The sequence below is a fragment of the Hemitrygon akajei genome, unplaced genomic scaffold (assembly GCF_048418815.1).
Source record: "Hemitrygon akajei unplaced genomic scaffold, sHemAka1.3 Scf000035, whole genome shotgun sequence".
NCBI classification, from domain to species: domain Eukaryota; kingdom Metazoa; phylum Chordata; class Chondrichthyes; order Myliobatiformes; family Dasyatidae; genus Hemitrygon; species Hemitrygon akajei.
In genome coordinates, this window is record NW_027331921.1 from 9,143,012 (window position 1) to 9,215,100 (window position 72,089).

At 49.4% G+C, this 72,089-nt stretch overlaps 1 long non-coding RNA gene across 1 annotated transcript; it reads left to right on the top strand.

Annotated features, from left to right (window-relative positions):
- The first annotated feature begins 31,240 nt into the window (after positions 1-31,240).
- LOC140720065 (uncharacterized) lies at positions 31,241-59,946 on the top strand. Its single transcript, XR_012097088.1, has 4 exons — positions 31,241-31,304; positions 57,114-57,256; positions 58,587-58,675; positions 59,539-59,946. It is a non-coding gene; the product is annotated as an uncharacterized lncRNA (long non-coding RNA).
- Positions 59,947-72,089: the final 12,143 nt, after the last annotated feature.

Here is a 72,089-nt window from a genome sequence, read left to right on the forward strand (position 1 = left end):
GTCTTCTGCCGAGCGAACGCTGGGAGACAGCACAATGTCCCGCCTCTCGGCCGCACTACACCGCCCCACGTTGTGCAGCTCCTGAATTGTCTCCGCCATCGAGTAACTCTCTCAGTTTACACCTGAACCGGAGTGGCACTAATATCCCAGCGGGAAGGTTTGCCACTAAAAACAGGGTCGTCGCGGTGTTTAAGGTAGAATTGCAGGGGGATGATAACCAGAATGTTTGAACAGATAGTGGAGTCATTGTTGGGAGAGATGTTGTAAAGACGTCAGACAAAGTCAGCGAGCAAAACGTTGAGCCCGTTGCGTCTCATCTTCTGAGCTGCGTCCATTTCAAAGCAGTAAGTACTGTACGAAAGGCAGATCAGCTCAGGATAGGGGACAACGACTGGAAAGATGACAGTTTAGCCATTAGTAAGACTCGGTTGCTGGCGGGGCAGGTCTGTTGGCTCAACCTTCCAGTGTACCGCTGTTTTAGCCGTGCTACTGCATATACAATTTAGGCTGAGTCGAGGCTTTAAAGCTGGCGCTGAGGAATTAGAAAGGTATGAACTCGTTCATGGGGCTCCATTCTCGAACACCGAACAGTCTGGGGATTTAGAGGAACAAACATGAGGAGAGTTCGGAGTCTGTTGTAAACGACATCAGGTTGTGACATCGGGTGAGTTTAACATTCCTGGTATTGACTGTGAGCTTCATATTGTGAAAGTTTTTATTATCGCTTCTGTGGCTCAACAGGAGGCGTGCGAAATGTGGCGACCTGAATCGATAGGGTTGTCTTTGCTAGGGGAACGGAAAAACGGTACTGTTGTAGAGAACGAGATTCCTCGATGGCATGCGGTCGTTATCATCACCAGTGTATAGGTGGGAATAAGGAGCCGGTTTTTCAAACTTATATAGATAGAGGTGTGGCCAAAATTGGAAAGAACATTCAGTTTAAAATGCGATGAAAGAGTTCGGGTTGGAACGAGATAGTCACTGGACTATTTCCCTCGGAAGGTGCGAACTCAACAGAGGAGACGGTTCCATATCATTGCAATTCAATGCAATTTAAGTTTAGTTGCAATTCCATCAAACATGTATGCCCATGAATTCAGCCAGGACCAAGCTGCTAAACACAATACCAGCTGTGACACGAGGCACAAAGCACACATACTATGTATAAAATAAAAAGATAGCAAGCATATGTGAGATATCAGCAAGATAACATAAATGCATTGTGTACATGCGCGCACACGGACGCGCGTGCGCGCGCCACCAAGATCTGCAACAACTGAACTTGTTTTCTGCCGAGAAAACGCTGGGGGGCAGCACCGAGTCCTTTCTGTCCGCCTCGCCACACCGCCCCACGTTGTACAACTCCTTCATTTTCTCCGCCATCGAGAAACTCTCTCAGTTTACACCTGAACAGGAGTGGAACTAATATCCCAGCGGGAAGGTTTGCCAATAAAAAGAGGTCAGTGTGGTGCTTAAATTGCAGGGGGATGAAAACCCGAAAGCCTTAACAGACAGTGGAGTCACTGTTTGGACAGATGTTGTAGAGATCTCAGATAAATTCAGGAAACAAATGATTGAGCCTGCTGGGACTCATGTTCTGAGCTGCGGACGTTTCAATGCAGGAAGTATTGAGGTTTATGTTACAACGAGACGCAAATAGACCAGACAGCGTGTAATAACAAGAGCGAAAGTCCTTATTCCAGAGTTCCCGCATTCAGGTTAGAGTAGGTATGTTCCCGGGAGGTGAGTGTGGCAAGTGTTGTTCTTTTCTCACAGAGATCGGTGTGTGATGTGAACGCGCTGCCAGCGCTGGTGGTGAACTGAAATCCATAGAGGAATTTAAGTGGCTCTTCAACAGGCACGTTGGTGAGCAGGGATTGATGGGAGACGGATATTGTGTCGGCAGAAAGGATTTAGTTTATTTGGTATATATCAAATATTTGGGCCGAAGCGTCTGTTCTGCTCTGTGATTTACGTTCTCTGCTGGTAGAAAGGGAAGAGAGCGATTTCTATTCACCGGGTGGGAAGAGTGGGGGGTCGGGGTGATGGGTGGAACAAGGAATTTGACGATATATCGACAGAGGGAAGGACCAATTCACGGACGGCTTAGGCGATGATAAAGAAACACACCGAAGGCACCTTCAAAGGGACACTGAAAAACCCGTTACAGTGTTTCACCCACACAACCCTCATCGTGACACTAACACGCCCCTCATGGTGACACGGACTCATTGACAGACCCTGCACTGCAACACGAAAATCGCATCGCCGTGTGAATAAAACTCTCCCTCTAAAAATACATCCACGACTCCGTCAAACACCCCCTCACCTATACACTCCTCGTCCTGTCACTCCCCCCTCCACTACACCACTCGCGTCTTCATCACCCCTCTCTCCCTAACAATCTACACTGTCTCTGTGACACCATCCTTCCCCTGCACACTTACCCGTCTTCGTTATCCCCTACCTTCACGACGCCCCTTCCCGTCTCCTTGACTCGCTGCATCGCTTGACCCCACCCAGTGTTCGTCAACCAATCCTTCTCCTACACTGCCACCTGTCTCTGTCACACCTTACCGACACTACACTCATCCCGTTATTATAAGCCCTCCCTCCCTTACAGGCAACCCCCATCAACGTCACTCATTCCCTCCCCGACCCAGTTCCCTTCTCCTTTATCCCCTACCTTCCTTGCGCCCCTGTCCCCATTATCTGCTTAACCCCCTAACATTATCCCCATCTCCGTCGCCACCCCCATTCGCCTCCCTTATAAGGAATTTATAACGTGTGATGTTACACCTCCCCCTTTCCACCGGATATCTATCACCAGGTTCTGAACATCTCCACAACTCAGCATGCACAGGCCGGTCGTGTGTTTCCAGACCTGCATCAGTGACTGCAATCTAACCACCGTTTCCGTGGCCTCCCCTCTCTTCCTCTCCCTCTTCCCTCAGCACTCCACTCGGTCACACACACACACACACACACACACACACACACACACACACACACACACACACACACACACACACACACACACACACACACACACACACACAATGCCAGAGATTCACTCTGTCTCTGACACCCGGATTGTGTGATGGGACGGTGTGGAGGGAGATTCACCCTGTGTCTGACCCCGGGAGTGTGTGATGGGACGGTGTGGAGGGAGATTCACTCTGTGTCTGACCCCGGGAGTGTGTGATGGGACGGTGTGGAGGGAGATTCACTCTGTGTCTGACCCCGGGAGTGTGTGATGGGTCGATGTGGAGGGAGATTCACTCTGTGTCTGACCCCGGGAGTGTGTGATGGGACGGTGTGGAGGGAGATTCACTCTGTGTCTGACCCCGGGAGTGTGTGATGGCTCATTGCGTGGGTAGTGTCACTCAGTGTATGACTGGAGGAATGTGTGATGGGATAGTATGGAAGGAGTCTCGCTCTGTCTCTGACTGCTAGACATGGGTCAGTGGATTTCGACGTTTAAGCTAACTCCAATGAGAGACAGGGAGCAAACAAATGGTAACACACGTTCTACTCCAACGGCTGCAATCTGAACACCCTTTCTGTGGCCTCGACTCTCCTACCATCCTTCCACTTCCCTCAGCACACCATTCCTTCTCTATAATTCTTAAGTGGGTGAGTGAGCAGGCGGAGGTACTAATAACATCGGTATGTACAGGGCGGTGGTCCTGCAAAGTGCGGTCGGGGTTTTGTAAATTCAGTTAAAGTACTGGAACTGCTTCCCAGTGAGGCCACACATGGGGATATCGATAAAGGCTCTGCAATCTCCTCCCTCGCCTCCCATAGTAGCCTGGGGTTCATCTCATCCGGTCCCAGCGACTTATCCAACTTGAGTACCTCTGCTGTCTACCCCGCTTCCATACACACTTTCCAACCGTCACACTTGATAGGACCTATTCTTTAACGTCTTATCTTTCACTTCACATACTTATAGAATGCCTTGGGATTTTCTTTAATTCTGCCCGACAAAGTTCTTTTCAGGGCCCCTTCTGGATCTCCTAATTTCCTCCTTAAGCTCCTTCCTGTTAGCCGTATAATTTTTTTTAGATCTCTAACATTACATTAATCTCTGAGGTTTTTGTAATATTTTCGGTACTTTTTGACTAGATATATTACAGCATTTATACGCCACGGTTCCTGCACATCACCATAACTTCCCTGTCTCATTGGAAGGTACGAGTACAGAACCGCACATAAATAATCCCTGAATATTTGCCACATTTCTTCCGTACTTTTCCCTGAGAGCATCGGCTCCCAATTTAAGCTTCTAATTTCCTGCCTGATAGCCGCATTATTCCCCTTACCCCAATTAAACGTTTTTCTAACTTGTCTGCTCCTATCTCTCTCCAATGCTATTGTAAATGAGATAGAATTATGATCACTATCTCTAAAATGCTCTCCCACTGAGAGATATGACACCAGACCAAGTTCATTTCCCAATTCCAAATCAAGTACAGTCTCTCCTCTTGTAGGCCTATCCACATATTCTGTTAATAAACCTTTTTGAACACGCCTAACAAAATCCACCCCATTTAAATACCCCTGCTCTAGGGGGATGCCAATCGATATTTGGGAATTTAAATTCTCCCATCATGACAACTCTATTATTATTACACGTTATCAAGATATATTTCCCCATCTGCTCCACGATATCCCTTTTACCATTGGGCGGATTTTCAGGAAAACCCAGTAAAGCTATTGACCCCTTCCTGTTCCTAACCTCCACCCACATAGTCTCCGTAGACAATCTCTCCGTGGCGTCCATTTTTTCTGAAGCCGTGACTCTATCGCTGATCAACAGTGTCACGCCCACATCTCTTTCGCCTCCCTCCCTGTCCTTTCTGAACCATCTAACTCCCGGCACTTGAAGTAACCGTTCCTGACCCTGAGCCATCCAGGTCTCTGTATGGCCACCACATCGTAGCTCCAAATAATGATCTACGTTGTAAGCTCATCCGCTTTGTTCACCATACCACTTGCGTTAAAGTAGACAAATCTCAAAACGTCGGTCTGAGTGCGTGCCTCTCTAACAGCTGCCTATCCTCCCTCACAAACTGTCTGCAAGCTTCCTCTATTTTTGACCCAACCGCCTCTTCCTCAGTCTTTTCAGTTCTGTTCCCAACCCCCAACAATTGTAGTATAAACTCTCCCCAGTTGACTGAGCAAACCTCCCCACAAGGATGTTGGTGCCCCTCGGATTTGAGTGTAACCCGTCCATCTTCTGCAGATCACACCAGCCCCAAAAGAGGTCCCAGTGATCCAGGCTACTGTGGGAGGCGCGGGAGCAGATTGCCGAGCCTCTGGCGATGATCTTTGCATCATCGGTCGGGACGGGAGAGGTTCCAGATGGTTGCAAATGTTGCTATTTTATTCAGGAAAGGGTGTACAGATAGCACAGGAAATTATAGACAAGTGAGTCTTACCTCACTGCTTGGTAAGTTGATGGAGAAGATCCTGAGAGGCTGAATTTATGAACATTTGGAGAGTTATAATATGATGAGGAGTAGTCAGCATGCCTTTGTCAAGGGCAGCTCATGCCCTAGGAGCCTGAGAGATTTTATTTTTTTGTATTCTGAGGATGTGACTAAACACATTGATGAAGGTAGAGCAGTGAATGTACTGCATATGGATTTCAGCAAGGCATTTGATAAGGTACCCCATGCAAGGCTTATTAAGAAAGTAAGGAAGCAGAGGATCCAAGTGGACATTGCTTTCTGGATACAGAACTGGCTTGCCCACATCAGGCAAAGAGGGTTTGGAAAAGGGGCATATTCTGCATAGATGTCCGTCACCAGTGGGGTGCCTCAGTGATCTGTTCTCGGATCCTTACTCTTTGTGATTTTTCATAAATAACTTGAATGAGGAATTGGAGGGATAGCTTAGTAAATCTACTGATCACGCAGAGGTTGGAGGTGCTGTAGATAGTATGGAGGGCTGTCCGAGGTTACAGCGGACCATTGATAAGATGCAAAACAGGGCTTAGAAGTGGCTGATGGCGTTCAACCCAGATAACTGTGAAGTGGTTCATTTTGGTCGGTCAAATACGATGGCAGAATATAGTATTAATGGTAAGTCTCTTGGCAGTGTCGGAGGATCAGATGGATGTTGGTGTCCGATTCCACAGGATGCTCAAAGAGGTTGCGCAGGTTGACTCTGCGGTTATGAAGTCATACGGTGTATTAGCCTTTATCAATCGTGAATTGAATTTATGAGCCGAGACGTGATGTCGCAGCTATCTCGGACCCCGTTCAGACCCCACTTGGAGTACTGTGGTCAGTTCCGGTCGCCACACTACAGGAAGGATGTGGGAGCCAAATAAAGGGTGCAGAAGTGATTTACAAGGAAGTTGCCTGGATTGAGGAGCAAGCGTTATGATAATAGGATGCGCGAACTCAGCCTTTTCTCGTTGGAGTGACGGGGCATGAGAGGTGACCTCATACAGGTGAATAAGATTATGCGAGGCATTGATCTTGCGGATAGTCAGAGCTTTTTTCCCCAGGGTTGAAATGGTTGCCACCAGACGACACAGGTTTATGGTGCTGGGTAATAGGTTCAGAGGAGATGTCAAGGGTAAATGTTTATACGCAGAGGGTTTTGAGTCCGTGGAATGGGCTGCCGGCAACGGTGGTCGGGGCGATACGATAGGGTCTATTAAGAGGCTTAGATAGGTGCATGGAGTTCAGTAAAACAGAGGACTAGTAATTTCTAAAGCAGGGACATGTTCGGCACAACTTTGTGGGGGAGTGGCCTGTATAGTGTTGTAGGTTTTCTATGTATCTTAATACAGATCTGTCAATTAAACCAAGGCTCAAAAGTGTGAATTTTTGACCAGCAGAAGAGGTGAGACGACGTCACATTTTTTAACCAGCTCTGTGTCACAGGGCACAGAGAGAGTAACCGTCACTCGTTGAATCACATCGGGAGTGTGTGAAGAGAAGGTACGGAGGAAGATTCACTCTGTGTTTGACCGGAGGAGTCTGCGACGGGTCAGCGTGGAGGGGGGGGGGGGGGGTTCACTCCCACTGTGACCACTGGAGTCCGAGTCGGGGCAGTACAGATTCAATCTATGTCTCACTCCGGGAATGTCTGATTGGACGGAATGGAAAGGGCGTCACTATGTGTCTGATTGCCGGAGTGTGTGATGGGAGATATCCCAGAGACAATCACGCTCTGTCTGACCTCTGACGTTTGTTTCTAGATCGTGTAGAGACAGGGAGTGTGTGATGGGACGGTGTGGAGGAAGATTCACTCTGTGTATGACCCCGGGAGTGTGTGATGGGACGGTGTAGAGGGAGATTCACTCTGTGTCTGAACCCGGGAGTGTGTGATCGGTCTGTGTGGAGGGAGATTCACTCTGTGTCGGACCCCGGGAGTGTGTAATGAGACGGTGTGGAGGGAGATTCACTCTGTGTCTGAACCCGGGAGTGTGGGATGGGATGGTGTGGAGGGAGATTCACTCTGTGCCAATCACCAGCAGTGTGTAAGGGGACGGTGTGGAGGGAGATTCATTCTGTGTCTGACAACGGGAATGTGTGAGGGGACGGAGTGGAGGGAGATTCACTCTGTGTCTGACGCCGGGAGTGTGTGATGTGATGGGGCGGAGGAAGATTCACTCTGTGTCTGACCCCGGGAGTGTGTGATGGGACGGTGTGGAGGGAGATTCACTCTGTGTCTGACCCCGTAGTGTGGGATGGGACGGTGTGGAGGGAGATTCACTCTGTGCCAGACACCGGCAGTGTGTGAGGGGACGGTGTGGAGGGAGATTCATTCTGTGTCTGACACCGGGAATGTGTGAGGGGACGGAGTGGAGGGAGATTCACTCTGTACCAGACACCGGCAGTGTGTGAGGGGACGGTGTGGAGGGAGATTCATTCTGTGTCTGACACCGGGAATGTGTGAGGGGACGGAGTGGAGGGAGATTCACTCTGTACCAGACACCGGCAGTGTGTGAGGGGACGGTGTGAAGTGAGATTCACTCTGTGCCTCACCCCGCCAGTGTGTGAGGGGACGGTGTGGAGGGAGATTCCCTCCGTGTCTGACACCGGGAATGTGTGAGGGAGGGGAAGGAGTGGAGGGAGATTTACTCTGTGTCTGATCCCGGGACTGAGTGAGGGGACGGAGTGGAGGGTGATTCACTCTGTACCAGACACCGGCAGTGTGTGAGGGGACGGTGTGGAGGGAGAAACACTCTGTGTCTGACCCCAGAAGTGTGTGATGGGACGGTGCGGTGGGACGGCACAACATTGTAGGCGGAAGAGCCTGTAATGTGCTGTAACTTTTTCTTTTTTTCTCCTGGGGTCAGACACAGATTGAATCTCCCTCCACACCGTCCCATCACACACTCCCGGGGTCAGACACAGAGCGAATCTCCCTCCACACCGTCACATCTCACACTCCCGGGGTCAGACACAGATTGAATCTCCCTCCACACCGTCCCGTCATACACTCCCGGGGTCAGACACAGAGTGAATCTCCCTCCACACCATCCAGTCACAAGGTTTCAAGGTCGGACAGAGGGTAAAGCTCCCTCCACACCGTTGGTGTTATTTCTGCTCACTTCCACCGGATATCGATCTCAGTTTCTCTACGTCTCTGCGAGTACAGGTCAGTCGTTTGGTTTCTCAACACTTCCAGCCGGTGACTGCAAAGTCACACCCCTCCACAGCCCGAGCTGCCCTCCCCCTCTCTCCACTATTCTACCTCTGGTCTCACACACGTATTATCTCTGAGAGAGAGAGACATAAGTGAAAAACTGGTGATTGGTGAGAGGGAGAGAAAAGGGAGATTCGTTCTGTTTCTGTAACCGTTACTGTGTTATCGGATTGTGAGGCGGCAGATTAACTTTGTGTCTGACCCCGGGACCGTGTGATTAGACGGTATGGAGGGAGCTTCATTCTGCGTCTGATCCCGGGTGTGTGTGATGGGGCGGTGTGGACGGGAGCTTAATGCTGTGTTTGATCCGGGTAGAGGGTGGTGGAACAGTGCGCAGGAAATCTTCACTCCGTGTCTGACACCACAAGTGTGTGATGGAACGGTGTGGAGGGAGATTCACTCTGTGTCTGATATGGGGTGTGTGTGACGGGACGGTGTGAAGGGTATTTCACTCAGAGTTTGGCCCCGGGAGTATGTGATGGGAGTTTTACTCTGTGCTTAACCCCTGATGTGTGAGATGGGACGGTGTGGAAGCAACTTTATTCTGTGTCTAAAGCTGTTTGTTCGAGCTAGGACTGTGCTTTGGGATCTTGACTCTGTCTGATCCCGGAATGTGTTTTGGAAAAAGTGTTTTGGGATCTTTTCTTTATGTTTGACAACAGGATTATTTGACGGGGCAGTGCAGAGGGAGCTTCACTCTGTCTCCAACCCAGCGAGTCTGTGAAATCGGACGGGAGGAGTATATCTTCACTTTTGAACTGAAGCCGTGAATGTGTGATGGGCCGGTGGGAACGATTCCCTCATCCCTGTCTGACTACAGGCGGATGTAATTGACGCTGTTCAGAGAGATTCATTGTTCATTGGTCCTATTTTCCAGAGCAGACGATGGGCCGAAGCAGCATTGTACTAACTCAGCTTCAAAGCGTCTTGAAATAAGTTCAAAAGAGGAAGAGGTATGTGTGAACTACAACAGACTGAAGCTCCCTCCACTCCATCCCTTTTCATAATTCGGTGATCAGACCCATAGAGAAGATCACTCCATACCATCCCATCACGTAAACCCTGGGCCAGTCACACTGCGAAGGTCCCTCCACACCGTTCCATCACACATTCCCGGGATCAGGCACAGAGTGAAGCTCCTTTCATACCGTCCGATCACACACTCCCGGGATCAGAATTATGTTGAAGCTCCCCCCTCACCGTCTCATCACACTTCCTAAGGTTGGACACATACTGAAGCTCCCTCCACACAGTCATCCTGGCGTCAGACACAGAGTGAAGCACCCTCCACACCGTCCCATCACACACTCCCTGTTTCTGTCACACTGAGAAGCTTCCTCCACACGGTTCCACGACACAATCCGGAGGTCAGACACAAGGTGAATCTCCCTCCACACCGTCCCATCACACACTCCCGGGGTCAGACACAGAGTGAATCTCCCTCCACACCGTCCTATCGCACCCTCCCGGGATCAGACACTGTGTGACTCCCTCTACCCCGTCCCATCACACACTCCCGGTGTCACACACATGGTGAATCTCCCTCCACCCCGTCCCATCACACACTCCCGGGGTCAGACACAGAGTGAATCTCCCTCCACACCGTCCTATCAGACACTCCCGGGATCAGACACTGTGTGAATCTCCCTCTACCCCCGTCCCATCACACACTCCCGGGGTCACACACAAGGTGAGTCTCCCTCCACACCGTCCCATCACACATTCCCGGGTCAGACACAGGGTGAGTCTCCCTCTACACAGTCCCATCACACACTCCCGGGGTCAGACATAGAGTGAATCTCCCTCCACACCGTCCCATCGCACACTCCCGGGGTCACGCACATGGTGAATCTTCCTCCACACCGTCCCATCACACACTCCCGGGGTCAGACACAGAGTGAATCTCCCTCCACACCGTCCCATGACAGAACTCCGGGCTCAGACACAGAGTGAATCTCCCTCCACACCGTCCTATCACACACTCACGGGATCAGACACTGTGTGAATCTCCCTCTACCCCCGTCCCATCACACACTCCCGGGGTCACACACAAGGTGAGTCTCCCTCCACACCGTCCCATCACACATTCCCGGGTCAGACACAGGGTGAGTCTCCCTCCACACAGTCCCATCACACACTCCCGGGGTCAGACACAGAGTGAATCTCCCTCGGCACCGTCCCATCACACACTCCCTCGGTCAGACATAGAGTGAATCTCCCTCCACACCGTCCCATCGCACACTCCCGGGGTCACGCACATGGTGAATCTTCCACCACACCGTCCCATCACACACTCCCGGGGTCAGACACAGAGTGAATCTCCCTCCACACCGTCCCATGACAGAACTCCGGGCTCAGACACAGAGTGAATCTCCGTCCACACCGTCCTATCACACACTCCCGGGATCAGACACTGTGTGAATCTCCCTCTACCCCGTCCCATCACACACTCCCGGGGTCACACACAAGGTGAGTCACCCTCCGCACCGTCCCATCACACATTCCCGGGTCAGACACAGGGTGAGTCTCCCTCCACACAGTCCCATCACACACTCCCGGGGTCAGACACAGAGTGAATCTCCCTCGGCACCGTCCCATCACACACTCCCTCGGTCAGACATAGAGTGAATCTCCCTCCACACCGTCCCATCGCACACTCCCGGGGTCACGCACATGGTGAATCTTCCTCCACACCGTCCCATCACACACTCCCGGGGTCAGACACAGAGTGAATCTCCCTCCACACCGTCCCATGACAGAACTCCGGGGTCAGACACAGTGTGAATCTCCCTCCACACCGTCCCATCACACACTCCCTGGGTCAGACACAGAGTGAATCTCCCTCCACACCGTCCCATCACACACTCCCGGGGTCAGACACAGAGTGAATATACTTGCACGCCTTTATTGTTATCTCTTCTCATTTGCACCGGATATCGATCTCTCGGTTGTCAGCTTCTCTACGTCTCTGCGAAAAAAGGCCCGTCGTCTGATTTATTACCTCGTCCTCCCAGTGACTGCAAACTGAACACCCCTCCGCAGCACTCTCTCTCCTCCCCCTCCTTCCACAGTTCTACCTCTGGTCTCAAATACACATATTATCTCTGAGACAGACACACTGTTGCAGATTACAGGAACGATGAATGCTGGTGATTGGTGAGAGGGCAGAGAGGGAGTGTACAGGGAGATTCGCTCTCTTTCTGCATCCGTTACTGTGTAATCGGACTGTGAGGCGGCAGATAGACTCTGTGTCTGACCCGTGCTGTGTGTGATGGGAGGGTATGGAGGGAGATTCACACTGTGTCTGACCGAGGGAGTGTGTGATGGGACGGTGCGGAGGGAGATACACTCTGTGTCTGACTCCGAGAGTGTGTGATGTGACGGTATGGAGGGAGATTCACACTGTGTCTGACCGAGGGAGTGTGGAGGGAGATTCACTCTGTGTCTGACCCCGGGAGTGTGTGATGGGACAGTGAGGAGGGAGATTCACTCTGTGTCTGACCCCGGGAGTGCGTGATTGGACCGTGCGGAGGGAGATTCACTCTGTGTCTGACCCCGGGAGTGTGTGATGGGACGGTGCGGTGGGAGATTCACTCTGTGTCTGACCCCGGGAGTGTGTGATGGGACGGTGTGGAGGGAGATTCACTCTGTGTCTGACACCGGGAGTGTGTGATGGGACGGTGTGGATGGAGATTTACTCTGTGTCTGACCCCCGGAGTGTGTGATTTGACGGTGTGGGGGGAGATTCACTCTTTGTCTGACCGAGTGACTATGCGCTGTGTCGGAGTGGACGGACGGTCGCTCTGTTTCTGACTGCGGGAGAGTGGTGGGTCCGTGCGCTGGGGAGCTTCACTACGTTTCTGACCCCGCAAGTGTGTGATCGAACGGTGTGGAGGGAGATTCACTCTGTGTCTGACCGTGGGGCTCTGTAATGGGACGGAGTAGAGGGAGCTTCACTCTGTGTCTGACGACGGGTGTGAGTGATGGGACGGAGAAGAGGGAGCTTCATTCTTTGTCTGACCCCGGGGTTGTGTGATGGGACTGTGGAGAGAGCTTCACTCCGAGCTCAATCCGGGGGTCATGTGATGGGACGGTGTGGGGGGATCTGTACTCTGTGTCTCACCCCGGGAGTGTGTGATGGGACGTTGTGGAGGGAGATTCACTCTGTGTCTGACCCCGGGAGTATGTTTTAGAAGAGTGTTTCGCGAATTTCTCTTTATGTCTGTCAACTGGACGATTTGATGGGAGAGTCCCATTCTGTCCCTAATCAGTCGAGTCTCTGTGATCGGGCGGTTCGGAGGGATCTTCTCTTTATAGTTGACGCCGGGAATACGTTGTGGCCGATTCTGGAAGGATCCCCATTCTGTGTCTGACTAGCGGCGGAAGTAATGGACGGTTTGGAGAGAGATTCATTGTAAATTGGTCCTATTTTCCAGAAAAGACGATGGGACGAGGCATCACTGTTCTAACTCTCTTTTCAAGCGTCTTGAAATACATTTAAAAGAGGAAGAGGTATGTGTGAGCCACACAGAAGATACATACACACCAGACCGAAGCACCCTCCAACCCGTCCCATCACACACTCCCGGGGTCAGACACAGAGTTAATCTCCCCCCACACCGTTCCATCACACACTCCCGGGGTCAGACACATGGTGAAACTCCCTCCACACCGTTCCATCACACACTCCCGGGGTTAGACACAGAGTGACTCTCCCTCCACACCGTCCCATCACAAACTCCCGGGGTTAGACACAGAGTGAAACTCCCTCCACACCGTTCCATCACACACTTCCGGGGTCAGACACAGAGTGAAGCTCCCTCCACATCGTCCCATCACACACTCCTGAGGTCAGACACAGAGTGAAATTCCCTGCAACCGTCCCATCACAATCTGCCTTGTGTCAGACAAATGGTGAAGAGCCATCCCCAGCATCCCATTGCTCACTCCTGGTGTCAGACAGAAGGTGTAACTTCCTCCATACCGTTCGATCACATACTCCCGAGATCGGAATCATGTTGATCATCTCCCTGCTCACCGTCCCATTCCACATTCCAAAGGTTCGGCACATATTGTTGCTCCGCACACACTTCTGGGGTCAGACACATGGTGAATTTCCGTCAGCATCTTCCCATCACACACTTCCGCTGTCAGGCACAGAGCGAAGCTCCCTCTAAAGCATCCAATTACACACACCCGGGGCCAGAAAAGCATTGGATCTCACTCCTTACTGTCTCATCACACACTCCCCGGGTCAGACACATGTTGAATCTCCCTCCACGCCGTCCCATCACACACTACCGGTTTCAGACAGCGAGTTTAACTGCCTCCATTTTCCTCATGGAAAACGGTAAAAACACAGAGAGGACGGAGAACATTTTAAGTGGGGAGCGACAGATGGTGACAAGTGCGGTGGAGAATCTAGTCAGGTGGAATTAGGCAGCATACATGAGATTTAGGAAGCAAGGATCAGATGGGTCTATTGAGGAATATTGGGTAGCAGGAAAGGAGCTTAGCAAGGAACTGAGGAGAGTACGAAGGGGGATGAGACGGCGTTGGCGAGAAGGGTAAAGGAAAACGCCAAGGAATGCTTGAAATATGTGAATAACAAAAAGATGAGAGGAGTGAAGATAGGTCCGATTAGAGACAAAGGTGGGAAGATGTGCCTGGAGGCTGTGGAATAGAGCATAGTCATTTATAATTACTTGTCTACGGTATTCACTAATGTGAGAGAACTTTTTCCGGTGAGGACAGTATGAGTGAGGTTGATGTTCTGAAGCACGTTGATATTATGTGAGAGTAGGCGTTGGCGTTGTTGAAATGATTTAGTGTGGATAATTCCCCGGGGTCTGAAGGAATAGTCCCTAGGCTACTCCACGAGAAGATGGAAAACATTCCTGATCCTCTGGCTACGACTTTAAGTCCTCGTTGTCAGGATATGTAAATAGCAGGATAAATGGAAGTGTGGAGGAGCAGAGGGATCTGGGGGTACATGTCCACCGATCCCTGAAAGCTGCCTCACGGGTAATTAGTTTAGTTAAGGCAGCCAATGAAGTGTTAGTTTTCATCAGCCGAGGGTCGGAGTTTAAGAGTCGCGGCTTATTGATGCAGCTCTGTAAAACACAGGTTAGCCCACACTTGGAGTACTGTGTCCAGTTCTGCTCGCCTCACTATAGGAAGGATGTGGAGGCAGTGAAAAGGATGCACAGGATATTTACCAGGATGCTGCCTGGTTTAGACAGCATGCATTATGAGCAGAGATTAAGGGATCTAGTGCTTTACTCTCTGGACAGAAGTAGGATGAGAGGAGACATGTTAGAGGTGAACAAGATGTTAAGAGAAAAAGATAGAGTGGACAGCCAGCGCCTCTTCCCCAGGGCACCACTGCTCTATACAAGAGGACATGGCTTTAAGGTAAGGGGAGCAAAGTGCAAGGGGATATTAGAGGAAGGTTTTTTCCACTCAGAGCGTGGAATGCACTGTCGGAGTCAATGGTGGACAACTAGACAGGTTTATGGGGAATTTAAGGTGGGGTTTTATATGGGAGCAGGGTATAAGTGTCGGCACAACTTTGTGGGCCGAAGGGCCAGTACTGTGCTCTATCGTTTTCTGTTCTAAGTTCTATAACGTTCAATCAGACACTCGCGTGGTCAGACACGTGGTCAACTCCTTGCACAACGTTGGAGTTACTGCTGCTCTTTTCCACCGGATATCGATTTCTCGCTTCTGAGCTTCTCTACGTCTCTGTGTGTACAGACCGGTCGTGTGGTTTCACACCCCTTCCCCCCAGTGACTGGAAACTCAACACCTGTCCACAGCACTCTTTCCACTCCCCCACCCTCCTCTGTTCTATCTCTGTTCTCACGTACACTTATTATCTCTGAGACAGACACACTGTTGGAGTCTACAGGAACGCTGAAAAACTGGTGATTGGTGAGAGGGAGAGAGGGAGTGAAGAGGGAGATTCACTCTGTGTCTGACCCCGGGAGTTTGAAATTGGACGGAGTGGAAGCAACTTTACTCTGTTTTCTAGCGTAGTTAGTATGTGCTGGGACTGTGTTTTGGGATCCTGACTCTGTGTCTGATCCCGGGAATGTGTTTCGGGAGAGTGTGTTAGGAACTTCTCTGTATGTCTGACAACAGGATAATTTGATGGAGAGTGCATAAGGAGCTTCACTCTTTCTCTACTCGCCGGTCCCGGACGGTTCGGAGGGATCTTCACTTTACACCTGACGCCTAGAAAGTGTGATGGACATATGTAAGAGGATGCCCATTCTGTGTCTGACTACCCGCAGATCTAATTGACGCTGAGGAGACAGCTTCACTGTTTATTGTTCCAATTTTTCAGAGCAGACGATGTGGCAAAGCAACATTGGTCTACCTCTGCTCCAAAGCTTCTTGAAGTAAGTTCAAATGAGGAATTGAGATCTGTAATATATTCACACCAGAGTAACACTCCCTCCACTCCATCCCATTTCATACTTCGGGGATCTGACACACTGAGAAACTCCCTCCATAACGTTCTGTAACATTCTCCTGGGGACAGTCACAGCCAGAATTTCCCTCCACACCGTCCCATCACACACTCCACGAGTCAGACCAGAATCAAGGTCCTTCCACAAAGTCCCATCACACACTCCCGGGGTCAGACACAGAGGGAATCTTCCTCCACACCGTCCCATCACACTCTCCCGGTGTGAGACACAGAGTGAATCTCCCTCCACACCGTCCCATCACACTCTCCCGGTGTGCGACACAGAGTGAATCTCCCTCCACACCGTCCGATCACAAACTCCCGGGGTCAGACACAGATTCAAGGTCCTTCCACAAAGTCCCATCACCAACTCCCGAGTTCAGACACAGAGTGAATCTCCATCCACACCGTCCGATCACACATTCCCGCGGTCAGACACAGGGTGAATCTCCATCCACACCGTCCCATCACATACTACCGAGGTCAGGCACAAAGGGAATCGCCCTCCACACCGTCCCGTCACACAATCCTGCAGTCAGACACAGAGTGAATCGCCCTCCACACCGTCCCGTCACACAATCCTGCAGTCAGACACATGGTGAGTCGCCCTGCACACAATCTCATTGCACAATCCAGGTGGCAGAAACAAAGTGAATGACTCTCCACTCTCCCCCCTCCCCCCCATCACACACTCCCGGGGTCAGACACGTGGTCAACTCCTTGCACAACGTTGGAGTTACTGCTGCTCACTTTCACCGGATATCGATTTCTCGCTTCTCAGCTTCTATACGTCTCTGTGTGTACAGGCCGGTCGTGTGGTTTAACAACATTTCCTCAGAGTGACTGGAAACTCACCACCCCTCCACAGCCCTCTTTCCACTCCCCCACCCTCCTCTGTTCTATCTCTGTTCTCACACAAACTTATTATCCCTGAGACAGACACACTGTTGGAGACTACAGGAACGCTGAAAAACTGGTGATTGGTAAGAGGGAGTGAGGGAGTGAAGAGAGAAACTCAATCTGTGTCTGACCCCGGGAGAGTGAAATTGGACGGTGTGAAAGCAAATTTACTCTGTGTCTAAAGCTGTTTGTATGTGCTGGAACTGTGCTTTGACATTTTGACTCAAATTCTGATCAAGGGAATGTGTTTTGGGAGAGTGTTTCAGGAATTTCTCTTTATGTCTGTCAATAGGACTATTTGATGGGAGGGTGCAGAGGGAGCTTCACTCTATTTCTAAACCTCAAAGTCTATGTGGTCGGGTGGTTCGGAGGGATCATCTCTTTACAACTGACGCCGGGAATGTGTGATGGCCCGTTGTGAAAGGATCCCCATTCTGTGTCTGACTGACGGCGGATGTAATGGACGCTGTAGAGAGAGACCGATTTTCCAGAAAAGCCGATGGGACGAGGCAGCAATGCTTTAACTCTCTTTCAAAGCGTTTTGAAAAACATTCAAAAAAGGAAGAGGTATGTGTCAGCCAGACAGAACTTACGTACATATCAGACTGAAGCTCCTTCCACTACATCCTATTTCATACTTTGGGTGTAAGACACACAGAGCGGCTCCCTCCACATCCCCCCATCACACAATCCCGGGGTCAGAGACAGAATGAATCTCCCTCCACACCGTCCCATCACACAGTCCCGCGATCAGACACATGGCGAAACGCCCTTCACACAGTCCCATCACACACTCAGACACAGAGTGAAGCTCCCTTCCCAGAGTCCCATCACACAGTTCCAATGTTAGACGCATATTGATGCGCTCTCCACACCGTCGCAGCGCACAAACCTGTGGACTGTCACATGGTGAATCTCCCTCCACATCGTCCCATCAAACACGCCCGGTTTCAGACACAGAGCCAATCTCCCTCCACCCCGAACAAACACATATTACCGGGCTGAGACACAGAGGGATTCTCCCTCAATACAGTCCTATCACACGGTACCGGCTTGGGACACATGGTTAAACTCCATCCGTACCGTCGAATCAGACAGCCCGTGGTTTGCTGAGAGTGCAACTCCCTCCACACCGTCCCATCACACACCCCCGTGGTCAGACACTGAGTGAAGCACCCTCCAAAGCGTCCCATTACACACTCCCGTGGTCACACAAGCATTCTACCTCTCTCTTTACTGTCTTATCACATATTCCCGGTGTTAGACACACGGTGAATCTCCCTCCACGCCGTCCCATTATACACTACCGGTTTCAGACAGCGAGTTTAACTGCTTCCATTTGCCTCATGGAAAATGGTAAAAAACAAAACAGAGAGGACAGAGAACATTTTTAAGTGGGGAATGACAAATTATAAGGCTGTAAATCTAGAATGTGCGTGTGTGAGTTGGGATGATGTTTCTTCGGGGAAATGTACCATGGACATTTTTGTTCCAAGTTTAGGGATCTCTTGCAGGATGTTAGGGTTAAATTTGTTCCAGTGAGAAAGATAAAGAATGATAGAGTGAACGCACGATGGTGACAAGTGCGGTGGAGAATCTAGTCAGGTGGAATTAGGCAGCATACATGAGATTTAGGAAGCAAGGATCAGATGGGTCTATTGAGGAATATTGGGGAGCAGGAAAGGAGCTTAGGAAGGAACCCAGTAGAGCACGAAGGGGGCATGAGAAGCCGTCGGCGAGAAAGGTAAAGCAAAACGCCAAAGATTTCTTGAACTATGTGAAGAACAAAAAGTTGAGAGGAATGAAGATAGGTCCGATTAGAGACAAAGGTGGGAAGATGTGCCTGGAGGCTGTGGAATAGAGCGAGGTCATTAATAATTACTTGTCTACGGTATTCACTAATGTGAGAGAACTTTTTCCGGTGAGGACGGTATGAGTGAGGTTGATGTTCTGAAGCACGTTGATATTATGTGAGAGTAGGCGTTGGCGTTGTTGAAATGATTTAGTGTGGATAATTCCCCACTCTGGCTCTGGCTCTGGCTACGATTTTTAATTCCTCGTTGTCCACGGGAATGGTACAGCAGGATTGCAGGGAGGCGCATGTTGTCCCCTTCTTTAAATAGGTTAGTAGGGATAGTCCGGGTAATTAAAGACCAGTGATCCATACGTCTGTGGTGGGAAAGCTATTGGAAAAGATTCTTACAGATAGGATCTCTGGGCATTTAGAGAATCAGGGTCTGATCAGGGACAGTCAGCATGGCTTTGTGAAGGGCAGTTCGTGTCTAAGAATAGACAATAGACAATAGACAATCGACAACAGGTGCAGAAGTAGTCCTTTCGGCCTTCGAGCCTGCACCGCCATTTTGAGATCATGCCTGATCATCTACTATCAATACCCGGTTCCTGCCTTTTCCCCATAACCCTTGATTCCCCTATCCATAAGATACCTCTCTAGCTCCTTCTTGAAAGCATATAGAGAATTGGCCTCCACTGCCTTCCGAGGCAGTGCATTCCAGACCCCCACAACTCTCTGGGAGATGAAACTTTTCCTTAACTCTGTCCTAAATGACCTACCCCTTATTTCCAAACCATGCCCTCTGGTACTGGACTCTCCCAGCATCTGGAACATATTTCCTGCCTCTATCTTGCCCAATCCCTTACTAATCTTACATGTTGCAATCAGATCCCCTCTCCATCTCCTTAATTCCAGCGTGTACAAGCCCAGTCTCTCAAAGCTCTCTGCATAAGACAGTCCTGTCATCCCAGGAATTAACGTTGTAAATCTACGCTGCACTTCCTCCACAGCCAGGATGTCCTTGCTTAACGCTGGAGACCAAAACTGTACACAATACTCCAGGTGTGGTCTCATCAGGGCCCTGTATAAATGCAAAAGTATTTCCTTGCTCTTGTACTCAATTCCCTTTGTAATAAAGGCCAATATTCCATTAGACTTCTTCACTGCCTGCTGCACTTGTTGATTCACCTTCAGTGACTGATGAACAAGGACTCCGAGATCTGTTTGTATTTCTCCCTTACCTAACTTTACACCGTTCAAAGAAGGCTGATAGATTTCTTTAAGGAGGTGACCAGGCATATAGGTGAGGGCAGCGCAGTTGATGAAAAATCTACTTGAATTTTTGTAAGGCATTTTACAAGGTTCTACACGGTAGGCTTATTCAGAATGTCAGAAGGCATGTGGACAAGGGAGGTTTGTCAAGGTAGATTCTGAATTGGCTTGGCTGCAGAAAGCAGTGTGTTGAGAGCATGTGTACATTCGGATTGGAAGGCTGTGACGAGTCGTGTCCCGCAGGGATCGGTTCTGGGACCTCTACATTGCGTGATTTTATTAACGACCTAATGTTGGGGTAGAAGGGCTGGTTGGCAAATTTGCAGGCGACAAAAAGGTTGGTGGTGTTGCGGCCAGTGTAGAAAAATCTCGAAGATTGCAGAGAGCCATTGATAGCATGCTGAACTGGGCTGAGAAGTGGCAAATAGAATTCAACCCGGAGAAGTGTGAGGTGGTGACACTTTGGAAGAACATACTCCAAGGCGGGGTACGTGTCCACAGATCCCTGAAAGTTGCTTCACGGGTAGATAGTGTAGTTAAGGCAGCCAATGAAGAGTTAGTTTTCATAAGCCGAGGGTCACAGTTTAAGAGTCGCGGCTTATTGATGCAGCTCTGTAAAACACAGGTTAGCCCACACTTGGAGTACTGTGTCCAGTTCTGCTCGCCTCACTATAGGAAGGAGGTTGAATCTGTGGAAAGGGTGCAGAGGAGATTTACCAGGATGCTGCCTGGTTCAGAGAGTATGCACTATGAGCACAGATTAAGGGAGCTTGGTCTTTACTCTTTGGACTGAAGTAGGATGAGAGGAGACATGTTAGAGGTGTACAATATATTAATAGGAAAAGATAGAGTGGACAGCCAGCGCCTCTTCCCCAGGACACCGCTGCTCAAAACAAGAGGACATGGCTTTATGGTCAGTGGAGCAAAGTTCAAGGGTAATATCAGAGGAAGGATTTTTCCTCAGAGAGTGGTGGGTGCGTGGAATGCACTGCCTGAGTCAGTGGTGGACAACCAAACAAGTTTATGGGGTATTTAATGTGGGGTTTTATATGGGAGCAGCGTATAAGGGTCGGCACAACATTGTAGGCCGAAGGGCCAGTACTATGCTGTATCGTTTTCTGTTATATGTTCTATACCAGTTCAATCACACACACCCGGGGTCAGTCACATGGTCAGCTCCTTGCACAACGTTGGTGCTACTGCTGCTCACTTCCACCGGATATCGATTTCTCGCTTCTGAGCTTCTCTACGTCTCTGTGTGTACAGGCCGGTCGTGTGGTTTCATACCATTTCCTGCCAGTGACTGGAAACTCACCACCTGTCCACAGCCCTCTTTCCACTCCCCCACCCTCCTCTGTTTTATTTCTGGTCTCACATACACTTATTATCTCTGAGACAGACACACTGTTGGAGACTGCAGGAATGCTGAAAAACTGGTGATTGGTGGGAGGGAGGGAGAGAGGGAGTGAAGAGAGAGATTCACTCTGTGACTGACCCCGGGAATTTGTGATGGGACGGTGTGGAGGGAGATTCACATTGTATCTGACCCCGGGAGTGTGTGATGGGACGGTTTGGAGGGAGATACACTCTGTGTCTGACCCCGGGAATGTGTTTTGGGAGACTGTGTTGGAAACTTCTGTCTGTCTGCCAACAGTACTATTTGATGAGAGAGTGGAGAGGGAACTACACTTACTCTCTCTAAACCGCCGAAAGAGACTTTGTGACTTTGCAACTGAAGCCGTGAAAGTGTGATGGGCCGGTAGGAACGATTCCCTTTTCTCTGTCTGCCTACCGGCGAATGTGATGAACGGTGTGCGGAGAGATTCACTGTTCATTGGTCCTATTTTCCAGAGCAGACGACTGGGGGCAGCAGCATTGTTCTAACTCTGTTTGACAGCGTCTAGAATTAAATTCAAAAGAGGAAACGATATGTGTGATAGATACACACCAGAATGATGCTCCCTCTATACTCTCCAATTACACATTCCCGGGGTCATACACAGGGTGTAACTCCCTCCATACTGCCCTATCACACTCTCCCGGTGTCAAGCACATGGTGAATCCCCCTCCCCACCGCCCAATCACAAAGTCCTGGGGTCAGACATATGGTGAATCACTTTCCACACAGCCCCATTACACACTCCCGGGACTCGACAGAGAATATAGACCCTGTACACTGTCAAATTGCACTCTCCTGGGGTGAGACACAAAGCGAATCTCCCTCTATGCCGTTACATCACACACTCCCATAATTAGACAGAGTTTAACTCCCTCCATTTGCCTCACTGAAAAGGATAGAATCAGAGGGTGGTACCGGAGGACTGGAGGGAGGAGAATGCTGTCCCCTTCTTCAAAAGGTTAGTAGGAATTGTCTGCATAATTATAAACCAGTGAGTCTGACATCTGTGGTGGGAAAGTTGTTGGAAAGGATTCTTAGGGAAAGGATCTATGGGCATTTAGAGAATCATGCTCTGATCAGGGACAGTCAGCATGGCTTTGGGAAAGGCAGGTCGTGTCTAACCATCCTGATAGAGTTCTTTGAGGAGGTGACCAGGCATATAGGTGAGGTTAGTGCAGTGGATCTATTTCTACACGTATTTTAGTAAGGAATTTGACAAGGTTCCAATATGTAGGCATATTCAAAGAGTCAGAAGGCATAGGAACCAGGGATGTTTGGCCAGGTGGAATCAGAATTGGGTTGCCTGCAGAAGGCAGAAGGTCGTGGGGGAGGGGGTACATTCAGATTGGGTTGTGACTAGTGTTGTCCCACAAGGATCGGTTCTGGAACCCCTACTTTTCGTGGGGGTAGAAGGATTGGTTGTCAAGTTTGCAGATGACGCAAAGGTTGGTGGTGTTGTAGATAGTGCAGAGGATTGCCGAAGATTGCAGAGAGACATTGATAGGATGCAAGAGTGGGCTGAGAAGTGGCAGATGGAGTTCAACCCGGAGAAGTGTGAGGTGGTACACTTTGGATGGACAAACTCCAAGGCAGAGTAGAAAGTAAATGACAGGATACTTGGTAGTGTGGAGGAGCAGAGGAATCTGGGATTACATGTCCACAGATCCCTGAAAGTCGTCTCATAGTTCAGTCGCGGCTTATTGATGCAGCTCTGTAAAACACAGGTTAGCCGAGCTAGGGCTTACTATCTGGAGAGAAGGAGGATGAGAGGAGACATGAAAGAAGTCTACAAGATATTAAGAGGAATAGACAGAGTGGACACCCAGCTCCTCTTCCCCAGGACACCACTGCACAATACAAGAGGAAATGGCTTTAAGGTAAGGGGGGCAGAGTTCAAAGGAGAGATTAGCAGAATGACTGTTACTTAGAGAGTGGTTGGTGCGTGGAACGCACTGCCTGATTCAGTGTTGGAGGCACATACACTAGTGAAAATTAAGAAACAACTGGACAGGCATATGAGGGAATTTACGTTGGGGGTTTATATGGGTCGGCAAAAAAAAGTGGGCCAAAGGGCCAGAAATGTGCTGCATCGTTTTCTGTTATCCTTGCACAACGTTGGAGTTACTGCTGCTCTTTTCCACCGGATATCGATTTCTCGCTTCTGAGCTTCTCTACGTCTCTGTGTGTACAGGCCGGTCGTGTGGTTTCACACCCCTTCCCCCCAGTGACTGGAAACTCAACACCTGTCCACAGCACTCTTTCCACTCCCCCACCCTCCTCTGTTCTATCTCTGTTCTCACGTACACTTATTATCTCTGAGACAGACACACTGTTGGAGACTGCAGGAACGCTGAAAAACTGGTGATTGGTGAGAGGGAGAGAGGGAGTGAAGAGGGAGATTCACTCTGTGTCTGTCCCCGTGAGTGTGAAATTGGACGGTGTAGAGGCAACTTTACTCGGTTTTCTAGCGCAGTTAGTATGTTGTGGGACTGTGTTTTGGAATCTTGATTCTGTGTCTGATCCCGGGAAGGTGTTTTGGGAGAGTGTGTAGGAACTTCTCTGTATGTCTGACAACAGGATAATTTGATGGAGAGTGAATAAGGAGCTTCACTCTGTCTCTTCCCGCCGAACCCGGACGGTTCGGAGGGATCTTCACTTTACACCTGACGCCTAGAAAGTGTGATGCTCATATGTAAGACGATGCCCATTCTGTGTCTGTCTACCCGTGGATCTAATTGACGCGGAGGAGACAGCTTCACTGTTTATTGTTCCTATTTTTTAGAGCTGACGATGGGGCAAAGCAACATTGTTCTACCTCTGCTCCAAAGCCTCTTGAAATAAATTCAAATGAGGAATTGAGATGTGTGATATATTCACAGCAGAGTAACACTCCCTCCACTCTATCCCATTTCATTCTTCGGGGATCAGACACACTGACTAGCTCCCTCCACAACGTTCTATAACATTCTCCTGGGGTCAGACACATAGTGAATCTCCCTCCACACCGTCACATCACACACTCCCGGGGTCAGACACAGAGTGAATCTCCATCCACACCGTCCCATCACACACTCTACGGGTCAGACGCAGAATCAACGTCCTTCCAAACCGTCCCAACACACACTCCTGGAGTCAGACACATGGTGAGTCGCCCTCCACACCGTCCTATTTCACAACCCAGGTGGCAGAAACAGAGTGAATGGCTCTCCACACTCCACCACTCCCCCATCACACACTGCCGGGGTCAGACACGTGGTCAACTCCTTGCAAAACGTTGGAGTTACTGCTGCTCACTTCCACCGGATATCGATTTCTCGCTTCTGAGCTTCTCTACGTCTCTGTGTGTACAGGCCGGTCGTGTGGTTTCACACCATTTCCGCCCAGTGACTGGAAACTCACCACCCCTCCACAGCCCTCTTTCCACTCCCCCACCCTCCTCTGTTCGACTTCTGGTCTCTCAGACACACTTATAATCTCTGAGACAGACTCTGTGTTGGAGACTACAGGAACGCTGAAAAACTGGGAGTGAAGAGGGAGATTCGATCTGTTTCTGAATCCGTTAATGTGTTATAGGACTGTGAGGCGGCAAATTAGCTCTGATTGTGACCCTGGGACTGTGCAATGGGTCAGTATGGAAGTAGCTGCACTTATGTCTGATCCCGGGAGTACTTGTTCGGCACACAACCGCTACAGCACATCGCCTCCCGCACTTTCACCCCTTTATCCAATACCCTCACCCCCATTTCAAAAGCCCCCATTTCCTTTCACTTCCCCCCTTGCTTTCAGTGAAGGATGTGAGATAGAAATGCAGAGGAGAGAGAGGGAGTAGAGGAAAAAGCAGAGAGCTGGAGAGAGGGGCGAAATTGAATCTCTCCAACAATCCGCCCTTTCTATTTCTACCCCTCTCTCTCCATTCCCTCCCAGTTTTTGCCCTCCCCTTCTTTCAGTGATACCTTTTTCTAACCCCTGTAATTCACGATTCTCTTTCCGCCAAACCGTAACCTTCCCCTCGCTCTCCCTCCCTCTGTTTCACTCCACTTGCACTATTCTTCTCCCCGCGCCACTCGAATCGCTACAGAATACCCCCTCTCACACCCTCAATCTCCCTCGTCCCCAGCGCTTCGTCCCTCTGCTGTCGGCTCTCCTCTTCTTCGGCTGCTCATCCGTTGTTTGCTGGTCTCGTTCTGATCCACTTGTCAACACAGGCTTCCTCTGACAACGGTTGCTTCCCCTCGCTGAGCTCAGAGACGCAGAGGGCCAGCGACAGGATGGCCAAGAGCGAGACCTACATGAAAAAGCAGTTCGTAAAACCGGACTCACTGTCTCCATCGGGAGGTGAGTGGGGCAGAGATGGAGTGAGGGGGTTTCAGTCTCTTTCTAACCCGTGGAGTTTGTAATGGCGGGTGTAGAGTGAGCTTCACTCTGTGTCTGACTCCGGTAGTGTGTGATGGGACGGAGTGGAGGGAGCGTCACTCCTTTTCTGATCACGGGACTGTATAATATAAACCATATAACAACCATATAACAATTACAGCACGTTAACAGGCCGTTTCGGCCCTTCCAGTCCGTGCCGAATGCTTACTCTCACCTAGTCCCACTGGCCCGCACTCAGCACATAAACCTCCATTTCTTTCATATCCATATGCCTATCCAATTTCACTTTAAATGACAATACCGAACCTGCCTCTACCACTTCTACTGGAAGCTCGTTCCATATAGCTACCACTCTCTGAGTAAAGAAATTCCCCTTCCTACTATTCTTAAACTTTTGCCCCCTAACTCTCAAATCATGTCCTCTTGTTCGAATCTCCCCTGCTCTCAATGGAAAAAGCCTATCCACATCAACTCGATCCCCCTCATAATTTTAAATACCTCTGCCAAGACCCCCACAAGCTTGTACGCTCCAAAGAGCAGTCTGTCCCCCATTATGGGACAGAGTGAAGGAAGATTTAACTCTGTGTCTGACCCCGGGAGTGGGTGATGGGACGGTGTGGAGAGAGATTCACTCTGTGTCTAACCCCGGGAGTGTGTGATGGGACGGTGTGGAGGGAGCCTCACCCTGTTTCTGACTCTCATTGTTCTGTCCCCAGCTAAACCTGATGTATCGTATGTGGAACTTCATTTTAAATCCCTCTCTGCTCCCCAGGTCCGGAGGAATGGAGGTCAGTTTCACTTTATTGGTTTGACTCTGATCAGATGATGTGCATCTTCCTGTCGAGAAATCTTAACCCAAGTGCACAGTTAACCCTGATTGTTCCCATTAAGTCAATAGGTCAGGAGCAATGCGTGCGAGACTGGATGAGAGACGGGCTCTATGGGTAGGTCGGTGAGGAAGGATCGCTCTGGGAAGGGTCGGAGTGGAGGCAGAACAACAGACGGGGTTGTACAGAGGGAGGGCTGTGGAAAGGAATGAGAGACGGGCTCTATGGGAGGGTCGGTGAGGAGGGAGAGCGCTCTGGGAAGGGTCGGGGTGGAGACAGAGCAACAGGCGGGGTTGTACAGAGGGAGGGCTGTGGAAAGGAATGAGAGACGGACTCTATGGGAGGGTCGGTGAGGAAGGAGCGCTCTGGGATGGGTCGGGGTGGAGACAGAGCAACAGGCGTGGTTGTACAGAGGGAGGACTTTGGAAAGGAATGAGGAGTTTCTCTGGGTGGGGTCGGTGCAGAAAATCCCATGAATTTTTTTTGTGTGGTGTGAGTACCGTGAGAGGGGGTTAAACTGGGGGCACTGAGGGGAGCTGTGTGATGGGGCGGGTGCGGGAGCAGGGAGTGCTGTGGCATGGCCGGTGAGCAGGAAACACCTTGGGAAGAGTGGCGAGGAGGGAGGAGAGTGGCAGGAGTCAGAGAGGAACGAGAACTTTATAAAATGTTTATAACACTGACACCGTTCCAAACCATCTCTCTCATCACTCTCTTTCCTCTCTCTCCCCTGCCTCCTTCATTCCCCTATCTCTCACACACTGATCCTCTCTGATCCTCTTTTTTTCCTCCACTATTTCCTTTCCCTACCGCACACTCTCACGCTTTCTCCCCATTCCCAACTCTTCTCTCTCTTTTCCACATCTCTCCCCTTCTACGACTCCTGCTCTCTGCGTTGACATTCCCCTCTATCTGCTTACCTTTCCCATTTTCCCCTTTCCCACACTCTCTGCTCCCTCTCTTTCACATTCCCCCGATTACCCCTCTCTCCCTCTCGCTTACTCCTCTCTCTCCTCTGCTGTCTCTTCTCTCTCTCCGCGACTCTTTCCCTCATTCTCTACCGTTGTCTCATTCTCTCCCTGACCGGCCTGTCCGACTCTCTCTCCCAGATGGTTTGATCTCCACCTACTCAGAGCTGAACTTCCGGAGAGACGATCCCCTCATCGATGAGGAAGACAATGCTCACATCACCTCGGGACCCGGAGGGATGCCAACTACTGCACAATCAGGTCAGAGTTCACAGTAGTGACGCCATTCTGAAAGCGTCCGGTGTCATTTGCCCAAGTGTTTCAAATTTTAATTCATCTGCGAGCTCGTTCCATCTCCTGTCTGTAATGTGTATAAATGATCGGGTTGAATTTGTAGATGGGTGTGTTTGTGAGTTGCACATGATGTAAAGATGGGTACTCTTGTGGATCATGTTGAAAACTGCCAAATTAAAAAGTTCAATGCGACAGTAGATCAGTCACAGATCTGGCTGGAGAATTTAAGAGTTTAGCCCGTCATGTATCCGATTTGTGGAAAAAGAACAAAAAGTGGGCAGACAATAATACAACTGTGAAAAAATAATAAACTCTGAATCCAGACGGCCGATTCCCCATGGATCCCCTGTATCATAATCATCTGGATAAGCTTCCCCTGAGGGACCCAGTCAAGCTCCGAAATGAAGTTGACGGAGACAACACCCAGAACTCCAACTTAATCAATCGCGTAGGAGAGAGTAAAACACATCAGGAATCAGTCAGACACTTCTCAGCCTTTGCCGAGTCCAGGAATTTGGACTCTGAGCGATTACGGCTGAAAGTAACTGAGGATGTCAGTGACTTGGACCACGGGATTAAATCTCATGGACCTGATGGAATGCACCCTCGGGTTCTGAAGGAAGTAGGCAGAGAGATTGCCGAGGCGTCAACAATGATCTTTCAGGAATCGATAGAGTTTTTGGATTTTTAGAAGGCCTTTGACAATGTACCGCACATGAGGTTGCTTAGGAAGAGCAGAGCCCGTAGAATTACAGAGAAGTTTCTAGCACGGGTGGAGCATTGGCTGATCGGCAGAAAAGAGAGTGTGGGAATGAAGGGATCCTATTTTGGCTGGCTGCCGGTTACCAGTGGAGTTCCACAGGGGTCGGTGTTGGGACCGCTGAATTCTACAATGTCTGTCAAAGATTTGGACCATGTGAGTCATGGACTTGTGCAGAATTCGCCGATTATACAAAGAAAGGTGGAGGAGCGGGAAGTGTTGTGGAAACAGAGAGCTTACAGAGGGACGCAGATAGTTTAGGGGAATGGGCAAAGAAGAGGCAAATGAGACATAATGTTGGAAAGTGTATGGTCATACACTTTGGAAGATGAAATAACCAAGCAGACTATTATTTAGATGGTGAGAGAATTCAACATGCAGAGTTGCAAAGGCATTTGGGAGTAGTTTTGCAAGTGACCCTAAAGGATAACCCCCAAGTTCAGTTGGTGGTGCAGAAAGCGAATGAAATGTTGACATTCAGGTAGAGAATATAAGAGCAGGGATGTGATGTTGAGGCACCAAAAGGCGCTCGTGAGACCACACTGAGAGTATTGTGTGCAGCTTTGGGCTTCTCATAAATACTGACATTGGAAAGGGTTCAGAGAAGATTCAGGAGAATGACTCCAGGAATGAGAGGGTCGCTGTATGAGGATCATCCGGCAGCTCTTGGGCTGTATTCCCTGGAGTTTAGGGGAATGAGGGGGCCTCTCATAGAAACTTACCGAATCTTCAAAGCGTGAACAGATTAGATATGGAAATGTTATTTCCAATGGTAAGCGATTCTAGGGCAAGTGACCACGACTTCCGGATTGAACGACGTCCTTTTAGAACTCAGATGCGGAGAAATTACTATGTTCAGAGGTTGTTAAATCTGTGGAATATGTTGCCACGAGCGTATGTGAAAGCAAAATTATTGGGTGCAGAGACAGATAGGCTCTTGATTAACCCGGGCATTAATGGGTATCTGCAGTAGGGAGGGGAGTGGGGATGACTGGAAGAATTCCTTTGGCCCATAATTGAATGGCGGGGCAGACTCGATGGTCCTAATCGCCTAATTCTGCTACTATATCTTATGGTCTTATGCTGGTGTGGTCTCTCCACAGCTGCGCAAGAACGGAAGTCGAAAGTGAAGATCGGAAATAGACCGTACCGTCTGATCTGCCTACTCTGCCTAGTTACGTTCGCCCTCATCGTAATAGTGGTCGGTCTCTCGATCCATAGTGAGTGGAACGGGCTCAGGGTGGAGTCAGACCGTAAATAAAGAGAGTGGAATGAATTGTTATTGTAAAACACCACAGTGACACCGACACGCCCCTTACCATAACACCGACGAAAACCCCTCAGCACAACACGGACACGACCTTTACCGTAACACAATCAAGCTCGTTCTGAAACCGACACGACATTTACCATAACATCAACAATGCTGTTACCGTAGCATGGTCACGACCTTCAACGGGACACAGATACACTCCTAACCGCGACGCTGACACGACCACCGCCGTGACACACACGGGGCAGTCACACTGACCGCAACGTACCCCTCACTGTAACATCGTCATGCCCTTGATCGTGTCACTGGTAAACTGCTCAAGTGACATCCACACGCTCTTCACCGTGACACTGAGGTAACGTACACTGCGACAGCTTCACGCTCCTCAACGTGATCCGCTCCGCATCGCATCGTGACAAACACTCAGAAGTCACTTTAACACCCCTTACCCAGACCGTATCACCCCTCAATATAACAGGGATGCACCACTCACTGAGGCAATTACCCACACATCATCCTGACACAGGCAAACCTACTAATTCACAATTACACCGACATTAGTACTCTCCGTGACACCAACACACACATCAGCGTGTCACACACACACACACTGTAGCCATGACACGTAGCTCACCGTGACACAGACATACCACTCTCTTTGAGATCAGACCACCCCACACCATGACACAGATACTCCAAACATCCTGAAACCACAAGGCCCCTCAATGAAACATTTTCGTCCCCTTGCCATCGCGATACACTTCATTGTACCCCGGTGCACCTGTCTCCTGGGCACAGCCACACCTCCCACCGTGACAACGATTCAGCCCTCACAGCAACTCGGACATGCCCCGCACGATACTGACGCAGACCGCCACGGGAACAACAACAAAACCTTCACCGGGACATTGATAAACCCCACAGCGTGACATAGACACGCCCCCCAAGGTGACGCCGACGCCTCTCACTGTGCCACCAACGGATCGTGACACTGACACGACACTCTCTGTGACCCGTTCGGTAGCGTGACGCTGACTCACGTGTCACTGTAAACTCTAAACTTCCTTCACCATCTCTCTCAGTATCACAGATTCCTCAGTCTCAGTTTACCTCCGACCGAAACTACCATGAGTTAAACTCAACCCTTCAATCCAAGCTCTCTGCGCTCAACTCTAATCTCTCCGATCTTAAACGAATGCACAACGATCTCCGTCACCAGTTCACTGAAATGGAAACGAAGTACAGATCTGTCAACGAAACCAAGGCTCAAATCTGTGAATTGTTGACCAGCAGAAGAGGTGAGACATCATCCCCCTCTTTCACCCGCTCCTCATCACAGGGCAGGCATGGAGAGAGGAAGCGTCACTCTGTACTTGACATCGGGAGTGTGTGAAGAGATAGTATGGAGGGAGATTCACTCTGTGTTTGACCCGGTGAGTGTGGGAAGGGGCCGTTTGGAGGCAGCTCACTTCTGTGTCTGGTACTTTGCTGTGTGGTGCGCTGAGAAGATGTACAGGGGGAATCACTCTCCCTCTGAAATTTGTAATGTGCGCTGAGGGAGTTTCTTTCTGTGTCTGACAATTGGAGTGTGTGATGGAGACGTGGAGAAGAGATTCACTCTGTGTCTGACCAAGGCCGTGTGTGATTGGACTTTGTGGAGAGATCAAAATTCTGTTCTCTGACCCAGGGAGTGTGTGAGGGGTGGTGTAGAGGGAGCTTCACTCTGTCAGACCCCAGGAGTGTGGGATGAGACGGTGTGGAATGAGAAACACCCAGAATCTGACCCCGTAAGAGTGTGACTGTACGGTGTGAGTGCACGAAAGGCAGTGAGCTTCACTTTACGTCTGACCCCGGGTGTCTGTGATGGGTCCGTGGAGAGAGAGATTCAATCTGCGTCAGACCGTGTGAGTGTGTGATCGGACGGTGTGCAAGGAGCTTAAATCTGTGTCTCACCCCGTGTCTGTCTGATAGGACTCTGTGTTTGACACAGTGTGCCTCTGATGGGAAGCTATGGTGGGAAGTGGGGCTGAATGAGTGCGTTTTGTTGGGGGGGGGGCGTCATGTGTGTTTTTCCCCTGAATTCCCAACTCATGTCCTCTTGTTTGAATCTCTCCTACTCTCAATGGGAAAAGCTTATCCACGTCAACTCTGTCTATCCCCCTCATAATTTTAAATTCATTGTCAAGTCCGCCCTCAACCTTCTACCCTCCAAAGAATAAAGACCTAACTTGTTTAACCTTTCTCTGTAACTTTGGTGCGGAAGCCCAGGTAACATTCTAGTAAATGATCTGTACTGTCTCTATTTTGTTGACATCTTTTCGATAATTCGTTGACCAGAACTGTACACAATTTCCTCTCTGATCACGGACAGGTGTAATAGGGTAGTGTGGAGGGAGTTTCGCTCTGTGTTTGTCCGCAGGGCTGTATGATGGGAGAGTGCGCAGGGAGCTTCACTCCATGTTGGACCCAAGGAGTGTGTGATAGTGTGGTGGAGTGAAATCTTCAGTCTGAGGCTGACCCCGGTCGTGTGTGATGGGACAGTGTGGACGGAGCATCACTCTGTGTCTGACACTGGGAGAGTATGATGGGACAGTGTGAAAGTAGCATCACTCTGTGTCTGACACTGGGAGTGTATGATGGGACAGTGTGGAAGTAGCATCACTCTGTGTCTGACACTGGGAAGTATGATGGGACAGAGTGGAAGAAGCATCACTCTGTGTCTGACACTGGGAGAGTATGATGGGACAGTGTGGAAGTAGCATCACTCTGAGTCTGACACTGGGAGAGTATGAAGGGACAGAGTGGAAGGAACATCACTCTGTGTCTGACACTGGGAGAGTATGATGGGACAGAGTGGAAGAAGCATCACTCTGTGTCTGACACTGGGAGAGTATGATGGGACAGTGTGGAAGTAGCATCACTCTGAATCTGCCACTTGGAGAGTATGATGGGACAGTGTGGAAGTAGCATCACTCTGAGTCTGACACTGGGAGAGTATGATGGGACAGTGTGGAAGGAACATCACTCTGTGTCTGACACTGGAAGAGTATGATGGGACAGTGTGGAAGTAGCATCACTCTGTGTCTGACACTGGGAGAGTATGATGGGACAGTGTGGAAGTAGCATCACTCTGTGTCTGACACTGGGAGTGTGTGATGGGACTGTGGGACAAGAGCTTCATTCTTCGACTGTCCTCGAGAATGTGTGACACGACATTGTAGATGGAACCCGAATTTGTGTCTGCCCATTTAGGAGGTTTGTGATTTAATGGCCTGCAGGTACCTTCACTCTGTAACTGACTCAGGGTGCCTGTGATGGGACGGTGCCGAGGTAGTTTCATTGCGATTCTGAGCTTGAGAGTGTGTGATGGAACGGTGTGGAGGGAAAATCACTTTGTGTCTGATCCCGAGTGTGTGCGATGGGAGAGTGTGGGGGAACTCCACCCTGTGCCCGACCCAGAGGATGTGTGACGAGGCGCAGTGGAGTGAGCTTCACTCCGTGTTTGATCGAGGGTTCTGTGATAGGACGGTGTGGAGGGAGCATCTCTCCGTTTGTGAAACACTGAGTGTGTGATGGGGTGATGTGGAGAGAGCATCAGTCTGTGTCTGACAGCGTGAGTGTATCAGGGGAGGGGGGAAAGGTAGCCTCAATCTGTGCCTGATGGGAGTCTCTACGATGGATGATGTGGAGGGATCTTCACTCTGTGCCCGATCCTCTGAATCTGTGATGGGACGTTGTGGACGGAACTTCATTCTGTGTCTCTCCCCGGGCGTTTGCGATTGGACAATATGTTACGAGATTCACTCTGTGTCTTGACCCCCGGAGTGTGTGATGGATGGTTTGCGGGAGGTTCACTGTGCGTGCTCCTTGTTAATGTGCGTTAGGACAGTGTGGTACGCGATTCAGTCTGTTTTGACCCCGGGAGTGTGTGATGGATAGTTTGGGGGAACATCCCTGTGCCTGATCCTTGTTAATGTTTGATTGGACGGTGTGGGGGGAGATTTACTCTGTTCTTGACCTCAGCTGTACGTGATGAGAACGCATGGAGTGAAATTCCCTCTGTGTGGCACACCGGGTGTGTGTGATAGGAAAGTGAGAAGGGAGATTCACTCTGAAGGGAGGGGGGGAGCGAAGGGAGTCTCACTGTTCCTTGTTCCTGTTTTCCAGAGCAAACGTGTTCCGAGGACTGGGTCACAAATAAAGACCGGTGTAATTTCGTATCCACGTTTGAAACATCTTTACGCAGAGCGTTTCAAGAATGTTCAAACCGTGATTCAAGGCTGCTGGAAATCAATTCAAGGGATGAAGCGGTATGTGTCACAGCACGAGAAGATCCCACAGTAACACAGAAATCATCACTCACCCACGGGGTCCGACACAGAATGAAAACGCACAATGCACTCCCGTCTCACAATCCCGGGGTCAGACACAGAGCGAAGCTCCCTCCCCACCAGCTCGTCACACATTCTAGGGGGAAGACACAGAGTGAACATCCCTCCACATCGTCCAATCACGCACTGCCTGGGGGCGGCAAAGTGACGCTCCATCCACACGGTCCAATGAAACATTCCCGGGCCAGACACACTGTGAAGCTCCCTCCACACCTCCTCATCATACATTCCCGGGGTTATACACAGAGTGAAGCTCCCTCTATACTATCCAATCACACACTACCGGGGTCAGACACAGAGTTAATCTCCCTCCACCTCTTCCCAAAACATATTCCCGGGCTCAGTCACAGTGAAAACCTCCATCCATACCGTCCCATCACACTCTTCCGTAAATAGTTTTCGATTCTCAGCATTAATCAAAGGAATTTAATTTTACAGAGTTTTGTTTCCCGCTCTCTTGTCCCCCAAAACCTCGTTTACTGGATTGGTCAGTGCACGACCGGGTGAGATTTGGATTGATCTGTGGGCTGGGAGATGGGGAATGACACTGTCCTGAGGGGAGAAAATGGGATTAGTTTACGAACTGAAATAGGTTTGTGGGAAGAAAGCGGGGTGATGGGATTTATTGTCGGGAGAGGATGATACAAGGGGAGTATGTTTAGGCAGCGGTATGTGTCTGCTGCGGGACAGGGAAGTAAAATATTTTGGCGATTGTCAGTGGCCTCTGGGGTTTATTGTGGTGACTGACGCAGGGTTGTGGGGATTTGGACATGCAGTGGAATTATTTTGCTGACTGACACAGGGTTGTGGGGATTTGGACATGCGGTGGAATTATTTTGGTGACTGACGCAGGGTTGTGGGGATTTGGACATGCAGTGGAATTATTTTGCTGACTGACACAGGGTTGTGGGGATTTGGACATGCGGTGGAATTATTTTGGTGACTGACGCAGGGTTGTGGGGATTTGGACATGCAGTGGATTTATTTTGGTGACTGACGCAGGGTTGTGGGGATTTGGACATGCAGTGGAATTATTTTGGTGACTGACACAGGGCTGTGGGGATTTGGACATGCAGTGGAATTATTTTGGTGACTGACGCAGGGTTGTGGGGATTTGGACATGCAGTGGAATTATTTTGGGGACTGACGCAGGGCTGTGGGGATTTGGACATGCAGTGGAATTATTTTGGTGCCTGACGCAGGGCTGTGGGGATTTGGACATGCAGTGGAATTATTTTGCTGACTGACACAGGGCTGTGGGGATTTGGACATGCAGTGGAATTATTTTGGTGACTGACACAGGGCTGTGGGGATTTGGACATGCAGTGGAATTATTTTGGTGACTGACGCAGGGTTGTGGGGATTTGGACATGCAGTGGAATTATTTTGGTGACTGACGCAGGGTTGTGGGGATTTGGAAATGCAGTGGAATTATTTTGCTGACTGACGCAGGGTTGTGGGGATTTGGACATGCAGTGGAATTATTTTGGTGACTGATACAGGGTTGTGGGGATTTGGACATGCGGTGGAATTATTTTGCTGACTGACGCAGGGCTGTGGGGATTTGGACATGCGGTGGAATTATTTTGGTGACTGACGCAGGGTTGTGGAGATTTGGACATGCAGTGGAATTATTTTGGTGACTGACGCAGGGTTGTGGGGATTTGGACATGCAGTGGAATTATTTTGGTGACTGACGCAGGGTTGTGGAGATTTGGACATGCAGTGGAATTATTTTGGCGACTGACGCAGGGTTGTGGGGATTTGGACGTGCAGTGGAATTATTTTGGTGACTGACACAGGGTTGTGGGGATTTGGACATGCAGTGGAATTATTTTGATGACTGACGCAGGGTTGTGGGGATTTGGACATGCAGTGGAATTATTTTGGTGACTGACGCAGGGTTGTGGGGATTTGGACATGCAGTGGAATTATTTTGCTGACTGACGCAGGGTTGTGGGGATTTGGACATGCAGTGGAATTATTTTGGTGACTGACGCAGGGGTGTGGGGATTTGGACATGCAGTGGAATTATTTTGCTGACTGACGGAGGGTTGTGGGGATTTGGACATGCAGTGGAATTATTTTGGTGACTGACGCAGGGCTGTGGGGATTTGGACATGCAGTGGAATTATTTTGGTGACTGACGCAGGGCTGTGGAGATTTGGACATGCAGTGGAATTATTTTGGTGACTGACGCAGGGTTGTGGAGATTTGGACATGCAGTGGAATTATTTTGGTGACTGACGCAGGGTTGTGGGGATTTGGACGTGCAGTGGAATTATTTTGGTGACTGACACAGGGTTGTGGGGATTTGGACATGCAGTGGAATTATTTTGCTGACTGACGCAGGGTTGTGGGGATTTGGACATGCAGTGGAATTATTTTGGTGACTGACGCAGGGTTGTGGGGATTTGGACATGCAGTGGAATTATTTTGGTGACTGACACAGAGTTGTGGGGATTTGGACATGCAGTGGAATTATTTTGGTGACTGACGCAGGGTTGTGGGGATTTGGACATGCAGTGGAATTATTTTGCTGACTGACGCAGGGTGGTGGGGATTTGGACATGCAGTGGAATTATTTTGGTGACTGACGCAGGGGTGTGGGGATTTGGACATGCAGTGGAATTATTTTGCTGACTGACGGAGGGTTGTGGGGATTTGGACATGCAGTGGAATTATTTTGGTGACTGACGCAGGGCTGTGGGGATTTGGACATGCAGTGGAATTATTTTGGTGACTGACGCAGGGCTGTGGAGATTTGGACGTGCAGTGGAATTAATTTGGTGACTGACGCAGGGTTGTGGGGATTTGGACATGCAGTGGAATTATTTTGCTGACTGACGCATGGTTGTGGGGATTTGGACATGCAGTGGAATTATTTTGGTGACTGACGCAGGGCTGTGGGGATTTGGACGTGCAGTGGAATTATTTTGGTGACTGACGCAGGGTTGTGGAGATTTGGACATGCAGTGGAATTATTTTGGTGACTGACGCAGGGTTGTGGAGATTTGGACATGCAGTGGAATTATTTTGGTGACTGACGCAGGGTTGTGGGGATTTGGACATGCAGTGGAATTATTTTGGTGACTGACGCAGGGTTGTGGGGATTTGGACATGCAGTGGAATTATTTTGGTGACTGACGCAGGGTTGTGGGGATTTGGACATGCAGTGGAATTATTTTGCTGACTGACGCAGGGTTGTGGGGATTTGGACATGCAGTGGAATTATTTTGCTGACTGACGCAGTGTTGTGGGGATTTGGACGTGCAGTGGAATTATTTTGGTGACTGACACAGGGTTGTGGTGATTTGGACCTGCAGTGGAATTATTTTGGTGACTGACGCAGGGTTGTGGGGATTTGGACATGCAGTGGAATTATTTTGCTGACTGACGCAGGGTTGTGGGGATTTGGACATACAGTGGAATTATTTTGGTGACTGACGCAGGGTTGTGGGGAGTTGGACATGCAGTGGAATTATTTTGGTGACTGACGCAGGGTTGTGTGGAGTTGGACATGCAGTGGAATTATTTTGGTGACTGACGCAGGGTTGTGGGGAGTTGGGCATGCAGTGGAATTATTTTGGTGACTGACGCAGGGTTGTGGGGATTTGGACGTGCAGTGGAATTATTTTGGTGACTGACGCAGGGTTGTGGGGAGTTGGACATGCAGTGGAATTATTTTGGTGACTGACGCAGGGTTGTGGGGAGTTGGACATGCAGTGGAATTATTTTGGTGACTGAGGCAGGGTTGTGGGGATTTGGACGTGCAGTGGAATTATTTTGGTGACTGACGCAGGGTTGTGGGGATTTGGACATGCAGTGGAATTATTTTGATGACTGTGGGGAGAAGGAGGCAGACTCGGATTAGTTTGACGACAGGTCTTGCTCTGTGAGAGAGAGAGTAACGCAGCAGATTCACTTTGGAGTCTGACACTGATCTGAGGAGAGAGTGTGGGACAAGTCGATTAATTTCAAGACTGATACAGGGATGCGGGCACAGAGCCGGTCAGTGGGTGCAGATTGCGGACTGACGTAAGGCTGAGGGAGCGGTGAGGGGCAATGAGATTAACCTGGAGAAGGACATGAACTGTCGGGAGAGGAAGGGTCGTGGGATGCATTTGGGGACCGACACAGGGTTGCATGAAGAGAGTGTGTCTGTGTGACAAATTTCGGTACCGCGTAAGTCTAAGGGGGGAGGATGGGAGAGTCGGATTTGTTTGGGGACTGAAATAGATCTGAGAGGAGAAGGTGAGTGTGTTCGATTCACATTGGGACTGCCACAGGACTGTGGGGACCGCGGGACGACGGGCCGGAGGCTGTGGGGGAGGTGGTGTAGTTGGATTAATTTCTTGACTGACACAGAGCAGTGGGGAGACATTGGGATACTGGAATTATTTTGGGAACGACACAGGACTGTGGCGATTGCGTACTTTAATGGGACTAGTTTGGCGACGGTTTCGCTTTGCGCGCCGGATCTGTTTTATCTCTGTTCAAAGTTATTTTTTAACCATTTATTAACAGGAATTTTGACTTTGGTCGGCTGTACAAGATTTCCTCTGGAAGCTCTTCCTGCAGTGTATGTCAATCGAATAAATGGGGTGGCAACTGCCTTCATGATAATCACCATTTCATCTGCGAGAATTCCGTGTCCTCCCGCCCAGATATTCCTGAAAAGATCCAGCTTCTCTGTCACCAGCCCGGAGAGCCGACTTGAATCATATGATTACCCTGTCTTTCACTTCCTTATCTCTCCTCCACTATCACTCACCCATCCTCTCAAAATCCCCCCTGCAGTCTCTGACCCTACCTGCTGATCTAATCTCCTCTTTTCGCAACCCCATTCTCCCCGCCACACATGGACAAGCCCCTCTCCCCATCTATGACCTTCTTTCTCGCCACCCCTCCCCCATCCCGCTCTTCCTCACGCTATTTCCTCGACCTTTCTCCGCCTGCTGTTTCTCCGCTCTCTCATCTTACCTCTTTTCTCTATCTCTCTCGATTCTCCGTCTCTACCGCACTCTCTCCCTCCCCTCTCCGTTTCCTCTAACACCTCCGCCTCATGGATTCATCACTCTTTCTCCTTTCCACCCACTCTCACCTCAATCCTGTCCCGTCTGGTTCTCGATACCCCAGCTCTGGGTAAAGGTCTGTGCGGATTCCAACTGTCTGTGCCCCTCTTGAGCTTATGCAACTCTGTAAGGTTACAGCTACGGTCCAGGGAATAAAGACCCCTTCCTCTCTCCATCTCTGTCCCTCGAGTCCCAGCAATATACCTGAAAATCTCCCTGTTCATTCTTTCCGGCTCAATGGCATTTTTCCCAGAACAGGGCTCACCGACATCCTGTACAACTGCAACATGACCCCCCGACACCTGCACTCAGTGTCCTGACCAGTGAAGACCTGCGGGCCAAGTGTCCTGTCCACTGGCATCGGGTGTTTTGCAACGGAATCGATATTTGATTTATTATCTGACAGTTACACAGCTTGGATTTTTTTTTTGCACCATCAGTATGGCGCAAAGATGTAAAATTAATGTAAATTACAAATTTGAATAAATACCGCAAAAATGTAGAGTTATTTCTCGTGCGTTCAGAGATGCGATTGCGCAGTGGAAGAAGATGTCCCTTTGCATCTCTTTGTTTTTGATTTTCTCCCAGTTTAGAAAATAGTCCGCACATTCGTTTCTGCAACCAATGTGTACGACCATGCATTTTCCAACATCGTAATCCATTTGCCAATGAACATTCTACTAATCTGTCCAAGTTCTTCTGCATTCTGCCTTTTTCCTGAACCCTACCTGCCCCACAAAGAATCTTCGTAACATCAGCAGAATTGGCAACAATGCCATCTATCCATCATCTAAATAATTTCTATACAGCATAAAAAAAAACGACCCTGCGGAACATCACCAGTCGCTGTCAGCCAAACAGAAAAGGATCTTTTTTATTCCAACTCGCTGCCTCCTACCAGACAGCCATAACTCTAACCATGTCAGCAGCTTTCCAATAATACCACAGGCTCTCAGCTTGGTAAACAGCCTCATGGGTGGCACCTTGTGAAAGGCTTTAAGTCCAAATGTACAACATCCCTCGTATCCATTTTATCCATCCGAAGGGAAACGTTCCCTATGGATGTTGTTTGCACCTTCTTCGTGTTGGCGTGAGGGTGTTTGGCCCACTGTAGATCCTCCGAGACGCTGACAGCCAGGAACCCGGGAACTTCAGTTAAAGCCAAACGACACGGGAGCAGAATTAGGCCATCGAGTCTGCTCTGCCGTTTACCCATCCCTGATCCATTTCCCTCTCAGCCCCGATCGCCCGTCTGTTCTGCCGTTTCCCCATCCCTGATCCATTTCCCTCTCAGCCCCGATCGCCCGTCTGCTCCTCGTCTCCCTTCATGCATTGTCTAATCAAGAATCTATCAACCTCTGCCTGAAACTCATCCAAATGGCTGGGCCTCCCCGGCTGCCTGCGGCATTGAATCCCGCAAATTCTCCACGTTCTGGCGAAGGGAATTCCCGAACATCGCCTTTCCAATTTCGGACTACTTTCGGAGTCCTTTGTTCTCAGCGTGTGCCTTTTGACCTGGACTCTCCTACCGTAGGAAACATCCTCTCCACATCCACTGCCTCGTGGCCTTTCAATATTCAAAAGATTTCGAGTGGCTCAACTCTCCATCTTCAGCATGAGAGTGACCCCAGAGCCATCAAACACTCATATAATAACCTTCCAATCTCAGAATCATTCTCGCGAAACTCCTTTGAACCCTCCCCAATGCAAGCACATCCCTAGTTAGATAAGAGATCCAATCCTACTCGCAATACTCCAAATGAGGTCTCACTTGTGACTTAGGAAGCTTTAAAATGACAACATATAAGCGTATAACCATATAACAACAACAGCACAGAAACAAGCCATCTTGTCCCTTCTAGTCCGTGCCGAACGCTTACTCTCACCTGGTCCCACCGACCCTCACTCAGCCCAGAACCCTCCATTCCTTTCCTGTCCATATACCTATCCAATTTTACTTTAAATGACAATACCGAACCTCTCTCTAACACTTCTACTGGAAGCTCGCTCCACACAGCTACCACTCCCTGAGTAAAGAAGTACCCCTTCGTGATACCCCTAAACTTTTGCTCCTTAACTCTCAACTCATGTTCTCTTGTTTGAATCTCAACAACTCTCAATGGAAAAGCCTTATCCACGTCAACTCTATCCCCCTCATAATATTAAATATCTCTATCAAGTCACCCTCAAACTTCTATGCTAAAAGAAAAGAATAAGGAACTAACTTGTTTAACCTTTCTCTGTAACTTAGGTGCTGAAACCCAGGTAACATTCTGGTAAAGCTTCTCTGTACTCTCTCTATTTTGTTGTCATCTTTCCTATAATTCGGTGAAGAGAACTGTACACAATACTCGAAATTTTGCCTCACTAATGCCTTGTACAATTTTAACATTACATCCCAACTCCTTTACACAATGCTCTGATTTATAACGGCCAGCATACCAAAAGTTTCTTCACCAACCTATCCACATGAGATTCCACTTTCAGGGAACTATACACTATTATTCATAAATCAGTCTGTTCTACTGCATTCTTCAACGCCCTACCATTTACCATGTATGTCCTATTTTTATTATTCCTAACAAAATGTAACACCTCACACTTATCAGCATTAAACTCCATCTGCCATCTTTCTGCCCACTCTTCCAACTGGCCTAAGTCTCTCAGCAGACTTTGAAAACCTAATTCAATATCCACAACGTCACCTATGTTACTATTATAAGCATACTTACTAATCCAATTCACCACCCCATCATCCAGATCATTAATGTATTTGACAAACCACTTTGGACCCAGTACAGATCCCTGAGGCACACCTCTAGTCACCGGCCTCCAACCTGACAACAGTTATCCACCACTACTCTCTGGCATCTCCATTCCAGCCACTGTTGAATCCATTTTACTAATTCAATATTAATACTTAACGATTGAACCTTCCTAACCAACCTTCCGTGCGGAACCTAGTCAAAGACCTTACTGAGGTCCATATAGACAACATCAACTGCTTTACCCTCGTCAATTTTGCTCGTAACCTCTTCAAAATAAAATCAATAAGATTTGTCAGACATGACCTTACACGCAGAAACCCATTTCTAATCAGACTCTGTCTATCCAGATAATTATATACCATCTCTAAGAATACTTCCCATTAATTTACAGACCACTGACGTCAGATAATTGCTAGGTTCACTCTTAGAGCCCTTTTTAAACAATCGAAGCACGTGAGCAATACGTCAATCCTCCGGCACGACCCCTGTTTCTAATGACATTTGAAAGATTTCTGTCAGAGCCCCTGCTATTTCTTCACTAACTTCCCTCAAGGTCCTAGGGAATATCCTGTCAGGACCGGAGACTTATATATACTTTTATATTCTTTAAAATCTCTAGTACTTCCTCTTCTTTAATCATCATAGTTTCCAAAACTACCCTGCTTGTTTCCTCTACCCTACACAATTCAACATCCTTAAGCCTTCTCTCTGCTCCCGGCTCACTCCACCGCCCGCAGAACATCCGTGCTTTTACGTCCCAGTCCTGTCGAAATGAATGAAAACATTGCATTTGACTTCATCACCAGCGACTCGAACTGCAGGTTAATCATTTATGAAAACTACACGAGGTCTGCAGAATCCCTCTGCGCCGCAGATTAATTTTATTTTTTTTTTCTGTCCTTCAAGAAAACAGTCTACGTTTTTTTTCCCAGACTGCAAGTCCATGCAATTCCCAACACTGTATTCTAACTGCCACGTCTATTCTCATTCTCCTAATGTGTCTGAGCCCTTGAGCATCCCCTTGTTTTCTCAACACAACCTGTTGCTCGGTAACGTTGCTACCGACCGTGGTGTCCGGATGAGGGAGTATATCATCCCGTTGCAGAGGGACGGACCCCAGCCCGGGATTTGGAGTCGGTGATTAAAACTGGGAGCTCGTGCGCGCTAAATCATCCACATTCTGTCACGCGCACTCAAAGTATCCGGGACAGAATTCCAGACGACTGGGATGGCGGAGTGCTGGGGATGGGTGAGAGGGGAGAATGCAGGAGGGAATGTTTGGGTTTACTTCTCATTTTCACTTGGGTAGTGTTTGATTCTATTGTGCGGGTTGGCGGGGGATAGCTGCAGAGGAACTAAACAACGTCTGAACCGTGAATGTGTGAAGGGATGGGTAAGAGTGAATTCAATCTGTGTCTGTACCAGAAGGAGTGTGATGGGATAGTGTCGAGGAAGTTTCACGTGTCTGAGCCCGAGAGATGTGTGATGGGACCGTGTGGAGGGAGCTTCACTCTGTGTCTGACATTGGCAGTTTGTGATGGGAAAATGTGGAGTGAGTTCCACACTGTGATATTTGGAATATGTGAATGGATGGTATGGGGGGGGGGGGGGGGGAGACTCGCTCCGTGTTTGTCTGATGGAGTCATAGATTCTTATAATGTTGGCGTTGGGACAGCCTGCAAACAGAGATCAGGAGCGGGACAACTACATGCTTTAAAAAGCAGTGCCTCTCGTTTTTCTCATAACAACCAATCGGTGAAGTGGATTCTTTAACACGGGCAAAAAAAAAGGATAGGAGCTATTGTTGGTGGGTTTGTTTTCAATTTATTTATTGTTTCCTTCTGTACAATTGCACTGTTAGAACAGTAGACATGCCTGACAGGAGAGTTGAATGCCCCTCTTGCAGGACGTGGGACGACAGAGAGACCTGCAGTGCCTCTGACAACTTCACCCGTGAGAAGTGCATCCAGCTTCAGCTTCTAACACTCGGGGTTAAGGAGTTGGAACTGGAACTGGATGGGCTCATGATCATTCGGGAAACTGAGGGGGTGATAGGGAGGAAGTTAGACCCAAGGTTCAAAGGAAACAGTGTGACAGTGAGGAAGATGAAATGGGTTAAACAGCCAGGCCCAGTTTACACGCCCTCCTGTGACCAAACAGCTCAACAACAGGTATACGACTTTGTATACATCTGGGTGGGGGAGAGGGGTGCAAATGAACGGGTAGATTCCAGTCTGACAAATGACGTCTCTGAGGTTGGTTCTGTAGTTCAGAAGAGAAGGGGGCGAATGAGATAAGATCGGCTGCGATGATAGGGGATTAATTTTATGGGACAGAAAATATATTCTGCGGGTTCATTTGACTGCCATTGAAATCCGCAGCAGACCAGAACAGAGCTTGCCATCTTGAGAGCGAACGCTTGGGGGCAGCACATACTCCTGCCTGGAGGCCACCCCACACTGCACCACGCTGCTCAGCTCCTTCATTTTCTCTGCCAAGAGCAACTCTCTCAGTTTACAAATGAACTGGACTGGAACGAATATCCCAGCTGGATGTTTTCAGTGAGGAGGCGGAATGAAACGGTTGAAACTAGAGACGCAGAGGGATAAAAAGGTCGTATTGTACGAAATACGAAGTATGAAATTAAGGGGCAAAAGTTTAGGGGTAACACGAGGGGGAACTTCTTTACACATAGTGGTAGCTGTGTGGAACGAGCTTCCAGTAGAAGTGGTTGAGGCAGTTCGATAGTTATTTAAAAAAATGGGTAGGTATATGGACAGGAAAGGAATGGAGGTTTATGGGCTTAGTGTAGGTAGGTTGGACAAGGTGAGAGTAAGCGTTCGGCAAAGACTAGAAGGGCCAAGATGGCCTGTTTCCGTGCTGTAATCGTTATACGGTTATATGGAAATGTAGATGAGCTCGGGGCAGGGGGTGAACGGCCTGAATTGTGATATTGTAGACACTAATGAGGCGAGATTGGAGGACGGGAAGGAGCGTTACCTCAGCATTCCGGCTTTCGGTTGCATTAGTCGTGATGAAGCGGAAAGAATTCAAGGGCGATGGGCGGCTTTACTGGCCATATTGGATTCATGACAAACACAGGGAGAGAGTAGTTCCAGAGGATCTTTGCAAGGGACCTGGGTGTCCGAGGAATGCAGGGAGATCAAGTCAAGTCAACGCTGGTTACTTTTATTGTCCTTTCGACCTTTTCCCAGACGTTGAAGTGTCCCAGATGGACGTTGTGTAGGCAGAAGTAATTTACATTAATTGATATATCACAGCTTTGCGGGCCGATTGGTCCGTTCTATTAGGTGATTCACGTTCTCTGTTCCGCAGGGGGAGTAAAGAGTGATTTGAACCCATCACGGGGTGGGGTACATCAAGGTCTTTGATGATAGATTGCGAAACACAGGGAACGACCACTTCACAGACAGCATAGGCAGTGAACGAGCCACACAGCCCTCACCGTGACACCGACATCTCTTGCCGTGACAAGAGTGCGCCCTTCATCGACGCCCAGCAGCGTGACACCGACAGAGATCCTCACTGTCTCCATAATCCACTCCAGATCCCCTCCGAGTTCCCGTCAAAAAGACACTTTCGTGCACTCCTCCCCGTCTCTGTCACACACTCCCTCCACTACACCACTCCCGTTTCTGTCACCCCCTTCCCTTGCAATCTGCCCCGTCTCTGTGACCTATTCCCTCTCCAGCACGTTTCCCTATCTCCGACATAACAACTCCCGGACGACCCTCCCGTCTCCGTGACCCATTGCATTCCCTACAGGCCTCTACATCTCAGTCGCTTCCCCCCACTGTCCAGTCTCTCTCTTGGTGTTCACAGGTAATTGCGGGGAGAATGGGATCGGGTTTACGCCAGACCCCTTTCAGAGGTTATCCGATCTTTCGCCCCTGGGCCACTGCAGAGCTCTGAATGCACATCCAGGTCGTGTGGATACACACCACTTGCTCCAATGGCTGCAATCCCACCGGCCTTTCCCTGGACACGACTCTCCGCCCCTTCCTTCCTCTTCCCTCAGCCCGCCACCCGGTCACGAACTTAAACACTGAAGTGCTGGGTCTGTGATTCTTAAGTGGGTGAGCGAGCAACTGGAGGTCAATGTACAAATAGAGATCAGTAATGAATAGGGAGAATTCCTACGAGAACAGTATGAAAAGGGAGGTGGATCTGTAAGGTGAGGTCAAGTATTTAGATATTAGATGAAAGTCCAGGACGACCATCCGTCCAGGTGAGACCAGAGGTCGCAAGACCATGCAGTTTAGCACGTGGCCAGATAGTTGTTTTGTGTGGGAGGGCTGCAGAATTCGGGATCATTGCGCGATTCACAAGGGAGGTGGGATCGGTACAGAAGAGAAGCTTTGCACCTAAAATGGTGGCAAACTGATATCCGAGCGAGCAGATTTGCCAGGGCTGTACAGGAGGGTTTTGGGGAGAGATGTTAAACTGGAGTTGCTTGGGGGTTGGATTCAGAGTCCCAGAGCAGATAGCAGAGACGATGTGCGGACAAATGTTGCAAAGACCTCAGACAAGGGCCGGAATCAAAAGCTTGAATGTGATGCGACTGACGTCACAGAAATGCGTATATTTCAAGACTGGAAGTTTTCAGTAAAGGCAGAGCAATTCTTCTCTGAGGGTCACAAAGCTGCTCATAATATTCCGAATTAGGCCTCACCTGTGTCTTTTAAAGTCGTAATATTCTAAAGTGATTGGACAGGCTAGGTGCAGGAAGATCGTATCCGATGTTGGGGAAGTCCAGAACGAGGTATTAGAGATATCTATCTATCTATCTATCTATATATATATATATATATATATATATAGAGAGAGAGAGAGAGAGAGAGAGAGAGAGAGAGAGAGAGAGAGAGAGAGAGAGAGAGAGAGAGAGAGAGAGGGAGGGAGAGAGAGAGAGAATGCTATGGAATAAGAAGCAGGGCGAGATTCCCCCACTGGACGAGGGAGGGGTGGAAACCCTGTGGATGGAACGACTTTCAAGGGGAGGTGTTTACTTCACTCGGAGGAGGGTGTGGGCTCACTCACCGGTGTGTGTTCGGGCTTTGACTCGGGCTCGTGGCTTCTCACGGACTGAAGGCCTGGAGCCCCGGCGATCAGCAGGAATAGTCCAACACCAAAACCAGGAACCAAAGGTGGATGCATATCTCCCGGGAAATACAGGCTCTGTATGAGAGACACAAATCCCTCCGACACTCCCTCCTGCCCTCAATCTTCGCCCTTCCATTCATATTCTCTTTCTCCTCCTATTTCTCTTCTTCTCCAAATCATTCGTCTATCTTCCTCTCCTCCATCCCTCCCCACGCATCTCTCTGTACTCTCTGTAGCGCTCCCTCTCTCCCTCCCTCTCCCCCTCCCTCTCCTCCACTCTGCCTCCTGTCATACTGGCTCTCCATCCCCCTCTCTTTCTCCCGTTCACCTCCTCCTTACTCTCCCTTTCCCAATCTCTCGCCGAAACTCCTCACCCTCTATTCTCTACATCCCTCCTCCCTGCTCCTGTTTTCCCATTACCTTCCATCTCTCTCCACACACTCCCCCTGCTCTCACCCCTCTACCCTCTGTACACTCCCGTTCACCTCTTCTCCGCTGATCCCTAATCTTCCCCTCTGTTCACTCCCCCCTCTTTCTCCCCTCTCTCAATGTTCTCCCAACACCCACCACTCTAACCTCTCTCGACAAGGCTGTCCCACGTCCTGAATCTCTCTGCCAGTCTTCACTTCCTCCCCCTGCTCTCGGTTCCTCTCTTTATCAGCTGTCCACCTGGAGTTTGCTGTTGTCGGTTTGACCGCCTTCTCATCACGGGTTTCCTCTGACAACGGTCGTTTTCAGCTCAGAGACACAGTGAGTCCTGAACAAGATGGACGAGGGCAAGACTTACGTGAATGTGAAGTTCGGAGAAACGGGCCCACAGTCTCCTTCCAACGGTGAGTGGGGTTGGAAAACGGAGGGAGAGAGCTCCGTTCTGTGTTTGATCCCGGGTGTGTGTGATCGGACGGGGAGGGCGCCTCACTGACTCTCACTGTTCTGTCCCCAGCCGAGCCTAATGTATCGTACGTGGAACTTAAACCCTGGACCCTCTCTGTTCCCCGGGTCCGGACAGGTGGAGGTCAGTTTCATCTCTGTCAGTTTGACTGTATTTAGCTGATGTGTTCGTTCAGTAGAAACGCACAATTAACCCTAAAGATTAGTCAGACGGAACCCACGAACCCATTACGTTCACTGTTCTGTCCCCAGCTGAACGGATGGGAGAGGCGATGATGGAGGAGCACTTTTGGAGGGTTGGTGATGAGCCTGCACTCGGGCAGGGGAGTGGAGACCGCGCCAGGGAGGGACGGTATAGAGGGAGAGCTATGGAATAGTATGAAGAGAGCGTGTTGTGGTAAGTGTCGATGAAGAGAGAATGTCATCGGCAGGGCAGGGTGGAGTTTGTACCTTGGGAGGGGTGTTGAGAAGGGAGTATTGAGAAAGGGGCGCTATAAGGATGGGCAGAGGGTAGGAAATACAGAGGGAGGACGGATGAGGATAGAGGACATCTGTATATGGGGCTCTGTATAAAAGTTTACCCTAATTCCACACGTTCTTACCTCATTCTCTATTCCCTCTCTCCATCTTCACCGCCCTCTTCCCCTCTCCCTCTTTCTCCTACTACCTCAATAACTCTGTCCCTCTTTCCTTTCTCCTCCCTCTCTCTGTCTTTCGTAGGCTATTCTCACTTTGTCTCACACCTTCTCTCCCTCTTCTCCCCTTCTCTCTGGAATTTCACCTTACTCCCTCTTGCCTCCCTCCATCCCTCAACCCTTTTGCTCCCTTCTTTCCCTCATCTCTTTCTCCCCACTCTCCCCTTCATTGTTTCTCAATCACTCACTGCTAAAGCGCTCTACCGTCTCCCTTCTATCACACCACCCCCCTTCCCCCTTTCCTCGTCCCGTGACCTCTTGCCCATTCTGTCCCCACACCCTTTCCTTCCTCTTACCCTTTCGCTCTCTTAATGTTCATACCCTCTCGCTGCGCCCCCAATTTCCATCTCATCCCCCACTCCACACACTCTCAGACGGGAAATAGGGTGGGGAAGATGAGGCGAGCTTTAGTGAAAGGGGCTTCGGGTATTTGCCTCATTGGGTTCTCTTCCAAAGAAAGTGCGACCGGCACAGAAGAGACGGTTTCAATTCAAGGTGAGTTGCATTGCAATCCAACCATACATGAATATCCACCAACACAGTCAAACGAGTCTGCGTTACTCCAGGACCCAGATGCCAAACACAACACCAACGGCCACACAATGGCACAGAACCCTCAAAGATAACAAGCAAATGCAGAATATCAGACAAATGCATTCATACAATATAAATGGATTTCATATGTTATTTCATATGTATTCCAGGCTGAGGGAGAGTTGATACAGGTCTGCATCATGACGAGAGACAGAGATAGAGCAGGCAACCGGTGCATTTCTCCCCCAGAGAGAAATGTCTAATACCGCGGAGTGGAAGGGGTGAGGGAGTATCTTTGCAGGAGAGGTGAGGGGCGAGGTTTTGTTTACACAGAGAGCGTGGGTGACTGGAATGTGCTGCCAGGGGTGGTGCTGGAGGCAAATCGATAGAGGCGTTTAATCGACTCTTTGTCATGCACGTGGGTGTACAGGGGTTGGAGGGAGATGAGCATTGCATGAGGAAAAGAGAGTGATTTGAACACAGAGGATGGAAAGAACAGGGCTGGTTAGATCAGGGAATATGACGATGGATTGACAAAGTAAAGGAACGATTTTTCCACAGACGACATGGGCAGTGAAGGACCCAGAAGGAGAGGCCGATCAGACCCAACCATATGGCTAATCTGCGTTTTAACAGCGACCCTCATTATGACGGGTATCTGCTGGAGGATTCATGGTGAGTTTCATTCCCGTCGCAACGACCAAACCGCAGAGAATAAAAATTGCCACTTTAACAGCGGCACATTCCCAACATTTCCCGGAAACACCCTTCACTGTGATACCAAGACACCGCTCACTGTGTTACTGACGGGTCTCTCAGCATGACCACGAGTCACCGTGACATCGACACAACGCCCACCAACACATCCCTCAACATGATACCGACATATCCCTCAACCTGATGCCAACACAGAACCTAACGTAATAACGATTCAACATAACACTGACACGCCTCTCGACGTGGTGCCGAAGCGTCCCTCACTGTGACTTGCACACATCCCTCATTGTGACACAGACACGTCCATCTCTTTGAAACCGACTCATCTCTTATCATACAGCAAAAACAACTCCACCGAAACACCGACATAACACTCACCGTCACAAAGACACATCCCTCACCGTGACACCGACAAGCCCTCAGAGCGTCATCCACTCAGTCCTCGCCGTGACAACAACACTAAACTTACTGTGACAACGACACATCCACCGTGACAACGATATTTTTTCTAATGTAACACCAATTCACCAAACACTATGACACAGACGCGTCTCTCACTGCTACACCGTCAAACGTCGCACTGTGACCCCGACATATCTCTCACCGTGACATAGAGATACACCGCGATGTGACCCGGTACATCTCTCACATAGACCCAGAAACACCTATCACAATGACAGCTACACGTCTCTCACTGAAACACCGACTCGGTGTGACAGGGAATCAACTATCACCGCGATACTGACGCAGCCACCATCGTGATAGCAACAAAAACCTCGCTGGTACCCTGATATAACCCTCAGCGTGTCCCAGACACGTAGCTCACGGTGGCGCCGACGCCCCTCACTGTGCAACCAGCACCCTTCACCGTGACACTGACACACCACTCTCCGTGACCCGCTCAGTAGCGTGACGCTGACACACTATAAACGCCAAACATCCTTCACCATCTCAGATCACCTCTTACCGAAACAACAAACTCCTTTGGGAAGAAAATCAGGAGATGAGCAGGACCATGTTGACTACCAGTCCATGAGTTAAACTCAACTTTCAATCAACTTTGAGACAATTACTCACACCTCACCCTGACATAGGCAAACCCCTTACCGTGATGCCGACACATAAATTCACAATGACACCGACATAGTCCTCTTCATCACACGGACACACACCTCAGCGTGACAATATCCCACACACCGTGGTCATGACATGTCTCTCACGGTGACACAGACACACTCATCACAATGAGACCAGCACCCACACATTATGCAGATACTCCACACACCGGCACACCATCAGACCCGCCTCTCTGACATTTCCCTCGTCGTGACTTCGAGATACACTTCATTGTGTCCCGGTATACCTCTCGCCGGGTCACAGTGACACCGGCACGTCCCTCACAGCAACTCGGACATGACCAGCGCTGAGGCAGTGAATCGGTCATCACAACGATACCGACACAGACCCCATTGTAGCAACAACAAAACCTTCACCAGGGCATTGATAACCCCTCAGAGTGACACAGACACGCCACTCATGTTTCCGATGACGCCTCTCACTGTGACACACTTCACCGTTACACTGACACAACACTCTCTGTGACCTGTTTGGTAGCGTGACGCTGACTCACGTGTCACTGTAAACGCTAAACATCCTTCGCCATCTCTCTCAGTATCACAGATTCGTCAGTCGAACGAAATATGCCACCGAAACTCTAATCTGTCCGATCTTAAACGAATGCACAGCGATCTCCGTCACCAGTTCACTGAGATGGAAACGAAGTACAGATCTGTCAACGAAACCAAGGCTCAAATCTGTGGATTTTTGACCAGCAGAAGAGGTGAGGCATCATCCCCCTCTTTCACCCGCTCCTCATCACAGGGCAGGCATGGAGAGAGGAAGCGCCACTCTTCTCTTGACATTACGAGTGTGTCAAGAGTTGGTTTAGAGGGTGATTTACTCTGTGTTTGTCCCGGTGTGTGTGTGATGTGGCTGCGTGAGGAAGTTTCACTCTATGACTGAATCCAGGAGAATGTGATGGGACGCTGTGGAGGTGGATTCACTCTCTGTGCGACGCCATGAGTGTGTGTTGGGAATGTCTGGTAGGAGCTTCACTCTGTGTCTGACCCCGGGAGTGTGTGATGGGACGGTGTGGAGGGAGCTTCACTCTGTGTCTGACCCCGGGAGTGTGTGATGGGACGGTGTGGAGGGAGCTTCACTCTGTGTCTGACTCCGGGAGTGTGTGATGGGACGGTGTGGAGGGTGCTTCACTCTGTGTCTGACTCCGGGAGTGTGTGATGGGACAGTGCAGAGGGACATTCATTTTACGTTTCACCGGATTGTGTGACTGGATGGTGTGGAGTGAGTCTGACACCGTGAGTGCACCATCGCAGGGGTGGGCGGAACTATGCTTAGTGTGAGAACACGGGGGGAGTGTGATGGGACCGTTCAGAGAGAGATTCACTCTGTGACTCGCCAGGAAGTGTGTCATGGGACGTAAGGAGGGAGATTCACACTGTGTTGAACTCGGGAATGTGTGATGGGAACATGTGGAGGCAGCTTCCCCCTGTGTCTGTCACTTTGCTCTGTGATGTGTTGAGAAGATGTGGAGGGAGAATCACTCTTCCTATGAGAGAACGGGAGAGTTTATAAAACGAGCAGTTTGAGATGGGGGGGAGGATTTCTTCGGCAGTTTGGACGGGACACGACTGCACGAGCGCGTGAAAGTCTGCCTCTGAAGCAGCGGGAGAGTTAAAAAATGAACAGATTAACAGGGCAACGGGCAACGGAGTAGTGGGAGACAGAGTAGGAAGGGTTTGGCTCTAGAAGTTTCCACGAGCAGAGACTGAGGACGAACTTGCTTGCAGTGACGTAAGGCCGGGTAAGCTCCTCTAATTAATTTAATTAGATTAAAATTAGGTAATGGAGGCAGCAGTTAGGGCAGTCAAGTACTCCGTTTGCAGAATCTGGGAAGTCAGGGCGAGTTCTGTTGTCCCTGATGACTACACCTGTAAAAGGTGCATCCAGCTGCACCTTCTAACAAACCGAGTTAGGGAACTGGAGCTGGAGCTGGATCAGCTTCGGATCATTCGTGAAGCAGGGGCAGAAATAGACAGGAGTTTCTGGGAGATAGTCACCCCTAAGAGTCCGGAGACAGGTTGCTGGGCGACCGCAGAACATCCCTGTGGCCGTTCCTATCAACAATAATTACACCGTTTTGGATACTGTTGGTGGGGACAACCGACCAGGGACAATTTGCATTGGTCACGTCTCTGGCACGAGGCAAGGCCCTGAGCTCAGAAAGGAAGGAGCAAAAAGAGGAGAGCAGTCGAGATAGGGGATTCAATAGTTAGGGGGCAGATAAGAGGTTCTGTTTGAGAGATTGAGAATCTCGGATGGTCTGTTGCCTCCCCGGTGCCAGGAACCGTGATGTCTCGGAACGAGATCTGAGCATTCTCAAGAGGGAGCGTGAGCACTCAGATGCCGTGGACCATGTAAGGATCAATGACGTGGATGGGAAGAAGGAGGAGGTTCTGCAAAGAGAGTTTAGGGAGTTTGGTACAACATTTAAGGACGGGACTCCAGGGTTGTAATGTCAGGATTGCTACCAGTGCCACGTGCCAGTGAGGCTGGAAACAGGTGATAATGCAGATAAATACGTGGCTAAGGAGTTGTTGCAGGAGGGAGGGCTTCATGTTTCTGGACAATTGGGTCTTGTTCCAGGGAAGGTGGGGCCTGCTACGACGGGACGGGTTGCTCCTGAACAATAGGGGGACTAATATCCTTGCGGGAAGGTTTGCTAGCGCTGCTGCGGTGGATTTAAACTAGATTTGCAGGGGGAGCGGAACCAGAGTGATAGAGCAAATAGTGAGGTGGAAAAGGATAAAGGTAATCAGAGAACTGCTAGTGCATGGAGCAAAGCCAGATTTAACATATAAAGAGGCTTTGAGGAAAGAGAAACAGAATAAAGAGTATAAATGTATTAAGGTAGAAGGGATAAAGTGCGTGTTCTTCAATGCAAGAAGCGACAGGAACAAAGGAGATAAACTGAGAGCTTGGATACCTACATGGAATTACGATGTAGTGGCGATTACAGAGATGGCTGGCACCAGGGCAGGATTGGATTCCCAATATTCCTGGATTTCAGTGGTTTAAAAGGGTTAGAGCGGGGGAAAGGGGGAGAAGGGGTGGCGTTAATGGTCTGCAATAACACTACAGCTACAAAAAGTGTGGCTAATGCAGCAGGATCCTCCTTTGAGTCAGTATGGGTGGATGTCAGGAGCAGGAAGGGAGCAGTTACTCTACTGGGGGTATTCTATCGACCTCTTGTAGCAGCAGAGACATCGAGGAACAGACTGGGTGGCATATTTTGGAAAGGTGGAAAAATAACAGGGTTCTTATCATGGATAACTTTAACTTCCCTAATATTGATTGACACTTGATTATCTCCAATTGTTTAGATGGGGCAGAGTTTGTTAAGCGTGTCCAGGACGGATTCCTGTCACAGTATGTTGATAAGCCTACTAGGGGGAGTTCCATATTGGATCTAGTGTAAGGATTTAAAGCTTGAACTAGCGGGTGGGGATTGGCACGACGTATTTGCAGGGAAATGTAATATGGATGTGTGTTTGATGTTTAGGGATCTCTTGCAGGATGTTAGGGATAAATTTGTCCCGGTGAAGAAGATAAAGAATGGTAGTGTGAAGTGATAAGTGCGGTGGAAAATCTAGTCAGGTGGAAGAGGGCAGCATACATCGGTTTATGAAGCAAGGATCAGATTGGTTTATTGAGGAATATAGGGTAGCAGGAAATTAGCTTAAGAAGGGGCTGAGGAGTGCACGAAGGGGGCATGAGACGGCCTTGGAGAGTACGGTAATGGAACGCCCCAAGGCGTTCTTCAATTATGTGAAGAACAAAAGGGTGTCCGGTGTGAAGCTAGGACCGAATAGAGATAAAGGTGGGAAGTTGTGCCTGTTGGTTGTGGAAGCGAGCAAGGTCCTCACTGAATATTTCTCTTCGGTGTTCACGAATGAAAGGGAACCTGATGACACTGAGGACAATATGAGTGAGGTTGAAGCTCAGGACCATTGCTGATATTAAGGGAGAGGAGGTGCTGGAGTTGTTGAAGTACAATAGGACGGATAACTCCCAGGGGGCTGACAGAATAGACCCCAGGCTGCTCCACGAGGCAAGGGAAGAGATTGCTGAGACTGGCTCGGATCGTTCTGTCCTCGTTGTCCACTGGAATGGCACCGGTGGATTGGAGGGAGTCGAATGTTGTCCCCTTGTTCAAAAAAGGAAGTAGGTGTAGTCGAGGTAATTATAGGCCTTACGTCTGCGGTGGGAAAGATGTCGGAAAAGTTTCTTAGAGATCAGATCTACAGGCATTTGTAGAATCATAATCTGATCAGGAGCAGTCAGCATGGCTTTGCGAAGGGCAGATCGTGTCTTGGAAACCTGTAAAGTTTTTTGAGGAGGTGACCAGGCATATAGATGAGGGTAGTGCAGTGGATGTGATCTATATGGATGTTAGTAAGGCATTTGATAAGTTTCCACACGATAGACTTATTCAGGAAGTCAGAAGGCATGTGATTCCAGGAGGTTTGGCTTGCCTGCAGAAAGCTGTGTGCCGTGACGGAGGGAGTATTTTCCGATTGGAAGTTGTGTCTAGTGTTGTTCCAAGAGAATCGGTTCTGGGAACCCTACTGTTCGTAATTTTTAATAACGACCTGGATGTGGGGGCAGAAGGGTGGTTTGGCAAGTTTGCAGACGACACAATGGTTGCTGGTGTTGTGGATAGTGTAGAGGATTGTTGAAGATTGCAGAGAGACATTGATAGGAAGCAGGAATGTGCAGAAGGTGTTCAACCCGTAGAAGTGTGAGGTGGTACACTTTGGAAGGACAAACACCATGGCAGAGTACAAAGTAAATGGCAGGATACTTGGTAGTGTGGAGGAACAGAGACAGCTGGATTTACATGTCCACATATCCCTGAAAGTTGTCTCACAGGTTGATAGAGTATTTAAGAATGCTTATGGGGTGTTGGCTTTCATAATTCAAGGGATAGTGTTTTTAGAGTCGCGAGGGAATGATGCATCTCTATAAAACCCTGGTTAGGCCACACTTGGAGTACTGTATCCAGTCTGGTTGCTTCACTATAGGAAGGCTGTGGAAGCATTGGAAAGGCTACAGAGGAGATTTACCAGGATGTTGTCTGGTTTAGAGAGTATGCGTTATGAACAGAGATAACGGCAGCTAGGGCTTTACTGTTTGCAGAAAGAAGGAGGATGAGAGGAGCCATGATAGAGTTATACAAGATATTAAGAGGAATAGATAGAGTGGCCAGCCAGCACCTCTTCCCAAGGGCATCACTGCTGAATACAAGAGGACATGGCTTTAAGGTAAGGGGAGGGATATTCAAGGGGGTATTAGAGAAATGATGTTTACTCAGAGAGTGGTTGGTGCGTGGAATCCACTGCCTGAGTCAGTGGTGGATGCAGATACACTGGTGAAATTTAAGAAACTGCTAGGCAGGTATATGGAGAAATTTAAGTTGGGGGATATATGGGAGGAAGGATTTCAGAGTCGGTACAACATGGTGGGCCGAAGGGCCTGTTCTGTGCTGTACTAATCTATGTTCTATATCTGTGTCTATTTGACGTGTATGCTGAGGTATTTTCCTCCGGGAGTGTGTGATGGATGTTGTGGAGGGATATTCACTGTGCCTGATCCTGTTAATGTGCGATGGGACGATGTTGGGGGCGGGGAAATACTCTTTGTGCCTGACCTCAGGTGAACGTGATGGGACCGCATGGCGTGAAATTCACTCTCTGCCACCCACGGGTGTGTGTGTGTTGGAAAACAGTGCAGGGAGATTCACTCTGTGTATCACTGTTCCTTGTTCCTGATTTCCAGAGCAAACCTGTTCCGAGAATTGGGTCACAAATAAAGACCGGTGTTATTACGTTTCCACGTTTGTAACATCTTTCTACAAAGCGATTCAAGATTGTTCAAACCGAGATTCAAGGCTGCTCGAAATCAATTCAAAGGATGAAGCGGTATGTGTCACAGCACGAGAAGATCCCACAGAAACAAAGGAATCATCACACACTCCCGGGGTCAGACACAGAGTGAATTTCCCTCCACAGCGTCCAATCACACAGTCCAGGGGTCAGACACAGAGCGAATCTCCCTCCACACCGTCCCATCACACAGTCCCGGGATCAGACACAGAGTGAATTTCCCTCCACAGCGTCCCATCACACATTCCCGGGGTCAGACGCAGAGTCAATCTCCCTACGCACCGTTCAATCACTCACTCCCGGGGTCAAATACAGAGTGAATCTCCCTCCGCACCGTCCCATCACACACTCCCGGGGTCAAACACAGAGTGAAACTCCCTCCGCACCGTCCCATCACACACTCCCGGGGTCAGACACTGAGTGAAGCTCCCTCCACACCGTCCCATCACACACTCCCGGGGTCAGACACAGAGTGAATTTCCCTCCACAGCGTCCAATCACACAGTCCAGGGGTCAGACCCAGAGTGAATCTCCCTCCACACCGTCCCATCACACAGTCCCGGGATCAGCCACAGAGTGAATTTCCCTCCACAGCGTCCCATCACACATTCCCGGGGTCAGACGCAGAGTCAATCTCCCTACGCACCGTTCAATCACTCACTCCCGGGGTCAAATACAGAGTGAATCTCCCTCCGCACCGTCCCATCACACACTCCCGGGGTCAAACACAGAGTGAAACTCCCTCCGCACCGTCCCATCAGACACTCCCGGGGTCAGACACTGAGTGAAGCTCCCTCCACACCGTCCCATCACACAATCCCGGGGTCAGACCCAGAGTGAAGCCCCCTCCACACCGTACCATCACACAATCCCGGGGTCAGGCACAGAGTGAAGCTCCCTCCACACCGTCCCATCACACACTCCCGGGGTCAGGTACGGAGAGAATCTCCTTCCACACTGTCCCATCACACACTGCCGGGGTAGGGCACAGAGTGAAGCTCCCTCCACCACCGTCCCATCACACACTCCCGGGGTCAGGTACAGAGAGAATCTCCTTCCACAGTGTCCCATCACACACTACCGGGGTCAGACACAGAGTGAATCTCCCTCCACACCGTCCATCACACACTCCTGGGATCAGACACAGAGTGAATCTCCCTTCACACCGTCCCCTCACACACACCCAGGGTCAGACACAGAGTGAGTCTCCCTCCACAGTGTCCCATCACACACTCCTGTGGTCTGACACACACTGAAGCTACCTTCACAGAGTCCCGGAAGAGATTCCTGTTGTAATCAACTGAGAGAAGCTCGGTATCATTGTTTTCGATTCTTGGCATTAATACAGTAAATTTAAATTTCCCAGAACTTTGTAACCCGCAACCTTGTGGACCAAACCCGTACATACTGGATTGGAAAATGCGAAAACGGGTGAGATTTGGACTGATCTGTCGGGTGAGAGTTGGGTATTGTGATAGTCCTGACGGGAGAACATAGAATTCGTTTACAGTCTGAAGTAGTTTTGATGAAAAAGTGAGGGGTATTGGGATTTGTTTGTATGTGTGTAGGGTGTAGTATTTTGGGGCCGCACATGTCTGCCGGGAAAGTACAGGGCAGTGGGAATATTTCGGAAAATGGCAGGGGGCAGTAGGGAGAAAACAGTACACAGGGATTACTTTGGTACTGACGCATGTCGGTCAGGAGAGCGCGGTGCAGTGAGATCATTTTGGAGATAGTCGCCGGGCTGTGAGGCGAGGAAGCAGCAGCTGGATTAGTTCAGTGAATGACTTAGATCTCAGGGGCGAGAGTAGGACAACTGCATTAGTTTGGAGAACTGTACAGGGCGATGGGCACACAGTGAGTTAAAGTGATTAGTTCGGAGCTAGTCGCCAGGCTGTGAGGAGAGGGAGGAACAGTGTGATTCGTTTGCTGAATGACATAGATCTGAGGGGAAAGAGCTGGGCAGCGGGATTAGACGGTGGGACAGCGGATTTCGTTCGGGGACTGAAACAGATCAGAGGCGAGAGGGTGGTCCTGTTCGACTCGTATGGGGACTGACAGAGGAATCTGGTGAGGAAGCGGTTCGGTGGGATTAGTTTCGGGTCACAGGATTGTGGGGTGACATTGGGACCGTGGTGTCTGCCTGGGTACTGACACAGGGCCGTGGGGGGGGAGTGGTTGAATGGGATGGGTTTGGGGACTCACGCAGGCAGTTAGGAGTGATCGAATTCATGGGATTAGCTTGGGGACGGACTTCACTCGGGTCATCTACTGAAGCTGTTTTGTCTCTGTTGAAATTGTTTAACCCTCCTGGATAGGAATGTGGACTGGAGTTTCCTGTACAATGGGTCCTCTGGAACGCCCGCCTGCAGTCAGTGCGGAAGGAGTATCCCTTGTGCTGGTGATCGGCGTTTCATCTGCGAGAAGTCGGCACCTTTATTCCCGGATATTCCTGAAAAGATCCAGGGTCTCTGTCAACAGCCAGTGGAGTCGACGTGAATCTAGTGACTACCCCCATTTTCTCCTCCTTCTCTCCCCTTCACTCTCACTCCTAAATCCTGTCAAATTCGCTCCTCACCCTCTCTGCCCCTCCCTCCTACTCCATCTCCTCCTCTTGTCGCAATCATATTCTCCCCATAAGACACTGACAAATCCCTCTCGCCATCTATCCCCTTCATTCTCGCCATTTCCCCCGTCCCGTTCTTCCCCGCTCCCTCTACATTTCTCTCTACCCCCTCTCCTCCCCTTATTTCCTCGAACTTTCTCCGCCCGCACTTTCTCTGCTCCCTCTGCCCACCTCTCGCCTCTCTCCCCTTCCCTCCCCCAGGCACTCTGTACCTCCCCTTCCCGTTCTATCTAAACCATCCGTCTCTCTGATCTTTCCCTCTCTTTCTGCTTTCCATCCTCTCTCACCTCAATCCTGTGCCGTCTGGTTCTCGATAACCCAATCCTGGGTGAAAGTCTGTGCGCATTCCCTCTGTCTCTGACCTTCTCAGGTTTATGTAACTCTGTAAATAAACAACTGCGCTCCAGGGAACGGAGTCCCAATCTTCCATCCCTCTCTCCATAACTCAGTCCTCCGAGTTCTGGCAGTATCCTTCTAGAACACCCTGTACAATATATCCAGTTCACTGACATTTTGTCCTAAATCAGGGCGGCCTGACCGACGCCTTGTCCCACGGCAACGTGACCTCCCAACTTCTGTACTCGGTGTCCTGACTGGTGAAGACCAGCGCGCCTAATGTCCTGTCCGCCCTATCGGATGTTTTCCACAGAAATCTCTATCTGAATTATTATCTGAAACTTATAAGGCCTGAAATTAGTTCTTTTGAAGCATCAGCACGGTGCAAAGATGTACAATTAATGTAAACTGCAAATAATAATAAACACCGCAGAAATGTCGAGTTAGTGCTGATGCGTTGAAAGATGTGATGGGGCAGGGGAAGAAGCTGTTCCTGAATCGCTGTGTGTGGGTGTTCTGTCTCCCGGAGTTGTCAAATACTCCTCCTATAATACCACGTCCAATCCCGTTATCATTCCCGTGAACCCTCTCCAATGGCTCACATCCCCTGTGAGATAAGCGATCGAGACCTGCCCACAAAACTCCAAATGTGACCTCAACAGTGACGTATTAAGCCTGAGAATGACGTCCTTGCTTTGACGTCCCAGTCCTCTCGAAATGAATGCTGTCATCGCATTTGCCTTCCTCACCGCCGGCTCAAGCTGCAGGTTAAACTTCTGGGAAAGCTGCACGAAGTCTCCCAAATCCCTCCGCACCGCAGATTGTTTTTAACCCTTACACACTGTGCCGCTCATGTTTTACCCGTTCTGACATTTGACAACAGTAAAAACACCCTGAAGGTTTATACTTTTCTACAGGTGCTACAAATGTTTGTACATTGAGGCTGTTCCGGGTCGAATTTGACCCGTATCTATTGAAATGGATTTTAGATCTCTGAAAAATTATTTAAATATTCATCATCCATGTATTAACGTCAGATATGCTATTTATACATACTAAATAGATCTGCGGTTCAAACTTTGTATAGACACATGTTATTAGGGGATTCTTGGGCCGGCTCAAAATAGACCCAGACCATTCTGTGAATGCATAGAATATAAACAGTTTGCCTGGGTTAAAAACCCCTCTCTTTCGAAAATATTCTCCGATTTTATTTCTTTTTTTTTAAAATTGCATGACCATCCGCTTCCCGGCACTGTATTCTATCAGCCGCGTATATTCCCATTCTCCTAATCTGTCTGAGCCCTTCTGCAGCCCCCCGCCCCCCACCACCACGCTTCCCCAACACAACCTGTCGCTCGGTAACGTTGCTGCCGACTGTGGTTTCCGGATGAGGGAGTCTCTCATCCCGTTGCAGAGGGACGGACCCCAGCCCGGGATTTGGAGTCGCTGATTAAAACTGGGAGCACGAGCGCGCTGAATAATCCACATCCTGTCACGCGCACTCACAGTATCCGGGACAGAATTCCAGACGACTGGGATGGCGGAGTGATGGGGTTTGCTGAGAGGGGAGAATGCGGGGGCGGGGGAGGGGGTGGTTGAGCTCTTGTTTTGACTTGGGTAGCGTGTGATGCGATTGTGCGGGTTTTGAGCTGGGGAGGTGCAGTTGAACTAAACAGTATTTCAATCGTGAGTGTGTGAAGGGATGGGGAACAGGGAATTCCCTCTGTGTCTGCACCAGAAAGAATGTAATGGGACAGTGTCGAGGAAGAATCGCGTGTTTGACCCCGGGAGTCTGCCATGGGACGGTGTGGAGGGAGCTTAACTCAGTGTCTGACACCGGGAGTGTGTGATGGGACAGTGTGGAAGGAGACTCAGTCTGTGTCTGACCCCGGGAGTGTGTGATGGGACGGTGTGGAGGGAGACTCATTCTGTGTCTGACCCCGGGACTGTGTGATGGGACGGTATGGAGGGAGATTCACTCTGTGTCTGACACCGGGAGTGTGTGATGGGACGGTGTGGAGGGAGATTCACTCTGTGTCTGACCCCGGGAGTCTGCCATGGGACGGTGTGGAGGGAGCTTAACTCTGTGTCTGACCCCCAGAGTGTATGATGGGACGGTGTGGAAGGAGACTCAGTCTGTGTCTGACCCCGGGAGTGTGTGATGGGACGGTGTGGAGGGAGATTCACTCTGTGTCTGACCCCGGGAGTGTGTGATGGGACGGTGTGGAGGGAGATTCACTCTGTGTCTGACCCCGGGAGTGTGTGATGGGACGGTGGGGAGGGAGCTTCATTCAATGCTGACTCCGGAAATGCGTTATACGACTGAGAGTGCGAGCTTCTCTCCTTTTCCAAAACGTTGGGACAGCGCGGAGGGAATTCCACTCCTTGTCTGACTTCGAACTTGTGTGATGTAATGTTGGTAAGGGAGCTTCACTCAGCGTCTGACTCCGGGTGTGTATGATGAGATGGTATGGAGCAGTCTCGCTCAGGGTCTGACTGACGGTGTCAGAGACTCATATATATTTTCCCGTTGGGACAGCCTCCAATCAGAGTTCGGGAGCGGGAAATGTGGGCATTATAAACCAGTGCGTCACGTTTGTTTGAACAACAACCAATCAGCAAGGCAAAATAAAGATAGAAACATAGGAACATAGAAAACCTACAGCACAATGCAGGCCCTTCGGCCCACAAGGCTCGACCTTAAAAAAATTACTAGGCTTAACTATAGCCCTCAAATTTTCTGAGCTCCATGTACCTATCCAAAATTCTCTTAAAAGACCCTATCGTATTCGCCTCCACCACCGTTGCTGGCAGCCCATTGCACGCACTCATTCCACCACTCTCTGAGTAAAAGACCTACCCCTGATATCTCCTCTATGACTACTCCCCAGCACTTTAAACCTGTATCCTCTAGTGGCAACCATTTCAGCCCCGGGAAAAAGCCTCTGACAATCCACACGATCAATGCCTCTCATCATCTTGTCGTTATACGATGACTCTCTGTCAGGTCATATTGGGAGGAAAATAGACCGAATGTTCAGTTCGCAGGAAACTGGGTGACAGTCCGGAGATTCAAAGGGGTTAAGCTTCCAGGCCCAGTACAGCGTCCCCCAGTGGCCAAGCGGCTCAATAACAGGTACACCAGATTTTTATACCTCTGGGCGGGCTAGACGGGTTAAAATGATGAAGTCGAGATATGTCTCGGAGGTCCGGACGACACATGAACATCCATGGATACAGCCGAACGAGCGTGCGTTACTCCAGAAACAAGGTGCAAAACGCAATATCAGCATTCAAACGCGGAACAAAGCACAAATAATATGGATAAAATAGAAAAGTAACAACGCAGCATGAGGCCCTGGGTTAACTGAATGCCTCGGATATCTGCACTCGACCACAACATAGCCTGTCTTCTGCCGAGCGATCACTGGGGGGCAGCACAGACTCCTCCCTGGAGGCCACGCCAAACCTGCCTGCTGTGCGCAGCTCCTTCACTTCCTCTGCCAGTGATCGGCTCTCACAGTTTACACATCAACTTGAGTTGAATTGATATCTCAGCCGGAATTGTTGCCATTAAAAATGGGTGGGGTGGACATCAAACTAGAGATACAGTGGGATGAAAACCGTAATGCCATCACAGATAGAAGAAAGGTTGTTGGAACAGATGTCGTTAAGGCCTCAGACGAAGTCAGGAAGCAAAATGTTGAGCCTGTTGGGACTCACGTTCTGAGCTGTGTACGTTTCAATGCAGAAAGTATTTTACGAAAGGCAGATGAGCTCAGGGCGGGGGGTCAAAGTCTGGAACTATGGCATTGTAGCCAGTAGTGAGACTTGGTTGCAGGAGAGATAGGACCGTTAGCTTAATATTCCGGGTTTCGTCTGTTTTAGTCGTGCTGATGATGTTTGATAAGAATAATGGGAGGATTTGAAGTACAGAGGGATTTCAATGCAGAGGATTGGGGTTCACACACTGTGGATGGGGAAGGGAGCCGGGAAACCAAAGGGCGGAGCGGATAGGAGTTGGGACTGGGTTTGACGTTTCGGAGATTCCTGACTAATTTCTGACGTTCCGTTAAAGGAAGTGAGCGGGGGTCTTTGGAGGCCGAAGAGTCTCCTCTGTTCGGTGATTGACGTTCACTGCTCTACAGGAGGGTCAGGGAGTGTTTTGAACTCATGGGATGGGAAACGCAGGCGGCGGGGTAGATGAAGGAATATGACGCTGCACTGATACACTCAGAGAACGACCTCTCGACATAGGCAGTGAACGAGCCACACAGCTCTCACTACTACACAGACACCCCCCTCACCGTGACACGGACACAGCCCTCACTACTACACTGACACACCCTCACCGTGACACCGACTCAGCCCTCACTACTACACTGACACACCCTCACCGTGACACCGACTCAGCCCTCACTACTACACAGACACCCACCCCCCTCACCGTGACACCGACACAGCCCTCACTACTAGACAGACACCCCCCTCACCGTGACACCGACACAGCCCTCACTACTACACAGACACCCCCCTTACCGTGACACCGACACAGCCCTCACTACTACACAGACACCCCCCTCACCGTGACACCGACACAGCCCTCACTACTACACAGACACCCCCGCCCCCTCACCGTGACACCGACACAGCCCTCAACGGAACACGAACGCGCCCCTCATCGTGACTCCGACACACCGTCACGACCTTCACCGCAGCAGGGACACAGTCCGCCCCGTATTCATAATTATCTCCCTCTCCACGCGTCCTCCCCAGCTTCGTCTACCTTCGCTCGCCTGCAGTAATCCGTCTCTCCATCACAAACACCCTCATTTACGCCATTACCGTCTCCGTCACCGTCCCTCCCTTACAAGCTGACCCGTCTTCGTGACACATTTCCTCTCTGCACACATCACCTTCTCCATTATCTCCTGTCGTCCCACCGCCACAACCCGTCTCGGTGCCCCGCTGAATCCCCTGAAGTTGCAGTGGGATTAGTCTGGATAAGGACGCGGGGTCGGGGAGAGTGATCGGTGCAGTGGGAATAGTTTGGAGTCTGACGTGGGGCTGCGTGGAGATCGCGGTGTAGTGAGATTAGTTTAGAGAATGACACGGGACGTGGAGTTGCTTATGTTGAGATTGTCTAACCCTTTTTGATAGGAAAGTGGCATTTCATGTTGTTTCACCGAATTCACCGAATGCAAATCGACCAGGAAGAGTTCGTCTTGCAATCGTGATAAACACCGTTTCAGCTAAGAGACGGAGGGAGCGGTGTTTCCCTTGACGGGACTGGCTCAGTCTGCATCCCTGGCCACCCTGGGCGTCGTCGACTCCACACCAGGCAGTGATGCAACTGGACAGAGTGACACCCTGCGGACATCCATAGAAATTTACTCGTGTTCAATGAGAGACCAAATCGGCACAAACCCCTGACGTCACAATAACTTCTGTGGTCAGGGAGTTATGGATGGTGGTCAACCGAAGTGCAGAGTAAGGTCTGGAATTAACTCAGACTTAGAGTCAATACAAACAAGACGGCGGTAATTACATCCAAAGTGTCAATTACAACCCACATTGCCAGAAATGGATCTCCTACGGTTGAGCACTGAGTGCTCAGCACAATCCATTTAATTACAGACATTCCAGGAAGGATTGTGACAGGCAGAAATTGGCAGTCCGAGACTTAAAGTGAAAGTGACAGCGAAGCGCACTCCAAATGAGGCCTCACCAGAACCTTAAAATTAAATCCTTGCCTGGGAAATGAATGCGAACCTTTTATTAGCCTTCCTCACCACCGAGTCCTTGAACAATCCAGCCTGTTGGTGGCAAAGGTTTTCCGTGCCCTACTAGAAACACATTCGGAACCCGATGCCTTGCGAGGATGATTCTCAACACCAAGTCCCTACTCCTTCCCCTCAACCTCTTCCACTTCTCTGTCCTTCACTGCTCACCATCTGAACACAAACACACGCCCAGTCTCCGAGACAGACACACAATGAAGGACTACTGGAACGGCGGGGTGCTGGGGATGGGGAGAGGAAAGCAGCTTCTGATCCCGGAGTGTGTGACGGGACCGGGGGGAGGGAGGTTCTATCTGTGCCTGACCCCGGGTCTGGGTGATGGGACGGCGTGGGGTGAATTTCATTCATTGTTTGAATTTCTGTATCCGTGTAATGAACCGGAACAGAAGGTACTTACCTCGGAGTAAAGGTGTGGGCAATCGCAGCGGACATTGTTCGAATAAACAGTGTCTAATTGAAAGGTAGAGGGCTGATCAATTTCATTCTGCAAGGAGGAGAGACTCGGTTGAGAGAAGGCACAAAACTGTCGGTAGATTTGTTTTCTGTTTAATTATTGTTTCGTTTATAATTGCAGTTAGAACGAGCAGTAGGCATGCCTGACAGGAGAGATGACTGCATTCCTTACGGGTTGTGGGAAGGCATGGAGACCTCCTGAGTCCCTGACAGCTTCACCTGTAAGAAGGTCATCCAGCTGCACCGTCTATCACTCTGCGTAACAGAGTTGGAACTGGAACTGGATGAACTCGGGATCATACGGGAAGCTGAGCGGGTGATAGGGAGGACATATAGAGAGGTATTTACACTCAAGGTGTAGGATACAGGAATCTGGGTGACAGACAGGAAGGTGAAAAGGGTTAAACAGCCGGATCCAGTGCAGAGTCCCCTTGTGGCCAAACCGCTCAATAACAGATAGACCACTTTGGATACTTCTGGATGGGAGGAGAGAGATGCAAATGACTAAGCAGGGGAAAGTCTCACCGGTCAGGTCTCTGGCACTGACTATGGTTCTGTGGCTCAGCTGGGAGGCCGGTGAAATCTGACGAGCTGTATCGATAGGATTGTCTTTGTTAGGGGAACGGAAAAGAGGTACTGTGGACGAGAACCAGATTCCTCGATGGTATGCGGTCCCCAATATACAAATTGTTGCTGGAATTGGGGAGCATGCCTTGTGAGGTTGAATGAACTCAATCTTTTCTCCTTGGAGCGAAGGAGGATGAGCGGTGAGAAAATGGATGTGTACAAGATAATGAGAGGCATTTATCGCGTGGACAGTCACACCACTTTTGCCAGGGCTGAAATGGCTAGCACAAAAGCGCATTGATTTATGGTGCTTGGAAGTATGTACAGAGGAGTTGTCAGGGTAAGTTTTTGTTTTAGGTGAGTGCGTGGAATGGGCTGCCGGCGGCGGTGGTGAAGGAGGATACGATAGGGACTTTTGAGAGACTCCAGGCTGACTCCATGGAGCTTGGAAAAATAGAGGTCTATGGGTAAACCCTAGGTCGTTGTAAGTTAGGGACATGTTCGGCACAGATTTCTGGGCCTAAGGGCCTGTATTGTGCTGTAGATTTTTTCTGTGTTTCTATGTAGCCTATGTTATAGACACCAGTATATAGGAACGAAGAGGGAGCCGTTTCTGCAAACGTATGTATGTGCAGGTGTGGCCAAAATTAAAAACAACTTTCAGTTTAACATTAGGGTTGGAATGAGAACTTCAGATATGTGTATTACTAGATTCTCTTCCACTGAAGGTGCGAACTCTACAGACGGAACGGTTTCATTTCATTTCAATTAATTTCAATTTAAGTTTCATTGTAATTCCATCACACAGAACTGCCCATGAATACAGCCAGAACCTGTCTGTTAATTGCAATACCAACAGTCCCACATGGCACCAAGCACACACAATATGTATAAAATGGAAAGATAGCAAGCTGATGTAGGATATCAGTAAAACACATTTACGCATTTTGTACATGCGCGCGTGTGCATACACACATACACACACACTCTCACATACACACACACACACACACACACACACACACACACACACACACATTTATGCAGCTTGAAGCCCTGGGTACACGGTAATTTACATTGTTCACAAAGAGATTGCCTTCTGCCGAGCGAACACTGGGGGGCAGCACAGACCCCTGCCTGGTGACAGCGCCTCACCGCCTCCACCTTGCTCAGCTCCTTCATTTCCTCTCCCATGAGCAACTCTCTCAGTTTTCACCTGAACAGGAACCGAACTAATATCACAGCGGTAAGGTTTGCTATGAAAATGGGAGAGTGGTGGCATAAACTAGCGTTGCATGGACATGTAAATAAGAACGCCAATACAGATAGTTGAGTGGTTGTTGCGACAGATGTTGTTAAGACTTCTGAAAAAGTCAAGAAGCAAAAGGTTGAGTCTGCTGGGACTCATGTTCTGAGCTGCGTGCGTTTCAATGCAGGAAGTATTGTTTGAAGGGCAGATGCGCTCAGGTCAGGGGACAACGCCTCTAAGCCTGACACGGCAGATATTAGTGAAACTAGATTGCAGGCGGGACAGTACCGTTTGCATAAGCTATGAACGAGACACACAACCCTCACTGTGACTCGGAGATGTTCTTCAATGGGACACTGAAAGTGTTTCGGTGTCACTGCCACAACCCACATCTGACATGAACACGTCCCTCATCGTGACACTGACACACTGACAGGCTCTGCACCACAGCAGGATCTCACCACTCAACGATACCAACACAGAGTCAGGCCCTGCACTGTCACTCGAATACAGTCCGCCCCGTATGCATAACACCCCCCCTCTCCAAAACCACAACCCGACTCCGTCACCCTACTCCTGCACGATTCCCAGTCACCGTCATACAGACTGCAGTACACCACTCCCGTCTCCGTCACCCATCCCTCGCCTACAAGCATCCCCGTCTCCGTGACCCACATCCTCTCCTGCACAACACACGAAATTTGCTGCTGGAACACAGCAGGCCAGGCAGCATTATGAAGGAGAAGCACTGTCGACGTTTCGGGCAGAGACCCTTCGTCAGGACTAACCAAAAGGAAAGATGGTAAGAGATTTGAAAGTTGTGGGGGGAGGGGGAAATGCGAAATGATAGGAGAAGACCAGAGGGGGTGGGATGAAGCTAAGAGCTGGAAAGGTGACTGGCGAAAGTGATACAGAGCTGCAGAAGGGCAAGAATCATGGGTCTGGAGGCCTAGGGAGAAAGAAAGGGGAGGGGAGCACCAGAGGGTGATGGAGAACAGGCAGAGTGAGAGAAGAAACGAACATTTAAATATGTCAGGGATGGGGTAAGAAGGGAGGCTACCCAGCCGGTATATACCGGCTTCCAACCTGATGGCATGAACATTTATTTCTCTAACTTCCGTTAATGCCCCTCCCCTTCTTAACCCATCCCTGATACATTTATTTTTCTCTCTCTCTGTATTACACCTCCCCCCCCGTTCCAACGGATATCGATCACCAGTATCTGAGCCTCTCCACAACTCTGCATGCGCAGGCCGGTCACGTGTTCCAAACCACTTGCATCAGTGCCTGCAAACTCATTACCCTTTCCCTGGCCTCCTCTCTCCTCCCCTTCCTTCCTCTAACGGCAGCACACAGTCCGCTCACACACACACACACACACCATCTCCGAGAGACACACACCATTCAAGACTACTGGAAAGCCGAAAGGCTGGGTATTGGTGAGTGGGGAGACCGGAGGAGGGAGAGGGCTGCGTACTTTTGCTGACTCCGGTAGGGTGTGTTGCTGTGGTGCGGGAGATACTTCACATGTCTGATTCCGGGAGTGTGATGGGATAATATTTAGGGAGCTTCGCTGCTTATCAGACCCATGAACTGTGCGTTTGGACGGTATGGACGGAGCCTCACTCTGTGTGACCCCGGAGTGTGAGTTGAAACAATATGGAGGGAGTTGAACTCTGTGTATGATCCCGGGGGTGTGTGATGGGATTGTATGGAGGAATACTCACTCTGTCTGTGACTCCTGGCCATGGGTCAGTGGATTTTGGCGTTTAAACAGACTCCAAACAAAGATAGGGAGCCAGAAAATGGCGCCTCACACGTTCTGCTCCAACGGCTGCAAACTGAACACCCTTTCTGTGGCCTCACTCTCCGCCCCTTCCTTCCTCTTTTCACAACACACCATTCGTTCTCTATGATTCTTTCTTTATAATATATTTTACTGAAGGAACGGCACAATATAGAATACATAATGGATTACATTTTCCTCCATTTTGCTTTTGTATCTTACCCCTAAACAAACCTCCCCTCACCCGCCCTCCACGAACATACAATGACAGCTAATGTATTTACAATACAACACTTCACAAATGCAACTACGGACATTTCACAGCCATACCCCCACACTACTTCAAACCGAAATCCCACACACATCTACAACATCTCAGATGATCCAGAATAGACTCATATTGCAATTCATCAACCACCCTGTGAGGTAAACCATATGCGTGTTAAACGGGAAGCAACTTCCCAAGTAAAATCCAATGCCCTCAGCTAGTAGGTAATTCCTTAGGTCTCCCAAAATATGACAATAAAGATCCCCATTTCGAATCGAACTTTCTCACAGACGCCCTTTTTCAGAAAAAAAAGTTGAATTTCCCCATGGGGATGAATAAAGTATCTATAGTATCTATCTATCTATCTATCTATCTATCTATCTATCTATCTATCTATCTATCTATCTATCTATCTATCTATCTATCTATCTATCTATCTATCTATCTATCTATCTATCTATCTATCTATCTATCTAAATGCCTGTAGATCCTATCGCTTAGTACTCCTTAGAATAACATACACACTACAGACGTCAGGCTTACTGGCCTATAATTCCGGGATTACTTTTAGCGTCTTTTTTAAACACCGGAACAACATGAGCTATCCTCTAATCCTCCGGCACCTCACCCGTGGATACCGACATTTTAACTATATCTGCCAGGGTCCCTGCAATTTCAACACTAGTATTCTTCAAGGTCCGAGGGAATACCGCGTCAGGTCACGGGGATTTATCTGCTCTGATTTGCCTCAAGATAGCAAGCACCTTCTCCTCTTCAATCTGTATAGGATCCATGAACTCACTACTTGTTTGCCTTAGTTCCATTGACTCCATGCTAGTTTCCTTATTAAATAGGTTAGGAATGGACCCAGGGTTGATATTTGTGATTGCAGAAATGCTAACTTTGAGGAGATGCGAAAGGATTTAGAAGGAGTGGATTGGGACAATTAGTTTTATGGGAAGGATGTAATAGAGCAATGGAGATCATTTAAAGGTGAAATTTTCAGTGTACCGAATCTTTATGTTCCTGTTAGGTTGAAAGGAAAAGTTAAACGTCTGAGAGAGCCATGGTTTTGAAGGGATATTGGAAACTTGGTTAGGAAAAAGAGAGATATCTACATTAAATATAGGCAGTAAGGAGTGAATGTGGTGCTCGAGGAATATAAAGAATGTAAGAAGAATCAAGAAAGAAATTAGGAAAGCTAAAAGAAGATAAGAGGTTGCTTTGGCAAGAAAGGTGAAAATAAATACGAAGGGGTTCCACAGTTATGTTAATCATAAATGGATAGTGAGGGATAAAATTTGTCCCTTAAAGAACCACAGAAGACAGCTATGTGTGGAGCCGAATGAGAGAGATTTTGATCAATTTCTCTTCTTTGGTATTCACCAAGGAGAAAGATATTGAAATGTGGAAGGTAAGAGAAAGTAGGGAAGTTATGGAAACTATGTTGATTAAAGAGGAGAAAGTACTGTAGTTATTAATGGATAAAACATTGGGTAAATCTCCCGGTCCTGGCAGGATATTCCCTCAGATCTTGAGGGAAGTTAGAGTAGAAATAACAGGGCCTCTGACGGTAATATTTAAAATGTCATTAAAAACGGGGTTGGTGCCGGAGGATTGGCGTATTGCTCATGTGGTTCCGCTGTTTAAAAAGAGTTCTAAGAGTAAACCTAGCGATTAAAGGCCTGTCGGTTTGACGTCAATGGTGGGTAAAATAATGGAAAACATTCTTGGAGATGGTATATATAATTATCTGGATAGACAGGGTCTGATTAGGAGC